Source organism: Chenopodium album, chromosome 17 (genome assembly GCF_948465745.1).
Source record: "Chenopodium album chromosome 17, dcCheAlbu1.1, whole genome shotgun sequence".
Lineage (NCBI taxonomy): Eukaryota > Viridiplantae > Streptophyta > Magnoliopsida > Caryophyllales > Amaranthaceae > Chenopodium > Chenopodium album.
The window spans coordinates 3,413,495-3,471,674 of NC_137850.1; the positions used below are offsets into that span (position 1 = coordinate 3,413,495).

Genomic DNA, 58,180 nt, shown 5'->3' on the forward strand with positions numbered 1-58,180 from the left:
GTACCCTAAATTTTAGCCGTGGCCGAGGACAAAGCAGAGGAAGAGGTCGCGGACAATATCAAAATTATCAACAAAGGTCAAATAATTCATGTCGTATTTGTGGTAAGTCTAACCATCAATCATCTGAATGTTATTTTAAATGTAAGAGATGTCGTAATTCAAATCATTCTCAAAAGGATTGTTGGCATCAAAATGGAAATAATACAAATGAAGCGAATTTCACTACAAATGCTGAAGTTGAACAATTATTTCTTACATGCATGGATGCACAAAATAAGTCTGACAATATATGGTTTCTAGATAGTGGTTGTAGCAACCACATGACAGGAAATAAGGACATGTTCATTAAGTTAGATATGGGTGTAGCAAACCAAGTCACCTTAGGTGATGGAAAAAAGGCAAATGTCGAAGGAGGAGGAGTCATTGTTGTTAATAGCAAATTAAATGACACAAAATACATACATGATGTGCTTTATGTGCCTAATTTGACACATAATCTCCTAAGTGTTGGGCAACTTGTTCAACGAGGATATTCAGCAAATTTTGACAATGGGGAATGCATTGTTACGGACAAAAAATCTGGTACTACATTGGCAAAAGTATAAATGGCCGATAATAAAGTTTTCCCGCTTCATATGCCACAAAATAAGCTGGCATTGCAAGCAAATGTTATGGATGAATCTTATCTATGGCACTTACGATATTGACACTTGAACCAAAAAGGATTACAATTATTGAAATAAAAAGACATGGTTGTGGGATTACCATACATTGATAGAAATATTCAAGTTTGTGAAGGATGTATATATGGAAAAATGCATCGTCTTCCATTCCTAAAAACTTCATGGAGAGACAAAGCTCCTCTTGAATTAGTACATGCAGATATATTTGGCCCCACAAGAAATCCTTCTCTACAGAATAAGAGGTATTTTCTATTATTTGTCGATGATTACACTCATATGATGTGGATATATTTTATCGATCAAAAGTCAAATGCTTTCAATATTTTTTCCAATTTAAAGCAATAGTTGAAAGACAAAGTGGTTATATGATAAAGACATTGAGAACCGATAGAGGGGGTGAATTTATATATAACCCTTTTAAGGAGCATTGTAGAAAAGAAGGTATAAAAAGACAATTGACAGTCTCAAGAACACCTCAGCAGAATGGTGTAGCAGAGAGAAAGAATCACACAATTGTAGAAATGGCAAGAAGCATGATGGAAGAAAAGGCTCTTCCTAAAACATTATGGGCTAAAGCTGTAAATACAGCTATTTACATACTCAACCGTTCACCAACTAAAGCAGTTCGTAACAAGACTCCTTATGAAGCTTGGAATGGTAGAAAACCGGTTGTTAGTCACTTAAAAGTTTTTGGATGTATTGCATATACCTTAAATAAAGATCAAGGTAAAGACAAGTTCGATCCCAAAGGGAGAAAGTATCTTTTTTTGGGATAGAGTGATGAATCAAAAGGTTATCGTCTCTTAGACCCACAAGCTAAGAAGCTAATAATCTCCAGAGATGTTATATTTGAAGAATCGGCAAAATGGAAATGGGATGATGAAATAGTTCATTTTCCTGTGCAAGAAGAAGCTATAACTTCTCGTAGCCCAGCTCCAACAACAATAAATGATGCAGCAAACAGTCCGCATAGATCTCCTAATAATGTGTCAAATACACAAACACAAGAAACCTCATCTTCTCCGGTCTTAAATCAACCAGGAAGAATTAGAAAAAGGCCTTCTTATTTGGATGATTACGAGTGCTATTTATCTAAAGCAAATGACATGGTAACATTCGCTTTATTTGCAAGTGAGCCTTCTAGCTATAAAGAAGCATCAAATGACGATGTTTGGTTAAAAGCAATGGATGAAGAAATTGCTATGATTGAGAAAAACAAGACATGGGAGCTTGTTGATTACCCTGAAGGTAAAGATATTATTGGTCTAAAATGGGTTTATAAAGGAAAACTAGACCAAGACGGAAATATTAAAAAACACAAAGCAAGGCTTGTTGTCAAAGGATATGCCCAAAAACCTGGAGTTGATTTCAATGAGACTTTTGCTCCAGTAGCCCGTAGCCATAGCTGCACAGAAAGAATTATATATGTATCAACTTGATGTGAAATCTACATTTCTAAATGGTGTGTTAGAAGAAGAAGTGTATGTGGAACAACCACAAGGTTATGAAATTCAAGGGGAAGAAGATAAAGTTTATCGTTTGCATAAAGCACTCTATGGACTTAAACAAGATCCAAGAGCTTGGAATAGCATAATTGACAAATATTTTACAAATAGCGGATTAAAAAAGAGTCCAAGTTGTTGACCCTTATGAGGTTTTGATGATGATGTTAAGAATTGAGCAAACTTCCGTTTAATAAGGATTTTCTAGTGTTGTGCTGTTTTCAGGTTCAGTAAGCTCAGGGAGTTGAAGTGGGAACTGAAACAAAGGAACTTTAGAAGATCCATGAGGACCAGTAAAGACAGAAGAAGAGTTCCAGAAATGGAACTTCACGAAGTTTCTTAACAGGAACTTCACAACGGGTTGTACCGACCTAGTTCCGGTGTAATGCTGGGGCAAACCTCATCAACCAAGGATCAGTGCAGAGCTCGAGATATCAACCGAAAAAGATGGACTTCATAAATTATAGTTTTATAAAAGATAAGTTTGTTTATAGGTTGATGTAAGCATGTGATTAGTTGTTATGCATGGAACTCATTAGAAATCAGATAAAGCTTGACAAGCTCATTAATTCGTAAAAGATAATTACAGTTTTTATGAAAAAGTATTTATTTAATTTTATCTTCTAAAATCTGGTTTAACTCGGTTTTATCTTTTTCATAAAAATTCTATCTTTTAAGAAAATGAATTTGATCAAAATTGGTTTTCAGATAAACGAAACTAAATCTATTTTGATTTCAGTTTTAAAATGATAAGATTAGATTTCTGTTTAATCTTATCACATTTGCGAAAATCCTACTTTGTGGACTGAGGTACCTCTATAAATATAGAAGTATTGCAGTGAAGCAAAATGAGAGTTTAAGCGTGAAAACCACTTAGTGCTTAAGAGTAAGTTTGCCAAAGGTTTAAGCTTTATCATTTTGATTTTGGGTTTCATGTGTAGCTTTCCATTTATGTGTTAGAGTGAGTCTTTGTGTTGTAATTGGTTTTGGGGTGAGATTGTGAATTCTCTAAAAATTCACTTTTGAGTGTATGAGTTTGAATTCTCTAAAATTCAAGTGGTAGCTGTGAGTGCACAGTGAGTGAAAGGAACCTGAGAGGTGTCTTGGGTCACCTAGGAAGTGTCCTGGGTTAAGGGAAAAGGTACCTAGGAAGTGTCTTAGGTCTGGTAAGAGGTGTCCTATCAAGTGGCAAGTGTCTGTGGTGGAACTTGCAAAGCAAGGTCTGTGTAATAGGTTGTACTAGGAGAGTTGCCTATTATAGTGGAGTTTGTTTGAAAGTCCCAAGAAGGGCCGAGGTTTTACTTCCAGTTGGGCACTGGAAGGTTTCCTCGTAAATCTTGCTGTGTTCTTTAAGTTCCTTTTATGTTTTGTTTTTAATTTCCGCATAAGTTTCATGATTGGAACCTACTACTATTCACCCCCTCTCTCGTAGTAGTTCATCTAAACTAACAATTGGTATCAGAGTAGGTTCTCACGAAATTACAAGCAACCTTGTAGAGTAAGTTCCTGAAGAGATGAATGCACACGAGAAACTTGAAGAAGGGTACTCGACCCAAAGACCACCAATGTTCAATGGCAAGTTCTATTCATACTGGAAGAATAGAATGGAGATATTCATCAAAGCTGAAAATTATCAAGTATGGAGAGTCATTGAAAGTGGTAACTTCGAGGTAACAAAAACCAATTCAAACAAAGAGGTAATCCCTAAACCACTGGCTGAATTTGATAAAGAAGATTATGAAAAATATGAGTTGAATGCTCAAGGAGTGAAAATCTTGCATTATGGACTAGGACCTCATGAGCATAATAGAATCATGGGTAGTAAGTTCGCAAAGCAGATTTGGGATTTATTACAAGTAACACATGAAGGAACAAATGAAGTCAAACGTTCCAAAATTGACTTACTAATGTCAAAATATGAAAGATTTGAAATGCTACACAAAGAATCCATTCAGGATATGTTCACTAGATTTACTAACATTGTCAATGAGTTAGAATCTTTAGGCAGGTCCATACCCATCGATGAACAGGTGAGAAAATTTCTCAGAAGTCTTCCTCAAGATGAGAGGTGGAGATCCAAGGTTACTACTCTACAGGAATCCAAGGACTTCACCAAGTTCAACCTCGAACAGCTCAATGGATCCCTACTCACTCATGAACTTCATCTTGGAGCAAGCACTGAAAGTTCCAAGAATAAAAGCCTTTCTCTAAAGGCTTATGAATCAAGCGACTCTAAAGATGATGATATGGAGACAGCCATGCTTGTATGGAGGTTCAGGAAGATGTTGGGAAAGAGAGGAGATAAGAGTAAACAAGGACAGCTAAGTTCCAAGGAGATCAAGTGCTTTGGATGTGATTCCAAGGAACATCTCATTTGAGACTGCCCTCAACCTAAGGAGGATGAGAAACCCAAATACAAAGGGAAGGAGCAAAGCAAGTACTATAAATCATCATTCTCCAAGGAAGATGTCAGGAAAGCCATGGTGGCTGCATGGGGAGACTTTGACTCCGAAGAAGAAGGAGAAAGAGAATCCGTGGGAGAAACAGCCAACTTGTGTTTGATGGCTAAAACTGACAATGAAGCTCGTCTGAAGGAACTTGAATCTGAGGTATGGTATGACTATCGACAACTCAAACATTTAAACAAAGAAAATCTTATGGACATTATTCTGGAACTTCAAGATGACTGTATTGAACTAAATAAGTCGAAGTTCCAAACTGATCAAGCTTTAAAAATCCACAAAGAACATAATGAATGGGTTGATAATATGAAGACTGATATTCAGACTAGATTCTTTGATCTATATGATAAAAAGGTCCTTCTAAAAGAACTAGTTGAAAAACTGAAACATGATAACATTATGTTAAACGTTGAGCTAGCTCACCTAAAACTTGGAATTAATTCTTCTGATTCTGAAGTTCCTCTCGTAAGCCAACTTCCAAAATTTGAGAAACTAAAATCAGACTTGGAAGAAGTAAAAATGAAAAATCAAACTTTGGAGGAGGAACTTGCTAGAACTAGGAAGGGTAAAGAAGTTATTAATAATGGAATTCCATCTTGGATAGCTAACGCTCCGAATAAACATAAAGAAGGACTGGGATATAAAAAGAAGCCTAGGAGAAACAAGAAATATGTGGATCTGCCTAGTCAAAAATTGTGTTACTATTGTGGTGGTATAGGACATCTTCGAGCTGCATGTCCTAAGAGAATTAAAGATACTCTTAAGAATACTGAGCATGCTGAATAGGTCTGGATGAAGAAATCTGACTCTTCCTCCAAAACAGTGGAACCCAAGGAAACTTGGGTTCCAGAAGCTAACGCTTAGTTTTCATGCAGGTTCCAGTGAGGGGGAACAACACTTGGTACCTCGACAGTGGTTGTTCTAAGCACATGACTGGAGACAAATCTAAATTTCTCTCACTAGATGCCTACTACGGAGGAACTGTGACCTTTGGAGATAACAAGAAAGGTGAAATTATTGCTATTGGTAAAATAGGTAGGTCAAGTTCCCATGCTATAGAAAATGTTTTTTTAGTCGAGGGTCTTAAACACAACTTGTTAAGTATTTCTCAATTCTGTGATAAAGGTAACTCAGTTAGCTTTACTTCTAATCGTTGTAGAATCATCAACAATGACACTAACAAAATTATTCTTGAAGGAAACAGAAAAGGGAACACATATGTTGTGGATCTCAATGGAGTTCCAAACAGTAATTTGACCTGTCTTAGTGTCATCGAGGATGATCCCCTGTTATGGCACAAACAATTTGGCCATGCTAGTTTTTCTTTGATTGAGAAACTTAGATCAAAGGAACTTGTGGAAGGACTCCCATCCATCAAGTTCCTAAAAGATAAAGTCTGTAGCGCATGTGTTAAAGGTAAGCATACGCGAATATCTTTCAAGTCTAAGAATATGGTAAGCACCACAAAACCAATTGAACTTATCCATATGGATTTGTGTGGTCCTATGAGGATACAAAGCAGAAGTGGAAAAAGGTATGTAATGGTTATTGTAGATGATTTTTCCAGATTTACCTGGGTTTTCTTTCTTGTAAGCAAGGATGATACATTTTATGAGTTTGTTGCTTTTGTTAGGAAATAACAGAGAAGAACAGGTTACCAATTAGTTCACCTGAGGTCAGATCATGGAACTGAGTTCGAAAACTCAAGGTTTGATGAATTTGCAATGAACATGGAATGGACCATAACTTTTCAGCTCCCAGGACTCCACAACAAAATGGAGTAGTTGAACGGAAAAATAGAAGCTTGGAAGATATGGCAAAAACAATGCTGATTTCCAGTGGACTGCCTAGGAACTTCTGGGCTGAAGCAGTAAACACAGCATCTTATATTCTAAATAGAGTTTCCGTTCGAGCAATAACCAACAAGACACCTTATGAACTGATAAAAGGCAGAAAACCAAATATCTCATACCTTAGGTCATTTGGTTGTAGGTGCTTTGTACACAACAATGGAAAGATAAAACTTGGGAAAATTTGATGAAAGGAGTGATGAGGCAGTATTCTTAGGATATGCCTCAAATAGTAAAGCTTACAGAGTTTATAATAAAAGAACTATGTGTGTTGAAGAATCTGTACATATAATTTTCGACGAAACTGATTACGTGATTGATGTGCAGGGTGATGATGATTTCGAAATAGGGTTAGTAAGAAGACAGGACCCTGATGAGGAATCAACTATATCTATGAAGCAGCAAGACAAGAATCATGTAGCTGAAAGTCAAACTGTGGCTGAAACAGAACTTCCTCATGAGGAACATCCAGAGCCTAAGAATCCAGAACCACTGAATCAAGAGGCAGAAGGCAACGGTGCTGAACCTGAGAAATTGTATCCAATTAAAGACTTTACCCCTAAACGTTGGAAACATCAAAAGTCTCACCCAGTGGACATGATTATGAGCGACATAACTAAAGGAACTCAGACTCGTTCCCAGCTGAGAAACTTTTGTGCATTTTTCTCATTCCTATCTACTGTGGAACCAAAGAACTGTGATGAAGCCTTACAAGATGCAGACTGGATAATAGCAATGCAAGCTGAATTGAGTGAATTTGAAAGAAACAAAGTCTGGCACCTAGTTCCTAGACCGGAACACCAGAAAGACATTGGACTAAAATGGGTGTACAAGAACAAGCTTGATGAGCATGGAATCATTGTGAGAAACAAGGCTAGAATGGTTGTCAAGGGGTACAATCAACAAGAAGGCATAGACTTTGATGAGACATTTGCACCAGTTGCCAGGTTAGAAGCTATACGCATTCTTATTGCTTTTGCAGCTTTTATGGATATCACGTTGTTCCAGATGGACGTCAAATGTGCCTTTTTAAATGGTTTATTAAAAGAGGACGTCTACGTGGAACAACCCCCTGGATTTGAAGATCCAGAATTCTCAAATCATGTTTATAAACTTGATAAAGCTCTCTATGGGCTGAAACAAGCACCAAGAGCATGGTACGAGAGATTGTCTAAGTTCCTATTAGATAATGATTTTAATAGAGGAAAAATAGATAAAACATTGTTTTTAAAATCTAAAGGAACCGACATTTTAGTTGTACAAATATATGTTGATGATATTATTTTTGGTGCAACTAACGAAACCTTGTGTAAGTATTTTGCTGACCTTATGAGTGGCGAGTTCGAAATGAGCATGATGGGTGAGCTTAACTTCTTTCTTGGTCTGCAAATTAAGAAAATCGAGAAAGGCATAATTGATTCACCAGCAAAAATATGTGAAGGAACTTATAAAGAAATATAAGATGGAAAGTTCCAAGACAATAAGAACACCTATGGGAACTAACATCAGACTGGATGAAGACATAGCTGGAACTTGCATAGATCAGAAGATGTATCGAGGTATGATTGGTTCCCTATTATATTTAACTGCTAGTAGACCTGACATATTGTGCAGTGTAGGTTTGTGTGCGAGGTTCCAATCCAATCCAAAGGAATCTCATCTTAAATCAGTGAAAAGGATACTTAGGTACCTAAAAGGAACTGATGATCTATGCCTCTATTATCTAAGAAATGAATCAATTAATTTAGTTGGATACACAGATTCTGACTATACAGGTGATCTAGTTAATAGCAAGAGCACATCAGGTATGACACAATTCCTTGGACCATGTCTAGTTTCTTGGGGTTCCAAGAAACAGAATACAGTTGCTTTGTCCACAGCAGAAGCTGAATATGTAGTTACTGCTGCATGTTGCTCACAAATAATGCGGATAAAATAGCAAATACGTGATTTTGGATTAAAATTTGAATGTGTTCCAATTTATTGTGATAATACTAGTGCTATCTGTATTTCAAAAGATCCAATACAACACTCTAAAGTCAAGCATATCCACATTAGACATCATTTTCTAAAAGATAATGTGGAAAAAGGCTATATTAAGTTAGAATTTTGTCCAACTAATAATCAAATTGTTGATATTCTAACTAAGCCTTTGAGCAGAGAATGCTTTGAGAACATGAGACTAGAACTTGGGATGATCAAGCTGAATTGATTGCAACTGAAGTTCCTAGATATGGCATTGTCAATTATAGGATCAATTAGAAGAAATAAAACATCTATCACAAATTTGGTGTGATAAACATAACGGGAATGTCACCGCTGGTAAACTATTGGAGGTCAGTACAATTAATACTTATTAAACTGTACATAATTTTCAAGTTAATGTAGACATGTATGTGACTAGTTCCTAAATATCTATTTTAAAAATTCTAATTTCAAAAAATTTATCTTCTGAAAATGATAAATCTTTTTAAAAGACATTATGAAAAGATAAACTTCGAATCTGGAAATCCATCCAGTTATTTTAATCGGATAAATACAATGTTCCTAGAAGCCTAACTGTTCATCTCCCATAAACCGCTTCACAAAAATTACCCTTTATAAATATCTTTCCAACCACCACAATTACTCACAGTCAAATCAATTAACCTCTCGAACTCTCTCAACCACAAAAAATTCTACAGCTTAACCAAGAGCGCACTCATGGAAGGCGAAAATTCAAACCCTAACCAAAGTGAAAACTCACCCACCAAAGAGCAAGATCCAACCTTTATACCACCACTTGAGATGATTATCACTGAATTTCCAACCTCTATCACCTCAGAAGCAAAAATCACCAAACCAAAACCCCGAGAAGAAACCAAAACCTCTTTGAATGCTAGTCTTCCAAATGTCATTGATCGAATTGCGGCTTGGAAGAAACGAAAGGCCGAGAAAATAAAAAAGAGTCTTGAAGAGCATATGGAGGAAGCGGATGCAATATCTAAGGGGGAAGATACTGCCAACAAGAATGACTCCGAGGGGGAAGAAGACCAAAAGATGTTGGCAAAACAAGCTGAAAGGTATGTGGTAGGATATAGAATTGATTATGAATGGTGTAAGAAGGTGGAATTTTCTGAGTTTCTGGAATTGATTGCTTTTCAAGGGTGGGATGTTCTATTTTCGACTAAAGCTAAGAATTATTTGTACCCTATGGCCATGGATGAGTTTATAAAAGAATGTGAATTTGAAAATGGAGTGTGCTTTAGTAAAATTAATGATATTGAAATAGAATTTGATGCTGCTAGATTAGGAACTTTGCTACAAGTTCCATGTGAGGGCTTTGAAACCTATATGAAAGGTGTTGTGAGTGTGAAGGTGGAAGGTCACACTAAAACTAAAGTAGTAACATTTTTAGGAGGAAAAAGAGGTGTGAGTGTTATGAACCACAATGACCTGTCTCCCTTTCATAAACTCTTGTTTAATCTTGTAAAAAAATCTCTACTCCCGAGAACACAAAAGAAAAATGAACTTTGCTACCTAGACATGGCCTTGATCTTTTGCATGTCTAAGAAAATCAAAATTAACTTTCCCTCTTTGATGATGTAACACCTAGAACACTGTATTGAAAAGGAGATAAAGGTAGGATATGGTGTTATCCTGGCCTCGGTATTCGAAGATCTAGGAGTGAAGTTAGTTGATTTCTATGGTAGGATGAAGGAGAAAGGAGAAAATATAATAAATGGGGATACCTTGAGGGGATTGAGTCTTGAGGTTGTGAAGGGAAGATGTGAAAAATATGATGCAAAAAAGGTGAAGGCAAAGAAGGAGAGTCCTCAACCAACATAATCTGTTAGGAAGAGTAGAAGACTCACTGCTGGAACTCAGGTCAAGAGCAGCATGAGTGAACCTCTGGAACTCAGTGACAAGGAGGAAGACACTGAGGAAGTAATTTCTGAATTAGCTAACAGAGTGATGCAGGTTAAAGGACAGCTTATGGAGATGACAGGAAAGATGAGGTCTCTAGAGAGGACCATTCAGAACCAGGAGAAAGAATTCCAGAAGAGGCTCTCTCCCATAGAAGCAAGGCTACAGAAGATGGAGGAAGACCACAAAGCAGACCTTGAGAGGAATCTCAAGACACTTGAAGACTGACTAGCCTATTCCTATGTTTATTTTGAATCCCATGCTTCTATTAAGGAACTTTGTCTGTTTTTAAGAAACTTTGGTTGTTTTTGAATGTTTTGAACTTGGTTTGTAATATTTTGAAACTGCTCTGGATGGTTGGTTTTTAAGTATTTTGGAACTTTGTCTATATATGCATGCATTGCTTGGTGAAGAAAATACAGGATGATTTGTGTGAAACGACTAGCTTAAGAGAGCTAGCCAACGCTGCTTCCAGCTTCCCACATTCGATGAATTTCCTGTGGGGCTGTGAGTAGATGAATAAAATCTTTGAAAATTTAGGTTTTTGATAATGCCAAAAGGGGGAAAAGCAGGAGCAAACTTGGAAGCTGAAGTTGTTCTAGTTCCAGTTGAGTAAGTAACAAAGGATTGTTCTGGATTGTTCTCTTCTCTGAATTTTTATTCGCTTTTCATTTTCATTCTTTCTGTTCTATTTTTGCTTTTTGTTATTTCATTATGTTCTGCTTCTTTACATAGATTATATGAAAAAAAAAATGAAAAATGAAAAACTAACCTTCTGGTTCTTTACTTTGTTATCCTCAGGAGTTTGCTCAGTTTGTCATCATCAAAAAAGGGGAAATTGTTGACCCTTATAAGGTTTTGATGATGATGTTAAGAATTGAGCAAACTTCCGTCTAATAAGGATTTTCTAGTGTTGTGCTGTTTGTAGGTTCAGTAAGCTCAGGAAGTTGAAGTGGGAACTGAAACAAAGGAACTTTAGAAGATCCATGAGGGCAAGTAAAGACAGAAGAAGAGTTCCAGAAATGGAACTTCACGAAGTTTCTTAACACGAACTTCACAACGGGTTGTACCAACCTAGTTCCGGTGTAATGCTGGGGCAAACCTCATCAACCAAGGGTCAGTGCAGAGCTTGAGATATCAACCGAAAAAGATGGACTTCATAACTTATAGTTGTATAAAAGATAAGTTTGTTTATAGGTTGATGTAAGCATGTGATTAGTTGTTATGCATGGAACTCATTAGAAATCAGATAAAGCTTGACAAGCTCATTAATTCGTAAAAGATAATTACAGTTTTTATGAAAAAGTATTTATTTGATTTTATCTTCTAAAATCAGGTTTAACTCGGTTTTATCTTTTTCATAAAAATTCTATCTTTTAATAAAACGAATTTGATCGAAATTGGTTTTCAGATAAACGAAACTAAATCTGTTTTGATTTCAGTTTTAAAATGATAAGATTAGATTTTTGTTTAACCTTATCACATTTGCGAAAATCCTACTTTGTGGACTGAGGTACCTCTATTAATATAGAAGTATTTCAGTGAAGCAAAATGAGAGTTTAAGCATGAAAACCACTTAGTGCTTAAGAGTAAGTTTGCCAAAGGTTTAAGCTTTATCATTTTGATTTTGGGTTTCATGTGTAGCTTTCCATTTATGTGTTAGAGTGAGTCTTTGTGTTGTAATTGGTTTTGGGGTGAGATTGTGAATTCTCTAAAAATTCACGTTTGAGTGTATGAGTTTGAATTCTCTAAAATTCAAGTGGTAGCTGTGAGTGCACAGTGAGTGAAAGGAACCTGAGAGGTGTCTTGGGTCACCTAGGAAGTGTCCTGGGTTAAGGGAAAAGGTACCTAGGAAGTGTCTTAGGTCTGGTAGGAGGTGTCCTATCAAGTGGCAAGTGTTTGTGGTGTAACTTGCGAAGCAAGGTCTGTGTAATAGGTTGTACTAGGAGAGTTGCCTATTATAGTGGAGTTTGTTTGAAAGTCCCAAGAAGGGCCGAGGTTTTACTTCCAGTTGGGCACTGGAAGGTTTCCTCGTAAATCTTGATGTGTTCTTTAAGTTCCTTTTATGTTTTGTTTTTAATTTCCGCATAAGTTTCATAATTGGAACCTACTACTATTCACCCCCCCTCTTTCGTAGTAGTTCATCTAAACTAAAACAAGTGAACCATCACTCTACATTAAAGAAAACAATGATGGGCATTTTCTCATTGTTTGTATTTATGTTGATGATCTTATCTACACTGGAAATGATATGAAACTCATTAAAGAGTTCAAAGAGTCTATGATGCAAGAATTTGAAATGACAGACTTAGGACACATGAAATACTTTCTTGGTATACAAGTAAAACAGACCAAGGGAGAAATTTTCTTTAACCAAGAAAAATATACAATGGATCTACTCAAGAAATTTCACATGGAAAATTGCAAACCTGTGAATACTCCTATGGCGCTCAATGAAAAATTATGTCAGGATGATGGAACTAACAAAGTTGACGCTAACATATATAGAAGTCTAGTTGGTTCTTTACTCTATTTAACTCACACAAGACCTGATATAGCTCAAGCAGTAAACATGGTGTCGAGGTTTATGAATAATCCTAGTAAAATTCATCTTGCCGTCGCAAAGAGAATTTTACAATATCTTCAAGGTACTAAGAAAGTAGGTCTAAGATACCAGAGTGAAGATGATGAAGAAGGGCTGGTTCCATTGATGATCGTAAGAGTACATCATCCTACATTTTCTGTTTAGGCACTAAGATAATATCATGGAATTCAAAGAAACAACAAACAGTAGCACATTTTTCTGTAGAAGCAGAATATATGTCTGCTACTGAAGCAGCATGTGAGGCAGTTTGGATACGAAGAATTTTAAAAGACTTGGGTCTTCAGCAAGAAATCCCCACGACGATATTTTGTGACAATATGTCTGCTATTGCTATGACAAAGAATCCAGTGTTTCATGCAAGAAGTAAACACATTGAGATTCGACATCATTTCATACGTGAATTAGTCAATGAAGAAGAAATACAGCTCGAGTTCATCAACACTAATGATCAGCCAGCAGATATGCTTACCAAAGCTATGACAACAAAAAAGTTCGAGAAATTTAAAACATTATTAAACATTGCAAATTAAGAGGGGGAATTTGTGAGATAAAAGTTAATTGTGCAATGTATAAACTATATTAAGATAATTAAAATTAAGAAAAACTAATAATAAAATAGTAAAACCTAAATATAATGTAAAGCATATAATGCTCCTAAGTTTTCTACCACTATTTATTTAGGATGAGTTTTTCCTATATAAACTGTAATTGATATCATTTTCAATATAAGAGAATATAATAAAAGAAAACATATTCTTCAGCATTATTTCATTTCAAGAAAAAATATAAGTAGGTGCAGCAGCTCTACTCATTTCTCATATAGTTTATAAATATTTCTTATTAATCTGATCTAGTCACCCATTATACTTCCACTGTCGCCAACAAGGGTTTGAGAGGTATAAGTTTCAAAGAAGGAGGTGGGGGGGGGGGGGGGGGGCGAGGGAGGGTGGGGGGAAGAGGAAGAGTAATGCATGAAAGTAAAAATGATATGAAGATGGTCTTTGGTCTGAAACTATAATTATATGAACTGAAATATGGATACTCTATGGATGGATAGATCTGACAAAAGATTCTTACTTTTCCATAATTGACCATATAAGTGGGAAAATATTGTTTGTCCTTTGCAGTAATGTAGGATAAGACAAAGAATGGGATACTTTTGTATTAGAGAAAATTAATTAAACTGGTTGTAACATTTCGTTTGAGAGCAGTAATGTAGGATAAGACAAAGAATGGATTGATGGATGATTAAGTAATTCTAACATGTTAAAAATTGTTACAAGCAGTTTAATTCATTTATTTACTTTAAATTTAATAATAATTTAATAATTTTTATTAATTTGCCCATTGAATATCATATAATTTACTACTCCAACAACAACTTTATAATATAATTTCAATTTATTACAAACATTTATGCCAAAAGAAAAAATGTTAATATCCATAAGGTCAATCCCATTAATGACTAATGGTTTAATTAACATAAATTGAAACAAAATAGGATAATCCACATGGTGAATAACAAAATTTGAATAACAAACTCTTATGTTGTCCCTTGAACTTTAATCACATCCAAAAGTTACCCCTGAACAAACCAATTTCGAATAACAAACGGATTAATTGAACTTTAACCTCTGATCCTATCAACTGTTAGTCCCAATCTACTAATACAATCTCAAATCACAACATGTGAATAACTCTATCTAATCTGAAAATTGCACTTAAGAATATGGCTACCTTACTCAAATTAGAAAATGTGACTCTACTCCAAATGTTACTCCCAATCAAATAAAGTTCAACTAGAAACGGTTACTTTAAACCTTCTTAGGGTCAAATCATAAAATAAATCATAAAATGTGAGTAATCCTATGCAAGCCGAATGTTATCCTAATCAAATCAAACGGTTAATTTAAACTTTAACCTAATAACAAACGGTTAATTTAAACTTTAACCCATGTCATTCTGAATGTTACTCTCAATAAAATCACATGTTACTCTATTCTGAATGTTACTCTCATTGAAATCACATTCTAATAACATATAAACGGTTAGTTTAAACATTTAACCTCAAATAACAAATTATAACTGATCCCATGTCATTCCGAATGTTACTCTCAATAAAATCATAAGTTACTCTATTCCGAATGTTACTCTCATTGAAATCACATTCGAATATGTTGTGTTTCGATGAGTCTAACTCACCGCAGAAGAAAACTCGAGCCAAGACCACACTCACAATTAATATAATCACAAAGCATAATTAACTTAAACAACAAGAATTAAGGAAAGATTAATACCTTTGACGCGTGCTTCGCTCTCAATAAGAGCTCTTACTTTGGAAAGCTTTTAGCTTCGCTCGCACGAAGACCTCCAACGGAAGTCCACCCACAACACGACCCCGACAAGGTCCAATGCTAAGAGGTTAGCTAAGCCCGACCTAAACTCGAGTAATCATATGTGTTTAAAGATTTTCTCAACGAAGATGCCTTTTCTAACACCTTACTCAAGTGAACAATCCCAAGGTATGCCTTGGCTATTTATAAGGAGCGGTTCCTTGTGAATTCCACTCATCTTTCAATGTGGGACTTTATCACAAAAAGATCCTACATAGAAAGAATGTTGAATTCAATCCTTAGTTAAATAAACCAATGAATAACAAAGTAACAAGTGTCACATGGTTAGGTGAGGACCACTTCCTCACTTGCTCCCCAAGGTAACTCACATGCATTGTGATCTAACCATGTGGCACCCAACCTTGGGCCCCAAGTTGGGTTCGGTTGGGCCGCCACCTTTTGACCCGCCACCCGGGTCTGCGGCCCGTTGACACATGGCATTGCCAATGTGGCACTCTGCCACGTGGCGCGTTGCCACTTGGTGGCTGCCAACGTGGCACGCCGCCACCTTGGCGCGCCAAAGGTGGCTGCCATGTGTACTGCCACGTGGCGTACTTCTATTTGGCGCGCTTCTCTAGCCTTTCGCGCTACTAGGGTTTTTACTTGTTACTTGAAACATTTTCCCGTCTCGCCAATTCCTAAATTTTGGCTCTAATTTTAAGATTCGGTTCCGACGCTCTAAGCTAAGAATCCGACGTCTTTGTTCACAATACTCGAGCGACTCATTAATTCCTTCTGAATTAATTCGTCGTGTCGGTTCGTTAGTTGCTTGGGTGTGACCTGTAGGGTTCAGTCAAGATTAAGCTGTACTATTAATTACACATTAATATTACTAATCGGAAGCGGCCTCCACCTAGGCATTCCGATCACTTGACCTCACTTAATAATTAGTTTTCTAATAATTCCGAACCCTCTATTGGAATAATACACTTGTTCGAAGGACACCATTCCTATCAGAATAACATACAAACGGTTAGTTTAAACCTTTAACCTCAAATAACAAAATATAACTACTCCCATGTCATTCCGAATGTTACTCTCAATAAAATCACATGTTACTCTATTCCGAATGTTACTCTCATTGAAATCACATTTGAATAACATACAAACGGTTAGTTTAAACCTTTAACCTCAAATAACAAATTATAACTGATCCCATGTCATTCCAAATGTTACTCTCAATAAAATCACATGTTACTTTATTCCGAATGTTACTCTCATTGAAATCACATTCAAAGAACATACATAGGGTTAATTTAAACCTTTAACCTCAAATAACAAACTATAAATGATCCCATGTCATTCCGAGTGTTACTCTCAATAAAATCACATGTTACTCTATTCCTCACATTCTAATAACATAGATACGATTAATTTAAACCTTTAACCTCAAATAACAAACTATAATTGATCCTAGGTCATTCCGAATGTTACTGATCCCATAAGAAACAACTATAACATATCCCATGTCATCCGAATGTTCGTTACTCCCGATTAGATCAATTTTGAATTACAAACGATTACCTTATAACTGAACCTTACCAATCAATTCACTAAACACAATTAAATTTCCTAGTCATAAACCCTTAACCCTAAACCCTTCAATTCATATTTTAACAAACCCTTAACCCTAAATCCTTCATATTTTCACCAACCCTAAACCCTAAACCCTTCATATTTCACAAACCCTTAACCCTAAACCCTTCATATTTTCACAACCCTTAAACCTAAACCCTTCATATATTCACAAACCCTTAACCCTTCATATTTTCCAAACCATTTACCTTAAACCCTTCATATTTTCACAAACCCTGAACCCTAAACCCTTCTTTTTCTCACCAACCCTTAACCCTAAACCCTTCATATTTTCCAAACCCTTAACCTTTAACCCTTCATATTTTTCACAAACCCTTAACCCTAAACCCTTCGTTTTTTCACCAACCCTTAACTCTACACCTTCATATTTTCAAACATAGCAGTTCCATAAAGACAAAATTAAAAATAAAAAAAAAATAAAAAAAAAAGAAAGAAAGAAAGAAAAGAAAGGACAACATTAGATTATTATTTATGAAATGGACTACATATTTTGAAACCGTAAAATCTCAATGTTTGGAACAATTGTATTTGTATAACATGGTAAACATACAGAGGATTTGACAAGTCATGGTCCTTGTATTAGTAAGACACAGCTTTTTGCTACACATAACCACATTAAGACTACATTGTGTGTTCTTTACTAGTGTCCATGGATTTTGTGTGTATGACATGTAAAAAAGTGAAGCATAAACCAAATTTCAATATTGCTGCAAAATTTACTTGTTTAAAATTTCTCGAAAAAATATGGAGAACATATTTTATTTAAGTGATTTAAAGCTAACTAATTAATAATAAAATTAAATAAATAATCACACAAAAACAAAAACAAAAACAAAAAAAAATTATTAAATAGTAATGCCCCATATAAAGCATAATTTCGTAATGGAAGTATAATAGTTGAATTGGTGTTGTTATTATTAAAAAAAATCTGGATAATAACTTCATATGGATTTGGTAGATAGAACCTATTATTAATAATTATTGTTAATAAAATACATGAACAAATTAAACATTTCAAACAAATCTGAATTCATAACGTGATTATATTATGATTTATATTCATTTTGCAAACTCTTAAAGTTTGCACTTCTTATCCTCCATTTCCCTGTCATGGGAGTAGATATATTGAAAACCTCAAACCCTCTGAAAATGCTCAACCATATTTCTTCAAGGTAAAAAACATATTATATTTGGTACAGAAAATCTGCCTGCAAAAAGATACCGTGCATTCCTAGGGGAGATAGGGTAATCGCGGGTGAAAGGGAACCTATTGGCAAGTTATGTAACTCCACACATCATACCCTTTTGGTGTAGTCACAACCCTTTGTTTTTGCATAGATTGAAATTTCGACAGCACATAGTCACAAAGGACAAATTCACAAAGAGAGATTATTAACTTAATCCACTTTCATCCAAACGGTTCAAAATATACGTAACACCAAATGTTCGTTAGGAAAATGTTGTTCGGCCAATTAATTGCAACCATCAAATGATCATAAGAATAATTGTTGCGTATATAAACAATTAATTGCATATGGGAAAATAATAAGCAACAAAAAATAACATTAGTAATTATATCAAGATTAATGCAGTTCAATCAATTTCAAATAAGATGAAATAAATTTAATTTAATATTAGGTTTAACATTTTTAATAAGAAAGCATTTGTTTTACGTGTCAAATTACTTCGTATTACCTATCTCCCTAGTGAAATTTGTAGCTTTGAAAAGACTTAGTCTCTTTTGAGTGAAAATTTTGATTGAAAAGGAAAAACTTCACCATCTATTGTAATGATAGTAGGTATGAAAGAAGAAAAGAGGCAGTGACTTGTAAAGGTTGAAAGGCGCAGGATTAGATTCACGAAAGTAATATTAGTTTGTGTGATACTACTCACCCGTTATTATCCAGTGAGTAATGGATGGTTGGACATCCTTAAAGCATGGGCACGCTGCAGTTATGACATCAACTTATACCAAAAAAACATGTCTACAGTGCAGCAAAACTGTGAAGACCCTAATGTCTAATGAGAAGTTAGGCACATTTTCAATATTACCCTTTACTCTCATTTAGCCCTTTCGAAAATAATAAATGTCAATTACCCTTGAACCCAAATTACCTTTCGAAAATAATAATTGTCATTTGTCAAAAGTAAAAATAACAGTAACTAACTATCAATTACTCTAATCCAAAATTAATATTTAAGACTGTCAAAAAAATAATACATCTTTTACCAAAACATCTAATTTGACAATGTATTTACCAAAACTAGTAATTATAAATTTTATAATACATCTTTTACCAAAACATCGTGTAGATCGTAACGCAAAATTTTGAAATTATAAAATTTTATCTTTTCTTCGTATAAGTGGATAACATTCACCCAAACTCTCAAGAGAAACGAGCTAAAGTGTCATATATGAGAGAATGTCACCAAGTTAATTAGTTGTCACCAAGTATAAAAAAATTAAAAATTGAATTTTGCATATTATAAGCTAACAGATAAATTAATGGTCAACAAGGTTAATTTAAAAAATGCCTTTAATAAATTGTTGGACATCCGTGAAATATGGGCATACTTACCAGCCTGCAATTGACACAGTCACTTACACCAAAGCAACAATGCCTCATTCTTGTAAAACCCACAACACCTGCAGTCTAAATTGATCTTGTACTATTAGGTTTGTTTGATCGAAAAGGGTCATTGAAAGTTACTGTATTCAAATATTTCATGTTTTACTTAATATGTTTTTAGTGTGATTAAAATTGTGTTATGCCAATTAGGAATAACAAATTGTATGTATAAATTAAAATTATATATTGTCGAACAAAAAACAAAAACAAAATTATTATACAAAATAATGAGACATGTGATTAGTAATACCTATGTATTTTTTTTTATACACAACAAAATTAGGTTTGTTTGATCGAAAAGGGTCATTGAAAGGAGTATATTGAACGTTCATATCCCTTAAATTCGGTATTATGCAAAATGATAGTCCGTAATACTCTTTTAGTAATCAGTCTTCCAAAGACTTGATGACATAAACATATTTTTGTATATGTATAAACGGTTTTACATATAATAAAAATATTAAAACAAGATAACTCCAACTACATTGAAGGAATTTATAAATCATTTTGTATAAGTGATCCACTAATATCTCTAATGTAATGTGCCACTTGTCCTAAGGTTTAGCTCGTACTATAAATAAGACCCCCTCTTCATTTCTCTACATATACAGAAGTTGCTTACAAACCCTAGCAAACCAAACAAATAAACAATAACACAATCTTAAGAATGTCATCCCCTCTCAATCCTAAGAACTTAAACGCTGGAGATGGCGACGACGGACAATGGAAGGGAGGCGTCGCCGTCCAGGTATCCCGCAACCACGAACAAAAAAAGGTTCGAAAATGAAGCTTGAACGTCGCCTACTAGCCAAGATACTTGCAAGTATCCCCTTCCGTGTTGAAGATCCACCAGCCCCTACACCATTTTGAGGTGGAAACAGTGGGTCATGTTGGAACCAATGAGCCACGACCTCCTACTGTCCGGGATTTGATGGCACCACCGTCTGCACCGCCAAAGAAGACTCGAGTAGAAAAGGCAGCCGTCACACCTTTCCAGGTGGCGACTTTGCCTAAGCTGGAACCCACTGACCATCCTATATTTGACCCAGCTATTCCTGCGGTGGTGGATCAGAGGCCTGCCTCGCCTGCTCCGCCAAAGCCAAACGTTGATGATGAAATGTCAGAGGTGAACCTCAACGAGACCAAACCTGCTGAAAATAGGGACGCAATGGTGCTTTCTATCATTATAAGGAGATATACACTTGGAGACGTTGGTGTGATGTACAACATTCAAACCGATGAAACGTTTCGGGCTATCTATGAGGATTATTCGTCTCGCACTGATGTGCAACCAGCTGAGATCAAATCGTACCATGGTACAACGGCCGTGCCTGCAAGTGCCTATCTGGAGGCTATGGGTGTTCAATCTGGAAGTGTGCTCCACGTCCAAGGACTAATAACCCCCACTTGTCATTCTATTTATTCATATACGTTTTCTTAATAACTTTAACAACTGCCAACATTATTTTATTTGTTACAAACTTTCTTATTAATAAACTAATTTGCATGCTATGATTTCCTTGCGTGTATGTGTAATAGAATATGCATGTTTTTAGTGTGTTGAGTTATACAATAGTGCTGATATTGTTATTATATTCTCGATTATTAGTATGGAGTACATAATTGTTAACATTAATTTGTAAGCGCTTATGTGGAGAAGTGTTAATTTGAAATAGATGAAAAATTACACAATATCTAATGTAATGTAATTAAGGTACATAAATATTGAACTAAAAGATAATTTATTGCCTTATAATAATTTGTGTGATATATTTTGTCCATTTATATGTAGAGGTAAGTTAGTGCCTTTTTATAAATTTGAAATTGAATAATTTTTCCATTTATAATTTGTTGATGTATCAAGTACTTAATTTCCTTTGGGACATGTAGTAATTTCACTAGTGTAAATTTAATTTAAGAAAAATTGAAAAAATTAAACGGTTAATAAATTGCAGCCTGTCGTGGTCAAATTGTTCCACTAAGTGTACACTGTTGTGTATTTTGGTAAAGAAAATAAATGTATTGCGTAACAATTTGTTGGTGTATCATGTAGGCAGGTGTGGTGAATACCTACACAAGAACCAAGAGGTTCTATCTTAAGAACACAGGACATCGCATGAAGAAGAAGTTTCGAGTCCAACGAAAGTTGGACACCCCGCTGTGCAACCTGTTCCATGTATGGGGAGACAAGTTTAATATTGATCCAATTGATTTGGTGTTCTACCATGAGGACAAGATGCTTTGCACTCTTGAAACTATCTAGGAAGCCGGAATTAAGAATGGAGACAAGGTGGTCATAGCTCCGAACTCACTCGAGTGATGTTGTTCTCTTTGTGGATGATACCTTTTGGAGGGAAGTATGCGGTTTAACCATATGATACTTTGATCAAGGATTTCCCTAATTGCCACCACCCCTTTTGAATGTAATATATTAATGCTTTAATTAGTGGTTGGACAATATATTTGCACGTGGTTTATGTAAGATAATTGAAATTCGTCATGGGTATTCTCTTTTGGTGACTATTTGCTATTGAAACTTGATGAACACATTTGAAATTGCTACGCTTATTAATTGAATGTATGTTTTATTTATTAGTTTATGAGATTAATTGTGCTTTGGATTAAAAGTGTGGTATGTGTTACTTATTCTTGTTACTAAAATGATTTTTTTTTTTTTCCGTCATGGGTGTTCTCTTTTGGTGACTATTTGCTAATATTACTTGTTACTTGTTACTAAGATAATTTAGATCTGTAAATTAATTATATTCAACTAAAGAAGTTGCTTATACTAATGACATATTCTGCATAAATACTACTTTAAATTACCAATTGAATGAACCAAGCAGACAATATATATATGAAATAATTGAATTTAAACTTGAATAGGCAACAATGATAATTACATACCTTAACTTGTTCTTTTTACTCTTTCGTGATATAAATTTTGTTAAAAATAACAAATAAAACAAAGCAAAACAAGAATTAAAAAAAAGTTAGATCTATATACCTTGTTCTTTTTCATCGTCCGCACATCACTTGCAATAATTTATTATTAACTTTCATATTCTCATTACACAAAATTTAAAGAGCCATAAAGATTATATAAGAAATTGATGAGAGTACCAAGAGACACAATTGAACACGGTTAATTGTATTATTTTAAAATAAACTAACTTCATGTAGGTGAAGAGGAGTATCATAAAATACAAGTGACACCGAAACAACATGAATTGAGGAAACAAATAATTATAGGAGAAAAAATAAAATTAAAAATAAAACAATAAGAGTGTGACACGTGGCAACGTAGATTGTTTGCAAAAGTTACTGTTATTAAATATCAGTATAGATTACACAATTTAAAACTGTTGTTAGTTAGTAATACTTGGGTTTTTCCAAAAAATAGACCCTAAACTTGAGTAGGACGGCCCAACAAATTAAACGCAGAAAACCCAGATTGAAAACCCAACACTTTAGCAAGGAGGCGAAAATAGACCCCTCACTTACACTTCAGTAGGCCCAAAAATTTATAAGTCCACATTAAAATTATTGTACGAATAACTTTGGGTCACCAAGTAGGATATGATCTATAAATCTTTAACCCCCAATTTGTATATTGAGTTAAGACTTACATCCCAAACAGAAAGCATAGATACTTGTAAGTATATGTAGTTGGAGACATAGTATGCTAGCTTTGATAGTTACTTGACTGTAGTAATTAGGCAATGACAATACAAGTTTAATGCATGTAATTCCTGAAGCTAGAACTATAAAGTAATGAATTGCGCCTTTGCCAAGTTAAAGAATATATAAAAGGCTTTCTACAGACTCTGTAGTCTGCAGTAATGAATTGCGCCTTTGCCAACTTAAAGGATCACATTATCTAAAATGGAGCATTGTATCAATCATATATAGCAGAGTCTATATTTTAAGTATGCTAATTTTTCCACAACCATGGACCATTGAATCAGTCATATATAGCAGAGTCTATATTAGTTACCTCATGCATTGAATACAGTACAGGCTGCTCAAAATATAATGCAATAGTTCAAACAAAAGCTAAACCCACAAATGCTCACTAATACAAAAGACACTATTGTTTACTACACAGTACCAGCAATTTATGAAATCGATGCATAAGGATAATAAGTTGCAGACAAGAGGGATAAATCTGAATTCAAAATGCTTTAGATGGACATGACCAATCCAAATTGTTTCTTAGAAGAATGTCATCGATCGCACCGAGGTCTGCAACATAGTCATAATAGTTCTCTATTGTGTTTTGTTGTTGTATATCTTGTGTTTTTTCCTCCTTTCCTGCTAAACAACAACACAACATGATTGCATTTCCAGGAGATCAAACAATGCCACAATTAAAAATAAAGATCCAACAAGCTAAACATGCAAATAACTACTTAAATGTATACAATTAGGTTGTTGATTGCATTTTCATGTCACAGTAACACTTGTTGGTTGCATTTCAATGTCAAAGTAACACTTGCTGATTGCATTTCAAGGGGGCATATGTCAGCACCTTTTACTAGAATGAGAGGCAAAACAATAAAGCAGGTCAGATCAACTTACAGGTAGCTTAGCAACACTTTGTGGATGCACATCCCCCATCAAGGACCAAGTTGTTGCAACCTTTGTTTTTCACATTCTTCTTCTTGTACCCCAACTCAGCAATAGATTTATGCCTACTCCCCTTTGGCCGTCCTCGAGGTTTCTTCCGAGATAATGGATTCTTCACTGCAGCAATGACCGATGGATTCATTTCATTGATAGGCTTGGAAACAGAGTTGGGGGTTTGCGATTCCACAGGGTTGTTTGAAGCCATTTCAGAGGGGGGTAAAAGTGTCCTTGGAAGGGATAGTATAGATGGTTGATTTTCAAGGAACTTCTCTCGGCTTTTCTAGACTTTCAAACGAAGAGATTGCAGATATTTAACAACAAGATCAAAAGTGTCCTTGTCATCAACAGCCGATGCTACTTCGCTTATTGGCTCAAACTCCATCAATTTATTGTACCTCTGATATGCCACATTATTAGTTGGATCGTGATAGGCAACCTTAACCAGAGTGTACTTCCGAGATACATCTTTGCGCCACCTATCAAGAACATACTTGGATGGAATATCAAAAACCAAATTTTGATCATACACTCGGATGACATGCCTACATAGAATACCAAATGTTTCAAACTTCCAGCAATCACAAGACACATCCTTTGTAACTGTGTTAAAAAGAACGCAATAGAATCGCCTCCTATTAGTAATCACTTCTTCGCTCTTCCCTTCCGGGACTATCCAGACCCAATCTTCGAGGAGGTATTGAATCACATTCCCATCCAACACACGCTCATCCCTGCCAGAGCAATGCATAAGTCGACAACACTCTATCTGAATCTCCTAGAACTTGGTGTCAATGTAGATTTCTTGGAAGTATTTCTCAACATGAAACCCACTCACGAGACGCCTAACATACTTCCCACACCTATCATCAGCAGCATTTTTAGCTCCAAAACGCCTCTCCATTGCCCTAGTATACTTCTCCGGGAATTCATTCAGCTTTGTTTTCTTGTTTACAAACCCGTCAAAAAAACTGTTACTGCTTTCCACCCTCTGCGTTGTCTTCATCCCATCCTAGAAGTGTTCTTTCTTAAAGGCTGGGACCCACATATGCCTTTCCTCAAACAAACCAGATAACCATTCATCGTCCTTTAGGCTATACTGCTTTATTAGGTCTGACCATCTACACTCAAACTTCCCAACTGTGAAGCTCTAATAAATAAGAGTCTTAAGAGGACTCTTAAAGTCATGATAGCTGAAACATGTTTTAAGCACAAAATTATTCAGTCATTATAAAAACAAATCACTTCTCTACTATATAATCAAGGCATTAAAAAAAAGTATTGCATATGGTTCATACACACTTTTAAAACATAACAACCACTTTTTAATTACTAAAGAGGATAATTACTAATGACACATAACTAATACACAAAGTACACCATCTATATAAACAGATCAGCCAAATTCACTGGAAAGAAAAACAAAGTTAATTGTATGACCAAATTATTCATACACAACAGCACTGCTTTGCTATATAATCAAGGCATTAAAAAAAAAGTATTGCATATGCAATTCTTACAGTGACATGTGGTTCACACACACTTTTGAAACATAACAACCACTTTTTAATTACTAAAGAGGGCATATAATTACTAATGACACATAACTGATACACACAGTACACCATCTATAAAAGAAAGTTACTGATCAGCAGATTTACTGGAAAGAAAAAGAACGTTAATTATATGACCAAATTATTCATACACAACCAAATTATTCATACACACACATATTGTTTCACCATGTGTGACACTATCAGACTTTTAAGATTAAGAAATACTACTTACTGTTCATATTTTCCGAGCTTATCTGGGATTTTCGTCATTATGTGCCAAATGCACCAACGATGGCGCACATTAGGCATCACCTGTGCCAAAGGCTTGCGCATTGCAGCATCTTGGTCGGTGAGAATAGCCCCGAGTTGTTTATTATGCATACAAGACAACCATTGCCTAGCTAACCAAATGTGTCTGAATCCTCATGTGACACAAGTGCACAACCTAATAATATAGATTGCCTGTGGTGATTAACACCTACGATGTTGGCAAAAGGGAGCTCATACTCATTAATAAGGTAAGTTGCATCAAAACAAACATCGCCAAATTCTTCATAAGCCACCCTACTACGAGCATCAACCCACATTATGTCCTTTAATCGGCCCTCTTCATCTAAACGGTGTGCATGATAGAAATTTTGATTATCCTCTTGCATACGATCAAAGTATGCCATCATTGCAGCCGCATCACCCCCTTCCATTTTCAACCGCTTTTCCTTGTAAACTTCATGTTCGAGGTCCTTAATGCTAGGGATGTTGTCCACCCCGGTCTCAGTACCTACACACCCATGTATTTGCCTAATAGGGACACCTTCTTCATAGTAATTAAGAAGTTTCTTCCTAACATTCGACACGTAATTCTTCATTCGATATTCCTTAACCAACTTCGTATCACTAGGTTTAGGCTTATGGTTATCATGCTAGGGATATTCCTTATCATGCTCATTTTATAACCCACAAGCCATCACTGTCAACCCCAGCGTATAACATGGCACCACACTCACATTTCTTGGAGGTCATTTTCGCCCGCTGCATTATATTTTCCCCTATTTCACCATTAACCGTACCTCCTGTGCCACATACCTCCATGGCCTTGGCCCTTTTCTTGGCCTCCCTCCTTGCCCTCATATCCGGTGGACCCCAACACTCACACTTCTAACACTTTCATGTCACTCCTCTCCGTTCCTTATCCTTGGAAAATGTAGAACCCAGTCTAGTTACCCCAAAACCCTTATGCTCAGCATACTCTTTGTAGCAGGTTTCTACATCTTGAAAGGATTTAAAAACCATCCCTAGCTTTGGTGATTCAACTGAACAGTACATGCTCACCTGATTTGTTGAGACAATGGTCTCTACAGTTTCAATCGTCTTAATTGGGAGACAAAGCAGCTAGTCTCTCAGCAGAGGTCGGCACATTCAATGTCATACAGTTCAGAGAAGGGACATCACCAGCATGACCACCATAGGTTATCACTTGTCCCCCCCCCCCCTCAACATCATTAGATGATTTCTCAACATGCTCACCCATTTTCCCATAATCAAATTCGGAATCCATACCACAACTGCACTGTAATACATTCATTTTTGGGCTCATAAACTTCTACAGCAGTAAACACATATATCAATAATTCAAATCATCAACTACAACAACAACACCTACATACACAGTTCCAAATTACCCCCCATGAAAACCATATCACAACTTCAATGTAATACATTCATTTTTAGAGTCATAAACTTCTACAATAGTAAACACATAAATCACTAATTTAAATCACCAACTACAACAGCAACACCTACATACACAGTTTCGAATTACCCCACAATCAGAACAACAATCACTCGACATTCAATTAAAATACTAAACTACCATAAATCATTTCATATACGATTTTTCAACCAACCCCATTACCCCAATTGCACCCTTTCCAATTACTTTGATTTCCCAATTTGATTTTTGATTAATTGGCATAACAGACCATACAATCAACCTAATTTAAAATATCCACTTACTTTCACCCAGAACATGCATAACTACACCAAATGCAAAATACAACATCAACAATTCACACATTTAATATCAATTGAAGGGTTTACGAAAGACGAAAATCTAGGGTTTTGCAGATAATAAAACTTACAAATTCAACTGTATCACTTTCATCGAGTTAGCTCACATCATCTTGGTTGAGTGCTCCAAACATGAATTGCGTATCTCACTATCTCAAACGCTGCCAGAATTTGAACTGTTGCAAAGGAGGATCGCATAGGAGGAGGGAGCAGAGCAAATTCTTAGATTCAAATGGGTGGAAAAGAGCAAGTGTTTCCCGGTAAACGGGGTGTTCAGACTTAACGTTAACCTTGGTCTAACGTTAACTTTATTGCCATATCAACTACAACACATAAAAGCATTAAAATAATGGCAGATGCTTCAATAATTGCGAAATTGCCATCATATTGACTAAGATTGTCAATATGAAATATTAAGTGGGGCAGGCTCCTTTCCCAAATACTAATACTTTAAAAATTGAGTTTAAAACATGCTCATATTTAATCATTTAATTTATACAGCTAACTATTTGTTCACCATTAACATTTACATGCACAACCAACAAGTGTTCTATTTGATCAATTAATTGCCACCTTTACAACTACAAGTTGTCAGTCTTGCCACCAATAGTTGTTGGTGTAGTGGTGATTGGAATTACATTTGGTAGGGAAGACCGCATGTTTAATCTCCCGCAACAACAATTGGGAGAAAACTGAAACCTAACCATCCAGAACTGATCCTCAAATCAAGATTAGCCTAAAGAGTAAACCAGGTGGAACGACCAAAAAAAAAAAACTACAAGTTGTCGCACATCCTCAATCACAAAATATGCAAAGGTGCAACGTGACTTTATTATTTGGGCTTTTGGATCTATAAATATTGTAGTCAATTTTGCAAACATTACCACCAAAAAAACCTTATTTCTTCTTATCTTAGCTCTTGTCCATTGTACACAATGAAGATTATAGTAATCTCTAAAGAAATTATCAAACCTTCTCGCAAAACACCTAACCACCTTTGTTCTCTTAAAGCTTCCTTGCTTGATCACGTTAACACACCTAACCTTATGCCCGTTGTTTTCTTATACACCCCTAAACTTACTTCAAATTTTGGAACCCATGATGTCTTGGATCGACTCAAAGGATCCCTTCCCAACACATTATCCATGTTCTATCCACTTGTAGGGCGCGTTCAAGATGCTAACTATTTCGATTGCAATGATGACGGTGTACCTTATGCCCAAGCCGAGGTTGCCAATCCCCTAGATGATGTTGTCCACAAGGCAGATATATCCCCAACTTGGTTTTACACTCCTACGACGACCAAAAAGGGTATACAAGGTTGTTGTTATCCATCCAAGTTAGTACTTTTACTTGTGGTGGACTTGCCATCGGAGTAAAGATGAACCATGCCATTGCTGATGCTTTATCCGTGTTCATGTTTGTTAAGACATGGGCATCTATGGCCGGCGGGAACCTTGACCACACAAATATGTCCTACACATATTTCGAAATTTCAAAGGTAATCCCACCCTTATCACCATCAAAAAATAATTACTTGGATGCAACCATAAAGGTTAGACCGATGGCCAAGTGGTTCATGTTTAGCGAAGAAAAGTTACATGCCCTAAGGTCGAAAATAATGTTATCCTTTAATAAATTAAATGAAAATGGTCATCAAAAAATTAGTCTCTCGATGGTTTTATCATCATTCATTTGGAGTAGGTTCAAGGTAGCTTGCCACAATAGTGTTAACAAAGATAATACTATCCCCCATGAAGTGAGTTATGCGGTTAATATTCGTCCTAACTTACCTCCAATAGATGATAATTCTTATTATTTTGGCAACATTTATGTTACAAGCATAGCTAAATTATCCACGGAACACAATGAAAATGTGAATTACTCATCAAACTATGATGACTTCGTGGTGAAAGTGAAGAATTCGATTAGGAAAATCATAACCGATGATGGGTTAATAAAATCGATGCAAGAAGGTAAAGAGGACTTGAGCTATGTGATGGAATACTATGAAAGGCAAATGAAAGAAGAGACATTCACACTTTATTTTAGTGATCTAAGGAGTTTGCCGGTTTATGAAGTTGATTTTTGGATGGGGAAAGCCGGTTTGGGTGTCATCTGCGTCATTAATATGTAAAAATTTTGTCGCATTGATCCCTGCAGATCCATCTACAAAGCAAATTGTGGCTTATATCTTCTTGAGTTGCGATGATATGACCAAACTCAAAAATGATACAGAGTTCACCACGCTCTTGGCTACACCACCTCTCTAAGTTAGGAGACTTAGGACCAAGCTTTCTGAAGTTAGTGTCTATATCAACTACCTGGGTGATACATGGGATTCTATGTGTCTATATCAAAAATATATGTACAAAGACCTAGACTCATCTAATCAATACTTAGCCAATGTCAACCGAAGTCCCTGACAACGGCGCCAAAATTTGATAGGTCGTGGTCCAACCTACCAAAGATAAAACCTAACTTGATCTCTCTAATGGGTAGAAAGGGCAGGTAAGGGTCGATCCCACAAGGACTAAGGGGAGCACTAACAAATACCGATTTTTGATAAGCTAAGTCAAATCTTTTTGGGTTTTGAGTTATACTACAAACAATAAAAAAAGGATCTTGGGAAGGTATCCACCAATTAAGTCATTCACAAACTACAATTTAACATACAAAACATAGCAATTTGGGGATAAATCAAGGGAATTCATCTAAGGCAACCAACTACTCTCTCAAGCTAGAGGGATTACTTGAGTCATGAATACAACCTACTCTCATTGTTACAAAGCATAAAACAAGTGTTAAAGCATAATCACAATGACATGAACATTACCTTGACTGGAAATTTCTATTCTCATGGCATTTCAAGTCAATTAAGCATAAGGGAGCTAACTCAAGTTCATCTCTCGATCCTTCGTTGAGAAAGCTTAGATAAATAGTTCTAGCAATGGCCACTTACAATAACTAACAATGAAACCACTTAAGCTCAACTAATTAACACCCAACAATTACCAAATTAGCACATGCAACAAATATTTGTGAATTTATCAATGGTTTCAACCATCCCAAGTAAAATAACTACTCACAAATCAGTATAATTTAAATTGCAAAACTAAAGGAGTTAACAACTAAGAACATGAAATAAAACACTAATTTAACATAAACAAGTAATAAAACTAGAAAATATACAAAAGTAAGCAATTAAAGCAATAAAATAAGAGAGAGAGAGTAAGAAATTCTCATTGATAATGCAAGAAATAATCAAATCTTCAAGTCTCCTCCCTTCAATTATTCATATTCCAAGCTTTAATTTCAACAAGTTTTTCCCACTTTCTCTCTCTAGAAAATGAGAGTTTCTCTCTCTAAAAACCCTAACCTATGCTAAAAATACACTAAGAAGTTCCCCCTTTCAATTCGGAGCTAAGAAGGTATTTATATTACCCCCATATAGAAAAGACGGAGAAAACAAGAAAAAAAAGCCCGAAAACAGTCTTGCACGGACGTGCTAACTTTGGCACGGACGTGCAAGAGAGGTAAAAATGAGGTAGAACCTACTGTCAAGTCTAGAGTAGGTCTGCACGGACGTGCATATTTTGGCACGGACGTGCCATTTTGTTGCACATCCGTGCAGAAACCCCTGCATGAACAGCTTGACTTCGAGAGGCTGTAACTTCTTTGTTTCTCACCAAAAATGGACTTGTGACCAGCCGTTGGAAATCTCTTAAGACGAACTTTAATATCCAATTTGAATCACTTCAAAATGTTGAGTAGAACAAAAGTTATGGTCAGTTGAAGTTGACCCTTGTGCAAACAACCCTTCAAGGCTTTCCAGGCCAAAAGCTTTTCATTTCTCTTTAAGGCACTCATCCTTCTTCCTCCATTTCTCTATCAACCAATCTTACCCTTCTCCTTGCTCATTCATGCTTAATCACATCCATAGTGCTAAAAACAGCTACATTACATCAAAAACACAAATAACCCGTGAAGCATAGATGATACAATATTTGCATAAAAATAGGATAAATAATGAACTTTGATGCCAAATAATAACGAAAACAAGGTTCAAAAGTACCCTAAAATCATACCAAAAACAAGTTATCACCAGACAACCTTTCAAGTAACGATCCGTGCGTAGTGCGGCTTTTTAATGATCTTGATGAGGTTGCTGCATAAATTGAGATAGAATATGGACTATATATACCAAATCAAGCCTAGTGAAAGACAAATAGATGAGATGACCTACAAGACGCCGATACATTTCAAGATCAGAAAGAAGAGGTGTCTTTGATTTTTCCAGAGTATGATTCTGCTCAATGGGAGTACCTGCCGGGCGTGCCTTAAGTAAACCAGACTCTGCAATAATATCAAGGCTATATTTTCGTTGACATAAAAATATGCCCTCCATACTTCGTGCAACCTCAATACCAAGAAATACTTCAAAACACCCAAATCTAGCTTTCATATGAAAGCAGTCACTCAAATATGACTTGAATGATGAAATAGCAGAAGAATCATTGCCAGAAACTATCAAGTCATTAACATATACCAGAACACTCAGATGAATAGCCCCATGATTCAGAGTAAATAGATAATAATCAGAATACGACTGTTTAAAACCATACCTTTTCAGAGATGTAGCCAATTTTAAAAACCAACAACGAGGTGCATTAATAACCCTCAACCTGATGATTACCGAAAATAACAAGGCGAGCCTTCAATCGTTCAACTGTACCATCAGAATTAAGTTTGACCTTGTAAACCCATGAGCACCCAAGAGCTTTCTTCCCTTGAGGTAATTTTTCCATTACCCAAGTTTTATTATTTTCTAAGGCAGATATCTCCTTTCGCATCGCCTCTATCCACCCCTCATCTTGCATTGCCTCCTTAAAGTTACGAGGCTCAACTGTCGTATCTACAGCTGCAATAAATACACGGTGTCGCATAGAAAATTTTTCATAATTCACAAAGTGTGCTAAAGGGTAAGGAGTACCTGCGGAGCTTGGAGTAGTCGGTGAACTAGGAGAAATAGATGGACACGGAATAGAAACAGTATGTGCAACATAATTATGATGCCAAGCCGGAGCATGTCGTGGGCGGTGAACACGACCCATATCAAGAGAAGAGGAGGAAGAGAAACTCGGAACAGCTACAGAGCCGCTATCCATAGTGCTGGCAGATGAAGAGGTAGTAGCAGTAGGCTCCGTGGGTGGGCTGCAGGCAGCACTGGTGGCTGTGATCCAGGCTGTCAACAGCAACAGTGGTAGCAAACATGGCAGCAGCATCATGGACAGTGGCAGGGCTTCTTGTTGCCGAAGCACTGCAGCGTAAGGAGTGTCAGGGTCAAGGGAGGTCTCACCCACCTTCAAAACGTATTCTAAATCCTCCAAAAAAATCATTGTCGACCCATGCATTTTCAGGAGACACAACATCTAATTCCACTTGAGTATCAACCGAACCATCATTGCCTTGAAACGGAAATTCATTCTCATAGAATTTAACATCACGAGAGGCAAAAATATCACCCGATTCTAAATCATACAATTTCCAACCCATTTTTTCCATGAGAATACCCCCACAAACATACATTTTCGGCTTCGAGGAGCAAATTTGTCACCCTTAGCCTTTTGATTATGAGAAAAACAAAGGCATCCAAATACCCGCATCATATCAAAATCAGGTTCCTTACCAAAAAGAATTTTATAAGGAGTTTTATTTTCTATTAAACGAGACGGAGTACGATTGAAATAAACCGCCCCTAGAACACACTCACCCCAAAAATTAATAGGCAAATTGCCTTGAAACATCAATGCACGACTCACATTTAGTATATGTTGGTGTTTATGCTCTACTCGACTATTTTGTTGAGGTGTACCAACACAGGAGGTTTGGAAAAGAATGCCATTGTCATTAAAATACGGAAGTAGACACTTGAATTATGTACCATTGTCACTCCGGACACATTTCCCAATCACATAAAATTGGGTCTTAATCATAGCAAAGAAGGAACAAAAGGAAGAATAGACTTCGATTTTTTCATTCAATAAATACACCCAAACACCCCTTGAATAATCATCAACAATAGTCAGATAATAATGAGCACCACAGGTTGAAGGAGTTTTATATGACCCCCACAAAATCACAATGTGTCATTTCAAAAATACGACTAGCACGACTATCACTATCAGGAAAACCGTTTCGGGTTTGTTTAACAAGAGGGAAAATTTCACATGCTTTATGTAAACACTTAGAACCAGTACTACATCGAATAGAAGGAAGCAATGAGACAATTCTCTCCGATGGATGCCCCAAACGACAATGCCATAACTCAAATATAGATATTTTCGAACCTGTGATCGCACATACTTTTGGGAGACGCTGGAAATAATATAGTCCATCTATTCGTTCACCACCTCTAATCAAGTTCCCCGATTGTTGATCATGTATAGCACAAAGAGAATTAGTGAATCGGACAAAGCAATTAGAATCATCGATCAAATTAGGCACTGAAATTAAATTGCAATTCAATTGCAGAACAAATAAAACATGTTCAAAAATAATGCCATCCTCCAAGATAACACGACCCTCCTTAGTAGCCACGGCCTTAGCACCATCCGGAAGACCCACGGGGAAAGGAATAATTGATTGAACATCTTGTAGAGAGTACTCATCACTAGTAACATGATGGGAAGCACAGGAATAAATAATCCATGACAAAGAAAAATAGGCACCATTAATATGATCGTTAGGGAGAGCAAACACACCACCCAAATTTGGAGTAGTGTCGTGAAAGTGAGCAGTAGAGAGGGTAGAAGAAGCGGCAGCAGCAGACATAGAAAAAGCAGCAGCAATAGACATAGGGGGAGCAATAGCCGAAGATGAAGATCGCCCTTGATGCCCATATTTGTCCAGCCACCATTCGGGTAGCCCATAGACAAGAAAGTAGTCATAGTAATCGTGACCCGAACGATTGCAATGAGTATAAAATAAATCCGACTTTTGACGTCGCTCATACAGAAATTTACCAGTTGATTGATTGGATAGAATAGAAGAAGATACAATGTTGTTGTTGTTGTTCATCATTATTAATCAAGTGGTAGGATAATAGAATGGCAGAAAACAAATCTAGAATTTTAGGGTTCAGATTGATAGGAAAAAAAATTCAGAATATTTAGGGATTAGAAAAATTTAGAATATTAGGCGTAGAATGTTCTTGGCTCCGATACCATGTCAAGAATAGAGATTAGAGAGAATAATAGTGTTGTGTATTTTCTATTAGAGTATGCACAAGTATATATATTCAACCTAAAGAGATTAGGGATCATAACATCAGCCCATGAGCTATACACTAAATAGGCTTAACAATTTTTGCAACTAATTTAGGAGTAGTCTCAAATTTAGCGACGGATTTGCAACGACTTTGCAACTGTCATTTAGAAACTCACTTAAAAATTTTAGCAACTAAATCATTGTCCATCGTAAAATATTAGCGGCGGATTAGCGACGCCTGATTGTGTCTCCCCAAAAAACGAAACCCAGTGATGAATATCTTTCACGTCATTTGATTATCGAACAAGGTGAAATATGAAAAATCTTGTGATGCGGTTGTTTTAATAAAAAAATACTTCTTTCTGTTTTCGAAAATATTTCTTTTCGTACTCTATCTATAAAATGTCCAGTCTAGTTTAGTTTGATCCATGATAAGGGTCCAAAATAATGTAGTTGGATTGGGTTTGAAAAGAGCTTTCCAACGATATATTATAAGTCCAATTTCGATGAATAATGAGGAAGTTATGGCCAAAATACTGAATTGGGCCCAAAATGATTTTTATATGGCCCAATGATCAAGTGGAGGGTCCATTAATTAATATTCCTAAAGTCATTAGGATTAATTTTAATTTTCTAGAATAATCTAGAAGGTTATCTTAAATTCTAGTGGAATTAGGATTAGTAATTATATCTTTTAGAAAAATAAAGAATTTTATTTGGAATAAAACAAGTGTTTTTAAAAGAATTAAATCTGATTTTAAAAGATAAGTACGGACGTTAATTAGTCTAATTTAATTTGATTAAGGACTCTGTACGGCTTTGAGTTAGCGCGTGAACCATCGCGAAATGACAGAGCCATCGCGTCACGATGGAGCTGTCGCGCTGCGATGGCACCATCGCGTCGCGATGGACACTGTCGCACCGCGATGGGAGCAGTTTTACTCCGAATGGAATTTGATTTTTTTCTGATCATTTCGGTACCTTTTTCCTTATAAATAGGGTCGTATTTCCCTGTTTTTTCATTCACAATCATCAACAATCATCTTTCTAGTTCTTCTCTCTCTAAAAGCTAGAAACTTGTTCTTTCTCCCTCTTTCTAGCCTTCCCTCTTTACAAACACAATACCGCATTCACGAATTCTAGACACACCTAACCAAGTTCGAAGTTGCCTTCGCCCTAAACGTGAAAGGTGATAATTTATGAGGGTTTGGTCCTAAATCCCTATTTTAATTATTTAAATTAATTGTTTGATTTAATATTTTTCTTGAAGTTACTAACGCATGTATTGTTTTGATAGAAAGAGATACGAGGCAGCAAAGTAAGTAGTTTTATTGTTTTATTTCTATAGAGAGCATGTTTAGATTATTTTAATTCCTAGTATCATGTTAGGATGTTTTTTTATTGCTTTCTAGTATCATGCTTAGGTTACTTCCTATTTCTTCTATCATGTTAGTATCATGTTAGGGATAAGCTTTGATTTTTATTGCTTAGTGACATGCTAGAATTTTTTATTAATCTTGTTAGTATCATGCCTAGGATCTTGCTAATATTATGCTTTGATGAGATTATTATTCTGATGATGATGATTTGTTGTATCAATATTATTGTTGCTTGATATTATATATTATGTTATTGCTTGATCACGCCCTCTCTTGTAGGATTAAAGGGAATTTGTACTTGAAATCACGTTTACTACGATAATTAATAATTTTATTTAGGCCAATATGATTTTAATTCAAGTGATCGCCAATAATAAGTTTGTTTGTGCATTAATATTCAACCAACATACATTAAACAGGTTTAGGGTTAATATATTGATTGTATGTTAGTCAGATAGCGCACATGAATATGAGAAGAATAAAGTAGAGGCCTATTTTTAGGGCAGGTTTAATCTCTTTTAGGTTGGATTTGTACCTTCATCCCCGCATATCCAGTCATGGTTCCGGACCACTATGGAGTTAGTGATCTCATGGATCGTGAAGGAGTGTAACTTTCACCATGTGAACGGTTTACAAGTTCATAAAACTTGTTGGCTACTCTTTTGCTCTAGCTTCCTTCCCTTTGGACGCTAAGTGTATGATCACAATGAGACTCAAGTGTGGGATCACAATGAGACTCAAGTGTGGGATGCTTGAAATATTTCCTACAACTACTAAGACCAATTATTTTGCAATTAACCAATCGGTCTCTAAAACAAATCTACAGTCACTAAATTTTTGCGACTATCACTATTTGGAGACCATAATTTAGCAACGACCTATATCAGTCACAAAAAAACAGGTACCCGGGCATAAATTCAAATAACTAAAGTGTCAATTTTATTCAAATATAAAAAAATATCATGAATTTTGTATTGATGTATTAAAAACAATATTCTAAACCATATGATTAATTGTTTCAAAAGCACATCTCACATATAGGAAACTACTTCCAATAAGAACTAATGACAATAATATGCCTTGAAAAATTGAAAATTAGTTGCTCACAAAATTACCACCAAGGCACCAAGACATTAAAAGTCCCTTAATTGCATCACAAGAACGGGTCTAGGATGAGAAGTAGGATCATTCTTGTAGTACATTTGTAAAGCGCTTCCTAAATCGTAAACTTTTCCTTTTATTTGCCCGCCTAGCTACAAACTCCAAAAGTCCAAATAGACTTTGTCGAGACTAATCTTAATTCCTTTGTTCTTATGTTCCTCATGTTTTTACATATATTCTCTCTATATTAAGATATGTATTAGTAATTATGGTCTCAATTGTTAAAACTTAAAAGTAGGTCTATACAAAACTATCCGAGAATACAAAAATTCGATCCGCAACCGATCCGTATTTTTGGATATTCGATCCGAAAAAGCGGATATTGAATGCGAATGCCGATATTAATTTTCAAAATTTTGGATATCCGATATCTGAAACTTTCGGATATCGGATATCAGAAATATAAGGGCTATAACAGTAAATACTAATATATTTTCATTACAAAATTATGAATATTCCTAAAAAATAAAACCCTTACGCCACTCTAGATCTCACTTTCTCACTCTCAGTAAAAATACCTTAAAGTCCTCTTTCTCTCTCTACGTTGGCGGCCACTCCACCCTTCACAGCCACCGGCCCCTGCTCACGGCACTCACACCTCACACCACCCAGATCTTCTTCTTCGTTCTGTCGTTGGCTTAATTTTCTATTTTAATTTTCGATCTTCTTTGTTCAGTCGTCGCCAATTGCTGGTTTGTTCTCTGTTGCCCACCAAATTGCCATTCATCGGTATCCTCTAATAAAGGTTAAAAGGATTCATTAGTTGTTGGGAATTTTGATTTTCAATATGTGTATGTGTCGATCTCCTCTGATGTTGGGTTTGCTTGCCAATTTGTTGGTCTTCTCGCCAAACGAAGAAGCTGCTACTGTATTGGGGTAGTTTTTTTTTTTTTATTTTTTTATTTGTGACAATTGATTAGACTTTATTAGTTTATTATGTACTCTCTCCGTTTTTTTTAATGCGTCACTTTGATTTTTGCACTATTCACTTATACGGGTGACTTATTTTTTTTCACCTCTATAAAATAAATAAATTATATGATATATCATTAGATTCGTCCTAATGTCTAGTTTCATAATAAAATTTTGTTATAATTTTTACTAATTAACAATTAAAAATATTAATAGTCAAAGTTGCGTCTCGACAAATTTGCCGGTCAAACTGATGCAAATAAAAGAAAACAGAGGGAGTATGTGAATTAAACGGTCTTTTAAAAGACTACTACAATCTTGTTATAATATCTTAACAATACAAAAAGCAATAAAAATTAATGCAATTTATAAAATAGTCATAATCAATTTTCATTAATATTGGATAAGGGATATCCAAAACATCCGATCCGAATGATTTTGGATATCGAATATCGGGTATTCGAAATTTCGGATCGAATTCGGATATCAATTACTGATATTCGAAGGTTCGGATATTCGATTCGAAATGTGATTTTCGGATCGAATGTGAATAGGCCTAATTTAAAGCATAATATTATTAAGGAAAAATTGTCAAAAATAATACAAATTTTGAGCGATCCGTTAAAAGCAAGTCAAATTTTTTATTATTTGTAAATAATACAAACTTTAGAAGGTTTCTGCTTTAAACAAGATATTTAACCTGTAACCTTAATGATCGGTTAATTTTTTTTTTAATAATTTCGTTTAATGGTTTAATTCACTATTAATTACAACTTTAATTATGTTTAACAATTAAAATTAATTTTTTTTAAAAAAAAATCCCCCACCAGCGCTGCTAGAATTGCCACCCCCTTTCCCTTCCCTTTCTCCGGCGCCTTGGCAGCAGCTCGTATCTCTGCCCTCCTGCGCCGGGCGCGCCCAGACACGTCATCTCTCGGTTCCAACGCTAACCCCCTCCTCCTCGTCACGCGTGCACATTCTCCACTTCCCTTAAACCAACAACCTTAACTAGTCGACTCTCTCCCCGAAATCTCCCTCCTTCCTTATGAAACCCCTTGAAACTATCCCCCCACCACCGAAAAAACCTAACGGGACTTTCCCCACCATCTCTAGGGTTCCGATTAGAGTTTTCAAAGGTGGGAGATGGGTTTTAGGGGGTTTTGTGGGTGGAGAAATGGTGGTTTCGAGGAAAGTTGGTGGTTAGGAAGGAGAGGGAAAGGGGGCAACGCGCGACAGGGGGAGTGGAGGTCGGCGCCGGCACCGAACGAGGGTGAATCTGGGCGTGGCCGGCGCCGGAAGGCAGGGGGAGGTTGGCAGTGTGGCTGGGTTGGATTGAGAATGTTTTTTATTTTTTATTTTTATTTTTTTAAATAATAATAATAATAATAATAATAAACTTTTAACAATTAAAAACATAAAATAAATAAATAAAAAATCAAGTTAAATTGCTAAACCAATAAAATTTTGACACATGTCCTGTATAACCTTCTAATCAAGTCACTAACCGGTTATAACTTGTTTTAGGCGGAAACACCCCAAAGTTTGTATTATTTAGAAATAATCAAAAATTTGACTTGTTTTTAGTGGATCACTCAAAGTTTGTATTTTTTTTGACAATTTTTCCTATTATTAATGTAAACAATTATTAGTAAAATTTTGATAGAGTGTCGTATGTAAATAGAACAATTGCCTCCAATAGAGTATGAATTCAAAACCTGCTTCAATAGTTCACATTACACCGTACCAAATGATTAACGTTGGCCAATTATTCTCATCTTCTAACTCAATCACACAAACAAATTTGATGATGGAAATAGAATTGAGTTCTAGAATTTTTAAAAGTTATGATTAATTTTGTACATATAAAATATTAGAATTTTATCGATATAAAACTATATGCAACAATTTTTCTATAATTCTCTTACTTAACCTCATATGTGTCACAATAATACCTATTTATCTCCTTCGTGGCACGACATTTGGCAAAAAAAGGAATGCCAAGTGTCGTTGTCTCGTGGCCTGGCTGCAAGACCGATTTTATATATTAGTGATATGATATGATATTAGATTTGTCGCCTACGTGGCTCGACACTTAGCGAAAAACTAGAATACCAAGTGTCGTTGTATTCTGGTCTAGCTGCAAGACCGACTTTATTTATTAGTAACTAGTTTTGTGCCCGAGCGATGCTTAGATAATTGATAAAATACGGTCATGTATATAACCCCTTTTGATAATGTAGGATATTTAGATATACTGAACTGAAATTAAATTCTATTAAACCAAAAGTATTTTTATAGTTTTGCGCCCGGGCGATGCCCTAATTGCCCTAAATTTTTTTAGCTTTAATGTTAAATACGATCCTATAACCCCGTTTGATAATGTAAAATATTTAGCCATACGATATCATATCGCTCATTTATATAATAGTGTATTTTTTGTAGTTTTATTTGTAAATATATATTTATGTTATTATTAACTTGAAATTTTTTTTATTGCACTAAATCATATCGCTGATTTATACAATAATGTACTTTTTTGTACTTTTATTTGTATATAGATATCTATGTTATTATTAACTCGTTACTCCATCCGTTTTTAAATACTTACTCTATTTTTCCATGTGCGGAGTTTTAGGAGATTTTGGAAAAAGTAGTAAAATATAGAGGTAGTGAGGTTGGTGAAAGGTAAATTAGTGGAGGGAGAATCTAAAAGTAATAAAATTAGGTCCTATTATTTGAGAGAAATGAATTAAATATTATAAAAGCTTTCCAAATAAAGAGATGGAGCAAGTATTTAAAAACGGTCGCAAAAGAAAAGTGGAGCAAGTATTTAAAAACGGAGGGAGTATATTAGTGATGTGATATGATACGATATTTTAAGGTAGGTCCCCCAATCGGATATTCTTGCTGAAAAATTAAATGTGACAATGTTATTCAAAGTTTTTGTGTTTTTGTAATTGTAGTAATTGAAATAAAAAATAAATATTCAAATAATAGTTGTTCTTAAAAGAGATCATTTAAATGGTACCCTATAAGTGTTAATAAAACACAAATTTTTATATTTGACTGACCCAACCGTATGACTGTAGTTAGTCAGCTTACTTGAGCATATAAGCAAATTAAGGAGTTCGGCAGGGCCTCAGGAATTACTTGATCAGGTCAGGAATTACTCTTGACCAAGTAACTCGAGTAATCTCGATAGATGGTGTGGCCACAAAGAAAGCCCCGTAATAAAATTCTCTTTTCATTTCTTGTCAAAAAAAAAAAAAATCATCAAAACCAAACGGTGCCGTTCAAGTCCGGCAGTGGAGTACTCGTACTGGTATCACCAAAAGAAGCAAGAGATAGAGCAGTAAACCGGTGACGACAGGGTGCTCGGCAATTTCCGTCGACTTTATCGTCGGTAAAGTAGATGCCTTTCTTGTTGATTCGTTTAATTTTTCAGAATTTTCAAGTATTGTTTAATTTAAGTTGCTAATTTCACCTTCTTTAATCTTCATTATACCTAATTATACCAATCGAAGCATTATAATCTCTCCAAAATTCTTTTTTTGGTTTGATTTAGTTGCTTTGTTGTAATTGTTAGAATCCTTTGAATGAATTTCGTCATTTATATTTTGATATTTGTAATATGATATTTTGATATTTGTAATCTGTAATTTTAAATAAGACATTGGTGAATTTTATTTATATTCTGTAGGATAGAGTGCCCCAAAGGGTATATTATAGACGGAATTTGATCCCGGGTCTTGAGTACCACCCCCAAGACTTTGCCGAGTAAGCTGTTTAGCACTTTGGCATACTAGTGAATTTGATGTTAGTTGTTGTCCAAATTTGTATGATCTTGAATTCTTCAGTTGCTCTAAAATTAAAATACTGTAGTTAACATTATTTAACATGTGCTTCCGAAATATGCTACCTTTAATGGGGTTGCTTGATAGTTATAGATTTATCCTATATCAGTAAGAACATGTTGTTGTTCATTTATTTGTAAATCTAAGTGCTTCAGCTCATATAATGTGGAAAATATCAATTAATTTGTGAACCGCCAGCTATGTATAGTCGTTTTTAGTGTAACTACACTCAATAATTGTAGTATTCTAGGTAGAGACTGCAGCAAATGTATCGCATTATACTCGTTACCATTGTCTGGTAACATTTGCTACTTGTTCCCTTAAGCCTGTTCTGAATTCTATATGAGTAATCAACTTGCCTCGTCTTCAATTTCTGAACCCAATTATTGTTTGGAATTTAATTTTTGATCTGTTTTTTTTGTATATAGGCTTTTGAGAAGTCCCTATATTTGTAGTAATGTTTCATTTGTTCTTCCTTGTAAATGCAGGAATCAAAGAATTTATTCTTAATATAAGGAAAACAGTGTTATTGTTATAATTTCCTTCATAAATCAGATGCCTTGGTCGTGCGGTGTTTAGAATTCTGATTTTGGTATAACTTAGAACTCTCACTTTGAAGTCGTTGGTGATGGGTTCGGTTGAGGCAGAAAAATCTTGTGATATTAATGCTTTTATGGAGCTTGCAATAGAAGAAGCAAAACTTGCTTTGGAGAGACTTGAGGTGCCTGTGGGTTGTGTGATTGTTGAGGATAAGAAAGTTATTGCATCTGGGAGTAATCGTACTAATGAGACACGGAATGCTACAAGACATGCAGAGATGGAAGCTATTGATAGCCTTCTACTGCAGTGGCAACAAGATGGACTTTCTCAATCAGATGTTGCTAACAAATTTTCAAACTGTGTTCTATATGTTACATGTGAGCCTTGCATAATGTGTGCAGCTGCTTTATCATTTGTGGGATTAAAGGAAGTGTACTATGGATGTGCTAATGATAAGTTTGGGGGATGTGGTTCAATTCTTTCTCTTCATTCAACTAACTCTGAGCACTCCAACGTTGCAGGAGCAAAAGGCTATAAGTGTACCGGAGGGATAATGGCATCAGAAGCAGTTTCTCTTTTTCAAACTTTCTATGAACGTGGGAATCCTAATGCACCCAAGCCTCACAGGACAGTTGCACAGCCCTGACAAGCCCTCTTCCTTGTTCTGTGCTCCACAATTGTTCTACATTCGATCTTTCTATAACTCATTGACGTTACAAATGATATAGTGTATATTGAGGAGCAGAAATGTAGGATGATAGAGGGTGGTCAGCCTCTTCACAATCTATTTAAAACTTCAAGTGACACCTCTCAGTTCTACTTGTTGAAATATGTTGAACTCTCAACAAAGTATTGTTGTACTTTTTCTGGGCAGATCTTGTGGCAAGGGGGCAGTATCTCAGCATATACTCTTGTCATCAATGATACAACTTAACGCCATTATATGGCTTAATGACTATGTTCCTTGGTTATTTCTTTGATTTCAAAATGGGATAACTGTTGACCTTTACAGCGCTTGGCGTGTGTAAAGGTACGCTTGTTTTCTTGCTAAAACTTTTATAATCTTGTCAAAGTGAATTGTCCATCGAGTGTTGGATGTTGTCCCTGTAATTTAGCATAGAGTGACCATCTATCTTATTTGAAAACTCTAAATGTTGTTGCATTGCCAATTGATTGCTTTGCCGATGGTCATGAATGCATGATTCCAACAACTTCTATTACAACTGCAAACAACTTTGATTAGTAGAATTTTTCAATTCTGTTTTTTACCTTATTTTCTTCTTGGATATTCTATAGTGCAAAACTCTATTTATCTATAGTCAGGGCAAGAGTGACTTTTTACCAGAAACCAGTCTTAATACATTTATCTGAACTTTGAAACATGTCTGTTTTGGATGAATAATGCTATGTTGGAGACTGCCTTGGAGTCCTCATATGGCATCCTTCTGCTTCACCAACTGCCAGCCTTTGTCAACTTTAATTCTGTCAGGAGCTTGTAGAACAATATAAAACTTCTCTACCTCTGATGAATACGACTCGTTGCTTCTCGTTTAATCTTCTGATGGGTGTGAGCGCATGATTTCTTATGGAGACATGAACTGTTAGTCTATTAGTGTGCTTGTTCCTTTATCGTTAATACTTGCAATAATTTAGTTATGCTTGTCGGCTAAGTAATCATGTGAACCTCCTCCTTCTGCTAAAATCCTTCATCCGCCACATAACCTACCTTTCCTCTTTGCTCCTTTTTTATCGGAACTGACTGTTTTTCTTTTTACATTTTGATCAATTCCATTCAATCAGATTTTCATAAGATGTTTATTGTGGTGTGGTCATGCTCCATTTGAAGCCTTCAGCATGAAGATAAGGGTATCTGAACCTAGTATAATTGTATCTATTTGATGTATGTTAATGTGGACGGTAGTTTACCGAAATTGTTTCATTAAATATCTGCAGTTTCATGACTACTTTGATACCAATGTTTTTAGAAGATGCACATGAAAGGGATTCTCTCTGTCTCTCTTTTCTTATTTTCCCCCCTTTATAATGGAAGAGTAACCCCATCCTTGTCTAATTTCTGCATGTCACTTATGATGAATTCTGACTGGGGTGATTTGTACTATTTGGATGCTGTAGATACAGTCACACCACTCATACAGTGTGTATTGCTTTCTCTGTCCAATTGAAGGCCTACTTAAAAATGACTACACAAACCATTTTTTGTCACAAAAAGTAAAGATTTTTTTTGCACAAGGGTCCTGCTAATCAAAGACAAATTTATATGTATAATTTGTAGTTAAATAATGGTGAGTATCTCTTGAATTGGTATTGAACTACAATTTAGGACAAAGTCGCGCGCCTACCACTCTACCAGTAGACCGCATACGTTAGAAGCTTTTTTCTTAGCTTGTAGTAAGTCAGAACTCAACAATCTGAAGTGCAAATTGGTTTCCTGTAGTCATATTACAGTGCTTGTTGACCATGTTGATCTTCTGGAATTTATGACTGCTTTTGAGATTCTATGGTGGCAAATTTTTTTGCCTAAACTTGTTCATGGAATAAGAAGCACAAAACAGATCTGGGCATCCGGGGAGTTAACTCTAAGTAATATGGTAGTTTTTGACAATTATGGTTACATATTAGATGTAGTATTACTGTAACTATTTATGCTGAACATCCTTTTATTTTTCTCTCAATTTTCTTTTGAAAAGACCTCTAGAATGGGAAAGAATGCGGGGAGATTTTGTCGGTACGAAGTACATGCAGGCGGAGATAACTGTATCAGGAGCTACTAATCTGTAATGGTTGCAATTTTACCACTTTTCTATCTCTTTTAGCCAGAACTTAGGAGTGTATCGGGCAGGGGAGGTTGTTAAGCAAGTTCAGTCGTAGCATGAGTAGCATATCTGTGTGTACAATATTGAATAGCTTTTACTGAAATACATTAGTGGGTCATGCAACATGAGGTCGCTGTGCTTTGGTTGAAGTCTGCAAAAACTACATGGCAGTATGGCATGACACAGTTATGATGGCAGGGTTTACATGGCAGTATGGCACGACACGGTTATGATTGGCAGGGTGCTAGTTCGGCACAATCAAACTGTCAGTAGAACAATGTGCCATGGACCAGCAATCCAGCACATTAGCACAGCATGTGGTCTGTGCCATGCCATTGGTTGTCATCCAAATACCATGGTACAGCCCACTGCCGTACCTAAAGTTACCTCTATTAAGCATCTCAGCATCTAGGGGAGCAGTACTCATTGGATTAGCCTTATTCTCTTATTACAGCTAAATTCCGGTAAGAAAAGTAATGACGATTAGTAGATTCTTATTACACAAAATTCTACCCTTGTAGATTCTCATATGGACTCGTGGTATCAATTGCGGTTAATTTACTTAATTTTGAGTTTTTCATGCCTAATCTGTCACTTTTAGCAGTTAATTATGGTTACTGAAGTTATAGGATTCAGGTCATAGAAGTTCATGTCCCTTTCTGTGATGCTGAATGCCTTATTCTGATATTCACACCAACTACATGCATTAATTTTGCAGGTTAACATCAAACGGCCGACCTGATATTTCTCTATAATGGACAAGTACGATATTATTCCCTTTAACACTGTAGATTCCTACTAATGATCAAGGTCACCATGTCTATATGTTTTCAGTGCTGATTACATCTTTTTTATGCATCTTTTTCTTGTAGTAGAGCTGATTGTGGGCCGATCTAGCATACACCCCATTATACTGGTTCATTTCTGCCTGGCACGTCGGGGCTGGCCTTTTTTAGGCCCAAAAAAGTCGGTGCCATGCCTGGTATAGTTGGGGCCATGATGTCAAAACCTGAAGTACTTAGCTCAAAAAATTGGTCCGACTTGATGACTTATTGAGGCAGTCATAGTTCAGGCCAGAACATCTCTGCCCAAACCCGGTCCTGTATTAGACCTTCTCACTCAATTAGCTCTTTACATACTCTATGTATCCTGATTGAGCCGTGATCACTCGATTAGCTATATCCAATGCTTACTTGCTGAGATCTCTTCTTACCCCTCTTGCACCTCTTGTAAGGAAAGGAAAGAAAGAGTGTAACTTTAATAGTCTAAAGACTCTATTATTGCCGTAGTTACCTGATAATCTACTTTATTAATTCTGTCATTTTCCAACATGTAGCTAATGATGTGGGGTAAAGAAGAGCATAATGCTTTGCATCTGGAAAAATCCTCTTTAAAGAAGAAAGGCATAACTAGTAAAGCTTGAAAGGTACCTTAGTTGCCCTGCCCTGTATTTTCTTGAGTGATTTATTTGATGTAACCTTGATTTGATCTTGCCTTTTATCGCGTAATTGTACCTTGAGCTCCTTTTCCTTTCACTTATTAGTTAATTACTTTTCCAAAGTAGACAGGAGTGGAAATCCTTAACAGCAAATCTTAAATCTTCATCTGTTTGCCTAATATCGTACTGATATTGTCGTAAGTGTTTTGTATCGACGTGATTGATATTACTCTTTGTTAGTACAAAGGTTTTACCGTGCTCTAGCTTTCGTTATCACGACAGTATATAATCTTGGTGCTTCGTATAGGCTTCCCTGTGTTTTGTTTAGTGTGTGTACTGATCCCACATTCCTTTGTTAATTACAGATTACTATAGGGCCTTTTTGCTGAACTATTGAACAATGTTATGTGCAGTAAAAAAGCTGTTTTTATCTTTTGAGGAAATGTTGGTTTAGTATTTGGTTGTCACCTCCTCCATCTTTTCTTTAGTTGACTTCAGAGACTTATTTGACTTGTGAAAATTATGGATTGCTAATGATTTGACGGCATAACAAACGTCCTATGAAATGTTAGAAGCTAGTTGACATTCAGTTGTTCAAGTTAGCAACCCCATAATTATATGCTCCTCTCAGTTTGTTTGGATTTAGTTATCACGTTACTTTACCTATAATAAGTAAAGATTTTTACATGGATATTAAATTCTAATTATAAGGATTTAGTGTATAATAATGCTATCTTCGTTAAATATTATGTGCAATTTTAGAATATTTTATATCTGATAAATAATACCCGAAAGTTGCACATAACATTTAACGGAGGTAGTATAATACTCCGTATAAAGTTATCCCACACCTCTAACACTTTAGAGCTTCCAACACTTTAGAGTTACGGGCATACTGATCAATACAATCACAAATCACTATTATGTGTGATATTAATTCTTTTGAGATAGGGTATTCTTAGTACCCGTGTGGCCGTGTACCTTTCCAATAATAAAAAAAAAGTGATATCATGTGACAACTTTCTCCGAACATTTCTAAATGGTTTTCACTACTATTAATGCAGATGGAAGGAGCATGAGATAATTTGGCACAAGATTTGGATGTTTGTTTATAAGTTATATACCCAATTTTTTTCTACAAACAATAACTACATGTCTACATGGTATCAATGAAAACTACGCAAAATATAATCTACTCTCTCTATTTGAAAGTTTTGTTGCTATAATTGTGTAATTTGAACTTGTAACGTAACCCCTTAATCTGGACGTTGGTATGTATTATTTGTTGAGCCTTAGCCAAAGACGGCATGCAGTTTGGTAAGGGTGAAATAAAATAATGCTTTCTAGATTATCAAGACAACCTAAGAAAGCAACTTGAAAATTGGTTGAAGATGCTTTTGAAGATCATAATAAGTTGACTTTATTTCATTATCCCTTAGCTTGACCCTATCTAGAATGAACAAATAGTTTGCTTTAATTGGAGGTGTGAGTTGACAAATATTTGGCAACCCTATCACAATTGATAAATGGATATCATTAGTCATGAAGTGCATGTACTCATCATCATGACTAGCTAGCTTAGTGGGTGTTTGTTCCCATTTATATGAGCTAAATTCTAATTGGAGTGCTTTCTTACTTCTCTTGCTTATATCCCACTTAATATGGTTATAAATTGAACCACATCATTAGCTATTATTATTCTATTTTCTTTAGTTAATATGGTATATTCCTTAACTATTGGCTTAATTTCAATGATTTTCTTACCAACATGGCAACATTATTCACATGATTTCAAGAAAGTATTGTTTTGTTTCATTTTCCCCCCTTAATCATGATGCTTACCCTATTTGGATGACTATTGATGTAGTTTTGTCAACCCTCCCCATTTTCGACATAGTCGAAAAAAGTCAACCATTAAAATTTTAACCTTGAATTATGATGGATTAAGTTAACATCTCATTTTTCTGTCATATGCTTCATTTTTATTCTATAAAGCAACAGGTTGATTCTTCAATAAGAATTTTGTTATAGATGTTGAGATATCGGGATGGTTGCGATTCGATTACTTCCCCCTTATGGCCTTTATTAAGAATTTTTCATTGAGATATCAGATATGGGAATAACAATGTTGTTGGGATTCTGTGAGTAGTAAGCTAGCTATATATGTCAATTATTGTCGCGAATATAATTAAACTAGTTCTTTAAGGACGAAGTCATATAGGTGTTAGGATATGGAGGAAGAGTATAGAAACTTGTTTTTAACTTTGTGAAATCAAACATAGATTTATATTGTGATATAAGCACTTTAGTAGCATGGCACTATACATATAATCATGTTAGAAAGGAGACATTGGTTCATATTGCAGGGAAAGATTGTGCAGAATAGATTCTTTCTGAACCATATGAAATATAAAGTTACATAACAGAATTTGTTCCCATATCTTTCTTCATTAATAACATTGGATCTTTTAAAGCTATGCAAAAGAACGTTGTCCTTGTGATTTGGAAGTAATTATACAAAAAAAATTGCATTATTTTTAAGTATTTCTGAAGCATCTTTGTCTTATTTTATAATGATTTAATATCTGTGACTGAATCAAGTCCTTTTTATTTAAAAAAAAAAAAAAAGAAAAGAAGATAGCAAATGAAGATTTGTTGTGATTGATGATGTTGACAAAATCCAATAGAGCGTTATCTCAAAGAGTTTGGTTGTTTGGAAAACATTCTATGGAAAAACATTAGCATTTGCTTTAACTGACATTAGGCATCGACTTGCTTTTGTTTTTTCTCTCCTTATTTTTCAACTAGTGTTGATTCTGTACAATGCATGTATATTTAGTTGGTATTAATTAAGTTATTATATACGATTTCACTTGTTACTCGTGGTAATAACTATATTAGTGCTTTGAGAACGTCGAAAATGTTTGGTGGTTATGAAAATGAGGGGAAAAAGTGAGAAAGTTGATATTTTGGCCATTTGGTTGTAAAAGTAAAAACACCATGTTTTAGGTCCTGTTATGATATACTGAGTTGAACTGAACTGAACTGATTGTAGTCGAACTGAACTGAATTGAATAGAGCTGAAATAAATTGTTTATGAGAGAAGGAAATTAGAAGCTGAACTGAACTTAACTTAACTGAAATTAAGCTGAAGAGAACAAATCTTTAGTCTTTTATCTCACTAATTGAGAAATTTTATTTTATTTCCCACAAATGGCACCAATGTTTACATTGGTTTAATGATTGAAACACGTTATAATAGAAGTATAAGCAAGGTCTAGGTTCGAGTTTTACGGTTAATACCTCTGTCATTCTTGGTTTTGAATAAATTTATGAAAGATGCTGCCAAATCCAATATAACACGATACCATGTCGTTTCAATTGGAGGAAACATGTGGTAGGGTTGTATAGATATAGATAAGTAATTCTTTTATAACATTGAGTAGAAAATTTTCTCCCTTACAAGGGGCAATGGGACATAGGCCACCTCAAAACACATTTACCATGGGACAATAAACTTTAAAAAAAAAAAAGACAATAATCATTTAATTGAGACATCAATCAATAGCCCACAAAAGAAAAATCTATTGTAAATGTTATTGGGTGTCATGGAATAACGATTGCCAATAAAATAATTAAAGAAACACATGTTTTAGTAAATTTGTAATTTGAGTATCCAACATTAACATAATTTAACATGAATGATGTAAACATATAAAAATTAATCCAAAGACGAACATACAATTAATAAATATAAGAAAAAAAAATTGATCCAAATTTTATAGGGATATTGCTTAAAATAGATAAAGTTAATTCATATACCAATAGGTCACATTCCTTGGTCAAAACACTATCTACCTCAATTTTAAAGGTATTAACTTGGTTTGAGAATCTTAATGCTCAATTTGTGAAGTCAATAAAGTAGAATGTTACAACCCAAACACACCAAACTGTATTAACTCATTGACGGTAAATAATTATCCTGATAATAAAATTGATTTTTCATATTGATTAAACATCAAACTTAGATTTATATCGGATGTTCATATTAGTAAATATCAAACTTAGATATATCATCTCGATTGTGGATATATCTCCTCCTACAAATTACATATCAAATACGGAGTATCAAATTATGTGAAATCCTAATACATTTTTAGTTAAGCTATGTACAAATTTTAGTTTTCATTTAATTTCTGTACAAATACATTTTTAGCTTTCTCATATATTGGACCACCCAAAAAAAAAAAAGAAAAAGTGCTTTACCTACTCCAACCCAAGCTTAAACCGAAAGAAATTATACTTTGAAGATTATTAAAAAAAAAAAAAAAAAAAAAAAACCCTTATTTTCCAAGATAATTAGCTAGAATTTACAGAGACTAAATACATCCACTGGTAGTTCATATAGCTCTTACATGTACTAATGTACAAGTATATTTTACTCTTGGAAACCCTCAACCAAAAAAAACCCTACTAAAAAAAAGAGTGTGATCTACATCAAAATTGCATAACGCATGCTGTCACTGATCATAAGATGATCAATCTCCGACGAAGTTCTAACCATTTCTCCGGTAACCCACATAGCGTCCGAGGGGTTTCCATGGTGTTGAGAGAAGCAAGAAAGGATAGAAAACGGGATACGAACAATGGTAGAAATAACCGAGAGCCCATTATTCCAAGCTTGGTGTTGCCGCCGGGTGGTACGATTTATGTCATGGGCATATATAGGCATGCCTGATGCATCCATGTTGGTGTTACTAAACATGGTTTCATCGGCGACCTTTGGACTCTTTCTCTTGGTGGCAATTTGTTGCCTCAACGCGGACAATGTACGCAACATGATCAAGAAATATATATGGTTTGATTATATATACTCTCTTGAACAAGATGTTTAATTTTTTGGTGGTTTAGTTTTAGAGAGAAAAGAGAGAAATGAAGTTTTTTTGAGTGTGTTTTGTGGTGGGATGGAAAGAAGGGGGGAAGATCCTTTTTAAATGGGACTTTCATTGCCTTTTTTTAGTCATGTAAATTGGCAAGTTGATGTTGGTGGTGGGTCTTTTTGCCTACTTGCTTAGTGCTTGTGACTATCATAGAAGGTGTGTGTGACTGAGTGTATATAGTAGAATTATATTATGGACCTATTTTATAAAATCTTGTTATATCACTTTACTAAGATTTATTTATGTGAGACGTACGACATGTTTAAACATTTGCATTATTATTGCACTAACAATGTAATAGTAGTGCTAGTACTGATTTGTCTTATGTGCTTAATAGCGTGTTTTGAGAACTAAGATTTATTTAATTTGAACAATGTTATTATTATTCAGTGTATTTGGTTTTCAATAGGACAAGAATAATCCAATTGAGGCCCATGAAAGTTTCTTTATTTAGGTGGGTGGGGCAAATAGGTCTCATCGGGTCATCCTTTTATTTTTTAGACAATCTTGTTATTTGGCCTCCTCGGAAAATCTATAGTAAAAAAAATTTCAAGTACTAATATTAGATTTCAGAATTAATCCGTACTACTTTAATCCAAAGATTGTTTTTGTGGAGTTTAGTTTTAGCATACGCTTATTAATATAGATTAGTGGGTTACATATATAACTAAAATGTTACTCCCTCCATTCCTTAATTAAATTCCTACTTCTCTCTATTATGTGAGAAATAAATGCTAGAAATAAAAATCTAATAAAGGGACGGAGAGAGTATGATCGATGATAATGTGCATAAATATAGGTTGCATGACACGTGTGCTACAAATTAAATACACACATCTATCAATCACAACATCCTCGATAGTTTTCAAGTTATCTTAATTTGAAATACTACCCCAACTCATATCCTAAATGTACCTGATTCTGATTACACTTGCTTATGGACAATCATAAACTTGACCACAAGGTTGTTTTAAAGTACAGAATGAGTGTTATTAGTCAAGCTCATCATACATAAAATTATGTCACACATCATAGATATGTAAAACTGCCTAATCTAACCAACATATATAAACTCATTCAACTTAATTGCACACTTTGTACTCAGTCAAAAAAAACTTCAACATATTTGAGATGTTATCTTGAAATTTTTATGCAACTTAAAAACCGGACAATTAGTTGTAGATTATCTTGACATATAGACTCCCCATAATGTGACGACATCGTATTGATATATAGGAATATACTTTCTCCTTTGTTTTTTTTTTTTAGTTCCAACAGTTGACTTTACACTATTTATATATTTTACTTTGACTATCATTGATGATTTATACCTATGCAAAAATATAGTTATGTGGGATTAATTTTTGTTAAATTTGTCTCAATTCATACTATTTTAGTATCAAACATTTGTTTAAAAAAAATATCAAATATTTATAATTTTTACATATTAGTAATTAAAGATATTAACAGTTGAAATCATGCAATGACAAGTGTGAAAAGAGAAGATTATAGCAATTTTGCAAGTGAAAAAAAAAAAAAAAAGGTAGGAAGTATATGATGTAGTTAATTTATTTCAATTTTTTGAAAAATACTTTATTGACCTTATATGAATCAAATATTATATACATATTGATTTCTTTCTTTTTTTTTTTTTTTTTTAAAGTATCCAATGCATTTTAGAGTAATATTGGACTAAATAAAAAGACATGAGAAAATTATTAAGAATGGGAATATTGGACCTCCCCATCCTCAATCCAAAAAAGAAAAGAAAAATGGTTCATTTTATAGATTTAGATTTTAGACTTAAAAATGGCGTTGGTGGCTTGTGGGGTTGCTATATATGGCACCATGACGACAAAGGCGCCTAATTATAGTAATATAAAACAACTTTATGCTGGCATTCAACTCCTTCAATTTTGTACTATTTGTTGTTCATTCTTATTAACACTAAATTATTAATGGTAGCTAGCTTTATGGAACTCTTTTTATTCTATTTTCTATCCGACCTCCCTTAAAGTGCTTACCAATTATTGACTACTTGCTCATAGGCTCTAGAGGAATTATTGTTCATCATTTAAAGTAAATCTTTTTAATTAATTATAGTCCCTTCGTCAATATAGATAATCCTATTTACGTTATGTTTGGATTCATATATTAAGAAATTTAGTAGTAAGATGGGATTATGAGAAGAAAAAAAAAGTTAGTAGAGGATTCCACATCACATACATGGAACGAGCTATCCAACAAAAAGAAGAAGATAAATGGTTGTGTGTAACGAAAATTTAATTTTTAAGTATCATGGTTATTTTTATGTGATGGAATATAAGAAGATTATTTGTGGACAAAAGGGTAGTATTAAAATAATTTGAGAAAAGAGTGACCAAGATTGCTTGTTAAGACTTAGGCTTCATGTGTTGAACTTCCAATTTAGGTTTTTGCTATCTAGTTGGACTGTGATATGCTCAATGGTATTAAAGTTTATTCCTCAAGAGGTAGTCTTGAAAGATGGTAGTTAAGATTTGGGATTAAATCTCGTCGAGATCAACAAAGTGTATGGTGTGTATGTAATTAAATCTCAATCAAGTTGAAATATAATTATACAATTTTTCTAATGTCTAGTTAGGACTATGAATGCAATACAAATTGTGAACTACGATATAAGCTGCTTTGTTTTTTGTCCCATAACCAAGACAAAATTTGTTGTAACAAGTAATGGCAAGTGATAAAGGCTCTACGATCATCAACTTTCTAGAAATGGTATATTACAATATAATAGTCCTATATTTTAATTTTCTCATAATAATGTATAATGTACTTCTCCTAATATATTATTTGAAACACTAATTAATACCTAAACTATAAAAAAGTTAAATGCCTTTTTTAGATTATGACATTTTTTTTTTATCATAACATTCTCCCATTGTTAATGTTATCTTCTTCATATAGTAAAGTAATTGGGGAGAGTACCAGATGATCATGATAATTGTTTCAAATTAAGTTAATGCAACACAATTTAAATTTTAATTAGGAAAGTCAAAAGGCCTTACAAATTTGCAGTAGTGGGTATTGCCAAATTAGGATAAGTGTGGTGATGTTATTTGTCACTATTATGATACATGTGAATCAACTAATTAATGGCTAGGGATATCTCTTTATTTGGGTGTTTCAAATTCCTAATTCTTTTTGCTCCCTTATGGTAGGTTTGATTTTTCGTATTATTATTTTAATTGTTAAATGTATTGTCATCTCTCTGTTGCAACGCGTAAGTTAGGTTTACAAAGATATGGTTGCTAGATATGCTATCATAGTAATCTTACCAATGACACTATTGTATATATCAGTCGTCAAACTCTACCTGTTGTATTACTAGTTTAAAATGAATCACACTACTAACACGGCGTTTGATTATTGACGAAGGAAACATCATTTGGACGAGTCCAAATTCCTTTCTCCTTAGTGTATGTGACCCTAACCAATTTAACTATATATCTATAATGAAACTTTAAGAAATATGCTTTCATGTGAAAATGAATCGATATAAATAGGCTAGATTTTTTGTGGTGAAAAACATTTGAAACTAAAAACCTTGGCACGAACATGAACTAATAACTTAGGGTCTGTTCACTTCAGCTTAATTTCAGTTCAGTTCAATTCAGCTCCAATCAATTCAGTTCAATTCAGCTCCTAATTTCTTTCTCTCATAAAATATTCATTTCAGCTTATTTCTGTTCAGTTCAACTCTAATCATTTCAGTTCAATTCAGTTCAGTTCAGTTCAGTAAATGTGAGCAGGTCCTTAACCCAAACTAATTTAGGACTTGTTCACATTTATTGAACTGAGCTGAATTGAACTGAGCTGAAATGAATATTTTATGAGAGAAGGAAATTAGGAGATGAACTAAATTGATTTGAGCTGAACTGAAATTAAGCTGAAGTGAACAGGCCCTTATTAGAAATTGATCGGATACTCATTATTCATAAATTGATATTAGTAAGATGCACACAAAAAGATAAACTTTTAAAGCGATTGATGTAGCTTTTCAAGTTTAGTGATTATATAAAGTTTAGTCAAAGATTTTATAAATTGCTACTACATGAAATAACGGTTTCATTGATTCTTACATTTCAATTGATGACACTAACCATGTCAAACTGATTTTTTTTTTTATTTATTTATTTTTTTAAAAGTGAAAAGAACAAAACATATTTAAACATTATAATTGAAGTAATGGCACGATTTTTATGGTCATTCAAAGATGGAGCGGGGGAGAGGGGACCAATGGACCAAATTAATCCTAAAGAAGAAAAAAAATGTGATTAATCAACAAAGAACTACCACCATGTCATATCATAAACTTTCAAGAAAAATGACCATACAGCAAAAGTTTATGACTAATATGAATCTACCTTCTACATTATCATTTACTTTCTTACTTTGACTAACTCCGATCCAGGTCGATTCAATGATTGTTCTGCTTCAATCCTTAACTTGAATCTAAAGCTCTAAACAGTTTATAATTGTGATATGCTTTTAAAAATGCTATCAGAAATATGGGGGTGGTAACTTTTAAGGGGTCATTTTTGTGATCTTAGAGACTAATTAAGGGCATTGTTGTGTTATTGAGTGCCGCGAAAGGCTAGCTACTATCCACGCATATAGATGTATACTTTGATTTACTTCTCTAGAGATATGATAATGAACATGTATGCCGTACCCTGTGTTCACAAATAAGTCGGTCATACAGAAAAGTTTCAAGTCCAATTCTTTGAGCATCCATGAAAAACCCTCTAAGCTTTGTGCTTTGAAGCGTTTGAACCATCAAAGCATTATAATACATAGAGGTCAAATTAGTGAGATTTTTTTTCTCTATAAGTATGACAGAAGATCCCAGAAGACTCAACGAGGCAAACATCATCGATTTCCAGCACTCAAAAGAATACAGACTTTTAAGCGTTCAACTTTCAAACCAAGATCACATACGTTTGGACTATGAATTATAATGTCTAATGCTGCAACATTGCTTAATTGAAACTATGCAGCCAAACTGCAGATGCTAAATGTCTGATGATCATATGTGGCGAAGAAAAACACATATTCCTTTCATCTCCCCAATGGTCAGATAATTGAGGTCATTTTTCATAATTACAGAGTTTAGCTTCATGTATCTTCATACTGTTGATGTCTATAAACAGATTAGAAATAGATCAATAGATATGAAAATAGCTTAATCATTCTCCAATTCATGCCCATTCAATCCATATAATACCTAATTATATCCAAAAATCACTACCAGATATTATGCCAAATTACAGCACCCAAACATGCAGAACAGCAGAAGAGAATTTACAGTATGATGTTGTAAATTTATAAATTATAAACCTTCATTGCCTGAAATGAAAGTGAAACTATAATGTCTAGGCTAAAGATTTCATAAAACAATGTTAGTATAGATTATATTATTAAGATTCCTAATTTCCTGAAGCAGATCACCAAGCTCCACAAACAGTATAGAATTGTCGAGGCTGAGGAAACTTCACAGAACAGTTGGAAAATCTATCAGTGGTCTTTCAGCTTGGAGGGATATTACAGGTACAGTTCTTGCATCGGTTCCCAAATTGACAAGGATAAAGGTTCAGACAATTGTACCAAAGTTTCAACCATTTCATTCTGAGATACATATGATAAGTCAGTGAAGATTCAATCACTCGTCACAACGTATTGTGCGCGGCTAGAAGCCTAATGTTGATAAAAGTTCATGTAAATCAATAACAGTGGGCCAGAAACTACACAGCTAGATTCACTCTAAAATATCTTTGGTTAGTGCCAATTAATAGCCATAAATTTATTCCTAGATTCCTAGCTACTATGAATTGTTTTCACCACCATCATGGGGCGCTGTTGTACTATAGCACAGTAAGTCATTATAATTCAGATGAATCAAGGAAAGTTCAACAAAAAAAATAAGCATTTTTTATTT

At 34.9% G+C, this 58,180-nt stretch overlaps 3 protein-coding genes and 1 pseudogene across 5 annotated transcripts; 1 reads left to right on the forward strand and 3 right to left on the reverse strand.

Moving 5' to 3' along the window:
- Positions 1-24,536: 24,536 nt before the first annotated feature.
- On the reverse strand, positions 24,537-25,259 carry LOC145588508 (protein FAR1-RELATED SEQUENCE 1-like). Its single transcript, XM_081645155.1, has 2 exons — positions 25,108-25,259; positions 24,537-24,987 (listed from the first exon to the last, which is right to left on the reverse strand). The coding sequence occupies exons 1-2, from the start codon at positions 25,257-25,259 to the stop codon at positions 24,537-24,539; spliced, it is 603 nt and encodes a 200-aa protein (XP_081501281.1).
- Positions 25,260-26,210: 951 nt separating this feature from the next.
- LOC145588509 (protein FAR-RED IMPAIRED RESPONSE 1-like) lies at positions 26,211-26,675 on the reverse strand. Its single transcript, XM_081645156.1, has one exon. The coding sequence runs from the start codon at positions 26,673-26,675 to the stop codon at positions 26,211-26,213; it is 465 nt and encodes a 154-aa protein (XP_081501282.1).
- Positions 26,676-41,844: 15,169 nt separating this feature from the next.
- Positions 41,845-44,239, forward strand: LOC145587418 (tRNA-specific adenosine deaminase TAD2 pseudogene; annotated as a pseudogene). Of its 2 annotated transcripts, XR_014101261.1 has the most exons (3): positions 41,883-42,000; positions 42,298-42,374; positions 42,940-44,239. The product of XR_014101261.1 is annotated as a tRNA-specific adenosine deaminase TAD2 pseudogene, transcript variant X2 (transcript). The 2 variants fall into 2 exon arrangements; XR_014101260.1 differs by lacking the exon at positions 42,298-42,374 and having other exon boundaries at positions 41,845-42,000.
- A 7,516-nt stretch (positions 44,240-51,755) lies between these two features.
- Positions 51,756-52,103, reverse strand: LOC145588510 (uncharacterized). Its single transcript, XM_081645157.1, has one exon. The coding sequence runs from the start codon at positions 52,101-52,103 to the stop codon at positions 51,756-51,758; it is 348 nt and encodes a 115-aa protein (XP_081501283.1).
- Between the last annotated feature and the right edge of the window lie 6,077 nt (positions 52,104-58,180).

Coding starts and splice junctions, on each gene's coding strand:
- LOC145588510 (XM_081645157.1), bottom strand. CDS start 52,103: ATGTTGCGTACATTGTCCGCGTTGAGGCAACAAATTGCCACCAAGAGA.
- LOC145588509 (XM_081645156.1), bottom strand. CDS start 26,675: ATGAAGAATTACGTGTCGAATGTTAGGAAGAAACTTCTTAATTACTAT.
- LOC145588508 (XM_081645155.1), bottom strand. CDS start 25,259: ATGAAGACAACGCAGAGGGTGGAAAGCAGTAACAGTTTTTTTGACGGG. Junction 24,988..25,107: donor GCTGATGATAGGTGTGGGAA/GTATGTTAGGCG, acceptor TTGCTCTGGCAG/GGATGAGCGTGTGTTGGATG.